A 72,089-nucleotide genomic window follows, 5' to 3' on the forward strand; every position below is an offset into this window, starting at 1 on the left:
TGGGTGGTGGAAGATATAGTCTACCTTGCCATACACTAAGCAATTTTAAAGAGAGGTTTTACCTGAGAACTGCATTATCAGATCCTCTGTTCTTTCACGTAAAGTCTCAGGGCTGCATCTCTTTTCCCCTAGGAATACCTGCACATTTCAAATGTAAAATTTATCTTAAACTTCCTTGTACAGGCATACAGACCTGGGAATCTTAACTGTTCTCCAAAGTCTGATTTGTTTAAAACTAATTGTGAGACAATAGTATTTCTCTCTTGACATTTGTTTTCCTGTTAAAGATAATGTTGGAACCCGTGACATGACCACATCCAGCTGCACCAGACACATCAAAATCAGTGACAGGATGAAACCAAATTACTAGGCCTTTTTGTGGCTGGGGCACCATGTGATGCATCACAATGCAAGATGACAATTGAAACATTTTAAACTGTAGTTCAAACCACAGCAAAGAAAACCTCAGGACTCAAGATCAGAGAGAGAGAGAAAGAGAGAGGTGTTTGCAAACTGTGAAAGAGGAAGGGATTTAGCTCTTTGCTTCTTCACAGGTTCACCATCTCTGACTTGCTGCCAATTGCCCAAAGGGCCTTGACATCTGAAGGACATTATACAAATCTATAGAACTCAGGAATAGCGGAGGGAGAAGGGAAGCATTTGGGTCATATGTGCGAAAGATCTAAGCATTCCTATCTCACTCTCTGCTGCATCCATGGGCAGAAATAATCAAACACTGAATGGGCCATAAGGCTGGCAGGACAAGGAGAGGATGAGGCAATTATCACAGATGTGTGAGAGAGAGAAGCTGGCCAAGGTTTTATCACAACAGTCACCCATAAAGCAACTAAAATAGCAAATTTTCAGAGTAGGCTGTCTCTTTAAAGTTTACATATGTAGAATATCAGAGATGGAAACTGTTCTGTGCTTTGGGGTGGTAAACTCAGTACAACCGTAGACAAAATGGTCAAATAGCAAAGGGTTTGCTAGGATATGCTTTTCTGATTATCCAGCGTGATGAGGCAATCCCTTTCTCAGGTTGTAACTTGGTTTGGTTTTTTTTTTTTTTAATTATTAAATAGATTTATTTTCAATGTGCAGGTCTAAAATTTTAATTCTTTATCAAAAACTGATGCAGTCAGAAAAATGCCGTTGTGCTTTCTGCATTTCTTTGATCCATGAGAGTAGCAACAGTCAGTTTATATTTACCAAGTTGGTGGGCTTTTAGGCCTCAATGCTGCAAAAAACTTACTGCTCTGAAATTCAATTCCGTGTTATTTCAAGTTGGAGAGTTATTGCCACCAGCAAAGACTCCATGGGAAGATTCTGTGCAGATTTTATGGCAAGTTCAAATTTTTTGTCCTTGTTTTTGAAATACACCATTGCTTAGCTGAAAATTACCCTTAATCCTCTTCTATGAAATGCTTTTTCTTCCATGTCATTTCAGTGGTATCAACTTGACATATAAGAGCATCACTAAATATCCCTCAGGTTTCCTCCTTCAGACCGCATATATTCTCTCACAATTTTTTACCTGTCTATGCAAAGAAAATGTACCCCGCATTTCTATATAGTAGAAATGTATCCCATCTTTGAGCTCTGCAAAGCATTCAATATTTATTTTCCCATTCTGCCTTCAGTTACAATTACTTAGATATTTTATATTTTAGGCACAGCCTAAATTTCATTTCAGTCAGTTTTATTGTATAACTGTGATGAGTTTCGTACCTGGATTTTAAAGTTAGGCCCAGATTGGGTGGAGTTACTCCAATCCTGTAGAAGTCAGGATAGCTTTCATACCAATCAGTTGCAGTTATGTGGCTCAAATGAAGGTGATGGGAGGAAAAGATAAAATCTGGCAGAAATCACCCAATAGTGAAGAACATCTACAAATATAGAGGTGGAGAAATTCTGGTAGCTGCATTTCAGCCATCATTTAAAAATTAGTTTTAATTTCACAACCACCTGTTTTACCTATTCAGATCTCTATGAATTATTACACAATTGCTCTGGAAAGAAACATCCATTCAACATATCCATTTCAGACTGATGCTTGCACATGACTTTGCTTTGTTCCACCTCTGAAATAATGATTGCTCCCATAGATACAGGAGTCTGGGAGCTCTGTTCATTGCTGTGTAAAGTCATAGTTTTTCCCCTTTTGTTCATCCTTAGAATGCATATCAAAAGTATTACCTCTTTGTGCAAGGTGATTGCAAGCAGTTTAAGCTGAGGAGGAGAAAGTGAGTCTCCCCACTCATTATGTGTAATTTTCTTTTGATTTGTTTTGATTCGTCTGAATGGGGATGGAACACCATGTAGGTGTGGGCGTAGATGATGGGGTGGGTAAATTTCATGGGGAGTGAGCTGAGCAAGCAAGTTTGAAACTACCTCTCAAAATTACTCTTCGCACAAACTCGGGGAGGCAATCAGACACTTGTTTTAGAGCCCTTTAACAAGTCCCCATGCTCTGCTTAACAAAATTGTGAAAGCAAAGGATTGTGCAGCCAAAATTAAATGGCCATGTCATCTCCTTCAGCACAGGAATTTGACAACAAAGTCTGTTGTCAATAAAATCATGTGCCTTCTAGCCCAGAAGATCACATACATCATGTGTTTCTGCTCACATCTAATGCTATTAACCCACCCCAATGAGGCAGCCAGGGTTACCCTAGGCTGGCCCGGAGCTCTTGAGATTGAGGGATCAGTAAAGAAAGGAAGGATAAATGTTGTAGACCAAGCCTATGGGTGGAAGAGAGCTTTCATTCATCCCATCTGTTCATGGTACCATCAGGAACTCATTTAAAAGTCAACAAGCAGCTCTGACTCTTCCACAGTCCACAGTGTGATAACCCAGGAGGAGTTCAGGAAGAGGATTTACAGGTAAATGCCTGAGCAAAATGTCTCTGTTGAAATCACATGGTCACAAAGCTGAAGGGACTGGAGAAATGAAAGGAGGGGGAAAAATTTCCTATAAGTAAGCAGGTGTCTGGATGTTCATGCGTGTATCAACAGGTTGTCACAAGTCCTACAATCCCACCCAAAGAGCAGAAGAAACCTGTGAAAATTCTGCAGGGGGAACTCAAGAGCTTCTTTCAGTGGGAGGAAACAATCTGGCCTATAATTAAGTTTTCATCTCCTATTATTTCTCCAACATCATAGCATCTCATCCAACATCTACCTTGCCGACGCTGTTTATTTAGTTAGTTCATTATATTTCTCTATAATTTGTTGCAGTTGAGCTGAACACAATGGCTTAGAAAAACACCATTCCAAACACTTTCATCATCACAACTTTCTAAATGTCCCAGCCCTGCTTGTTGCCAAGCAGAGAAAGAAGCATTGCCGTTTCTGTCACACTTGACTGCCATCCTTGCCCCTAAAAATCCAGCCACACTCGCTCTGCTATTCGTTCGTCCTTTGTTCATTTTCAGACAAGATGAATGTGGAGAGCAAAGGAAGACCTAAGGAAATGCATAAATGGGAAATGTAAAACAGAAAGAGATGAGTGACAGAAAGATAGTGACCTGTATCTGACACACCCTTCTTTTCTAGATTGCAGTTTCACATTATTCTGTATAAGCTGTATGTTGTTTTCTTGACTGGGACTGTGACCGTGTTTTGTGTGATGTGGTAATAAAGCTTCAGTTACAACAGGTGTGGGGCCATTAAGCAAGACTGCAAAGGGTCTCTGATCAGCTACAAACATCAAAACTTGAATGAGTCCTGATTTACTGTGGATGAAACTGTGCCAGGACCTGCATCATGTATGTGCATCAGTTAGACATGCACAGACCTGTGCCAGGCTTCTACACAGCAGTAAATACCATCCATAACAAATAAAACCAGGGAGACCTGGTGGTTCAAGTCCTTGTGAGCCATGTGGATGATTGGAGACGGCCATCTTGGTATGAAAAACAACAAAATAATGAGGATCAGCAGGTCTGATTCTGATTTCAATTATATTTATGTAACCCAGGAGTGACTCCACCAAGATGTGGAGCAGTAATGGTGGATATGCAGTGGCAGGCCAAGATTCTGTCTTAGGTAAACAGGCTTCATCCACAGCACTGCCAAGGCATTGCAGACGGTTCAGTAACCAGAGATGTGACAGCAGCGTGGCCATGTTCTAGCCAGCTTCCAGAGTATGGCAGGGAATCTGCAGCTGTACAGGCTATGGAAGGAGCTCCATATGTGTTTTGGAAGGAAGGAGTGAGAGCTTAAACCACCGTATCTTCCTGGCTCATATAAGTGGTAGATGAAAGCTGGTTTCAGTACATCTCACGTGCTGCAATCCCAGCTCTGGCACAGTGTGGGCATAGTGCTGGAGGCTGGCAGACATAAGCTGCACTTACTGTAAATCTGAGCAAAGAAATGCACTTCTTCAAGGTACTCTCCAGACAATTCCCAAGAATTTTGAGGTAATGCAGATGAGAAATCTTTCCACAGACACAGAAAGACATTTTTTTTCTCCTTTTCTCCCTTTTCTCTGGCAATCAGATGAATCGAGGGATGGTTTTGATTCAGAATCTGGAGCAGATATGGGGAGGATTGATTCATGGTCCTTTTTTTTTTTCTTCACTTTTAATGGGCTGACAGACTCTGCTTCAGGCCTGTGTTCCAAAGGCCTGATCCAAAACCCACTAAAGACAATTCTTGTAGTAGAGCGCAGTGTGCTGTGAATTTGGCTGTAAACTAGTACTCAACTACCATTCTGTAAAAAAACATGGAATATCAGTTTTTCTTTTAATTACCACAATTATTAAACAAGCTCTAAAAAAACTACTGTGCCTTCTTCCTGCCAAAGCTTCCTGTCCCCTTATTCTGTACCTTACTTTTCAGCAGTTTGGCACTCCCCACTCACAGATAACCTGGCTTCTGTCCTTGCCCTGTGGCAGGAATACTTGCCTGGTCCCATGCTGTGCTCTTTGTCTCCTTTTTTCCCTTAGCACTGTTCCCAGACAAACTCACGTGAGCCACTGAAATGAGAAGGTTGCACTGCGTAACAGAAAAGAAAAATGTAAGCAACCAAGATGTTCCTGTGGCAGGAACATTTTCCCTCATCTTCTCCTATTGCAAAAATCTTTGGCATTTATATGCACATGCACACACACCCTGCCCATGCTTTACTGTCCTCTTTGCTATAATGACTGCATAATATTGAAAACTCCTGAGGGCAGGGTCCTACTGCATGGCTTGCTCTCAAAAGCGTCGTGCACGCCTGGACTGTTGTTTTAATGATCAAGGTAAGGCTACCAGTCAACATACCACACTGAATAGGCATCTAGTCTGTAGTCAGAGCTTCAAAAAGTCCTTTTGGAAACCCCACTTCATTAGAGCAGTAGAGGTGTTTGTGCCATTTAAGCTTGTGTAAATAACAAGCTCTATCAGTTAGCTGAGCTTCTGTACTGAAAAATTTTGGGGCAGAAACATCACAGTTTAAATTTAAAATGTAATTAGAATAATCTAATTCGTCTTGCTGGAATGAAAACCTGTAAAATGTCATTTCATTCAACAGGAAATGTTGCATTTGACTGAAAATTATACCTTTCACTTTGGGAAATTTTGAAAGATTCGATGGACTGAAGAGGCAGATGACAGAAATCTGGAATGGCTGAGGATGGAAAGAACCTCTGGAGATCATTTGGTTCACCCCACCCCTGCTCAAGCAGGGCCATCGAGAGTCAGTTGCCCAGGTTACCATGTCCAGGCAGCTTTTGAGTATCTGCAAGAATGGAAACTCAGCAAACTCTTTGGGAAACCTGTGCAGTGCTCAGTCACCCCCACATTAAAAAATATATCCTTATGTTCAGATTCATAAACATTTTACAGATGGATTTTTGCTATCCTTCTCCCTTAAAACACCAGGACAAAAACTCAGAGGTAGGTTTTAATGTCTCTCTCAGCAGTGATTAATCAAGCAGTCTATGAGGATACCCTGAGATAGGACACTGCAGTCACTTTCTTTACTTCACAGTGTAACTTGGCCTTCACTAGAGCAACACTGAAGGCCATTCTCCATTTCCCAGCAGGCTGGCATCATTGTCATGGCTCTTAAGCCATTTCACTCCCTTGCTACATGACTGTGTAAGTACTCCAACATAAGCAGAACAGCTTCTCCAGGAGAGACACACCTCTATGTATTTATAATCTCCTGGTTAACAGTGTCTTGAGAGGTGGAATGTGTTAGTGCAGGTCTGAAGTCTCCACTGGTTCAAGCCAAAGATTCGCTTGTGAGAGCTTTAACCCAGGAGGTGTTTTGTAGGTATTTTGTGGAAGAGGCTGCTCTGTCTCCTCCTTTTGGAGCTATCTAATTTCTTATAAAACATCCAGATAGTCATGGAGGAAGAGTGTGAAGAATGACTCCTGGCATGCTAGTTAAAACATTCTCCTGGAAGGTGTGACATGCAGGACACTCAACCCTGCTCCAATTAATGCTTAATTATTTACACAAAGAGGACCAGGTAAACAAGAATAAAAGCCTGGCCCTCAGCTCCTGCCTACTGGATTAACTGAGAGGTCACAGGTGAAGAGAAGGAGAGGTTAGAAGATCAGTGCCTCCAGTCCACACCACGATCTCCCACAGATTATACTTCTTCCTGTAAATTGGCTAACCAGGGAACTCTTCCCCCACCAGCTCTGTGACCTCAGTCCTCTACTCCTGACACTATTTATGGGAGTCAGCCTCAACCCACAAATAGTTTCACGCTGACAAAAGGTTGCCCAACATATTGAGTCTCCACCAGAAAAAATTCACCAGCTCTGCAGGACCATTCACAGCTGAACAGCCGCCCACGCACCTCCATCTCTCGGAGTTCCCTTCAGACTGCTGGAGCAGGCCAGGTAGCTTTATCTCCACACTCCTTCAAGGTGCTGCTGTCAGATCGCCAGGCATTTTAAGGTGCTTTGACTGCAGTGTCTAATTTACCTGCTAAATGTTTGCACAATGCCAAGCACAATGGGGTCCTGACTCTGGCAGGGGTGCCCAGACACTGCTATCATTAACTATAATTATGGCTGATTACACAAATCACAGTTCACGTCATGGGGCAGGCTCTTCCCGGTGCTCAGAGGCCGCAGGGCTCCACCTGAGCAGCCAGGCAGGGCACCACACCCTGAGCCACCAGCCCTGCTCCCCATGGCAGGGGCAGCTGGAGGACGGTGGGCAGCTGACAAGGTGGTCCCGGCTTCTGAGGGAGGAAGGAGAGGCTCGTGCCTTATCCTCTGCCTGGGGCCCTTGCATGTTTAATGGTGGTTCTGCCAAAATATCCTGGCAGTCTTTCCCTCAGGGCTCATTGGTAGCCAGCAGAAGTCAAGTTGTTTGCCAGAGCCTGTGCAATTAGTTGCCCTGTGGCAATCGAGAGACTGCTGCCAACATCTGCCAGTGTTGTCGTGTCTTCCCCAGTCAGAGGGCATAAGGGATTCGGGGGCCATATATGTGTCAGCTCTCGGGACAGGCTCATTAAAACAAAGAGAGAACTTTGAAATGTTGGCTGCTTCCATCTACTAGGCCTTAATTTTGGCATATGCAAATTAGTAAGCACTGCATATTGGAGAAAGTATAGAGACGAAAATGATAGCTGCTAATTTTTGCATACTTAATTAAATTGACTCTGATAATTACCACTCTGTATGTTTTAACCCTGTAAGAGCAACACATAGCCGTGCACATATGGTAGCAAATATTTCAGAAACTGAGTCAGAAGGTGTATACCAAGCTGTCCTACATATTTTTTATCTGGACTTTGAAATACGGTATTTTTCAAGGCACTCCATGCACATCAGTGCTATCTACTCATCCAATGTCATACTCCTGCCATTTCTGGTCTTGTCTTTTCCACTGCATCTACAAGAAACAAAATTAAATAGAAAATATTGTCTGAAGTCTAAGCTAACAGATGTAACTCTCAAAGTCACAGCTGTTTTAGGTTGGGATAATTCTCTAAGCATCACTCAAATTACTTTACAAAGAAAGTCAAGCTTTACCTTCCAGGTGGAGAAACAGTGGCAGATGGCAGACTGGGGAGCAGGACATGGGCTCCACAAGGTTTAGCATGGCAGACCAGCTTGAGAGAATCACGTAAGACCTCATCTCTTTTTAGTCACTGAAGGTTCATCCCTCAAATTCCACTGTTTCATTGCTGTTACTCTCATCTGTCAAGTGTAGGTATTTCAAAAGCCCTCGGTAATATTTTCCATTATGTTGGCTAAGACTTTGCTGGCATTTTGTCTTTTTCAAAGTTCATTTTTTGAAATTTATATAAGATAGTGCTGTGTAATACTTTGGGCAGCAAACTGTGAAAACTGCAGCAAACCAAAGCTGCAAGTCTGTGATTTCAATTCTGGTAGTGGGATGATGTATTTTTGCCCTTGGACAAGGCCTGATTAATTATGGTTGCTGTGGCACTCAGATGTACCCGAGCCTTTCTCCAACTGAGATTAGAGTGTTTTTAAAATCAAGATTGCAGAAAAGCACAATAGCACTGAAGATTTGAAATTTTAGAGTTCAGCAAAAACATTTTGACCTCCTTCCATGAGATTTTTCCATCTCCTTTTTCCAATCTAAAATATTTTGCTGATATTGTGGATTTAGAATAACTTACTTCCAAATACTTGTCATGAGGCTCTTTTACACTTGCCTCTCAGACTTCCAGCTCACCACAAAACCAGGTCATTGGGCTCTTTTTGTTTCATGCATCCATCTAAGAGATTCTTTAAGTCCTTCTAAGGTTGTTCACAATTACTTGCAAGATTTCATACACTTACTTTGTACATAGGTAGCACTGAACAGACAATTTCCTTTTAAGTGGTTTGGGAATTTTTTTTAATCAGAAAAACATTTATTTTAAACTTTCTTAAGTAGAAGAATTTGCCTGATGAAGAAGTAGACCTTTCAAAGAAGACAAGAGGCTTCCATTTTAATATGTATTAAAATGTATATCATTTTTCACCTAGAAATTGCTCTCAATGTAGAATTTGCACTAAGGAATAATTTTTAAAGTAGAAAAATTTGAATTAATCTCTTTTGCTTAATTTTAATGAAATGTCTATCTTGTTTGATGAAATGCTTTGCCTCTATGCATATTTTCCTGATTAGTCTCCTGAGTTTCCATCCAAGAGGACATCTTTTTTTGTCATGTGTTAGGCAAGGAAAAAATGTTGAAATTTCAGAAACCCTCCATGGACAAGAAAGCTACTTCTCATTTTCCTCAGCTGCTAAGTACTTTGTTAGGCTAGGAGGGGGCAGTGATGTACATAGGTGGCATTCCTGCGGCGGACTCGAGAGAGCAGCTGACTTTTGCAAGCTGTGCTATGTGAACCCAGACCTGAAGCATCCCCTGGGCTCAGCCCCTCCATGCATTGGGTTGGGGTTAGCCACAGGGAGCAGAAGCTGTGCAGAAGTGGGGACTGTGGTCTCTGGGTGGTACCTAGGGATGTGGCTTACGGCACATGAATCACTCAAACCTTTCCTCCAGTTCCTTAGGCAAAAAAGGCAGAGTTCTCCTGAACACAACAAAATGTTGAAGGATGAAATGTAGATTTTGTTATAGAATTTATTGATCTCCCAACTAACACCACCCAATGGAAAGACCAGAACATGAAATGCAGAGCACCAAAAAACACCCTGAAGGTCTGTCCTACCTGCTGTAATACAGAGGAAGGTTCATCTATGTCCTTCTGAGTTTCATGAACAGAGTGCACATCTTCTACCTTAAAAGACAAGCAGCAGACAGGATGTGTTGCCAGCCTTGGCATTTAACCTTAAGGTCAGCTATTGTTAGGTAACTCTTCTTCATAGCAGAAGACATCATACCCCAACTTTTCTCTAAACAAGAAGAAAAGGGTTGTCTTCCCTAAAGTACTAACGCTGTTGGTAAGTGCATTGGGTAATACTTTCAATATGCTTATAGCCTTTCTAATTGCAAAAAATATAAAAAATAAAATGAAAATTTAAAAATTGCACCGTGCTGTCAAGAGCCATAAAATGACCTAACTTAATGGTGTAGCTCTGGTCTCTGTTTTGATTTTCAGAGCCATGTTTTCTCAGTAAAGCCTTCAAACACCAAAACCATCCAGCATTACAGATGTTTACAGTTAAGGGCAACTGAATGAGAAAAACAGGCTTTATTTATCAATCAGGATTTTTGCGCACATCACATCCCATCAGATACCCCAGGTGTTGCTGGACACACAGCACCAGCATCACTCCCATTCAAAAAGGGCAAGACACATCTGGGAGGCCAGTGGCCATGTGCCAGCTCCACACAGTCTCACACATACACTGTGCCAGGGCAGGTAGCAGATGACGGGACAAGGCAGCCCAGGCTTTCTCCTTGCAGGCTGAGCAAAGCTGGAGTGTCCTGTGCAGGGGTTATGCCCACCTGGAAGTTTTGACTGAGAGGAAGAAATTTTCCCTTTTCTGCAGCAATGCTGCAACAGCCAAGCAATGCCTGCTGCTCTCTTGCTGCCTGGAAGGCTCAGGCAAATATCCCCCGCTCATGGATGCATCAATTCACAAGGAGCCCCATGCTCTTCAGAAGGATCCCCCTCAGAGATCTGAAGCACATACACCCTCCTGATGATCAGGTGGATCACCTGATACGCAGGAGGTGTGATGAACTTGCTAAGCATGTGTCAGCCATCTGTGTGGTACAAGTGCAGCTGATAGAGTGATCCCAGCTGGGTCAGACTCACGTGCCTATGTTACATAGTTCTCAAACCCTTATTTTTCCGTGGCATTTTCCAGGTAGAGCTTTGGGCACCCTGCAGTTAAAAACTCACTCTGAGTACAAAATGGTCTAAACTTGAAGAAGGACAAGTATGTTGGAAAAATTATGTTTTGATGTATTGTTTTCCTGCTGGGTATGTGCCACAAGAACATAAGCACAAAGATGGACAGTCTTCCTTCATGAGAAACTGAAGTTGTTTCAGCATTTCAAAGTAGGATTGCATATCAGCACTGCAGCCATGCTTATCTTCCCTGTTATAAGAATATTTGTCCTTTTGTGGATTACAAACAAAAAGTCTCTGATTCTACTGTCACTTATGATAAATCAGCTGTAACTGAAGAGCAGACAATTAAGGTAGTATATAATGTTCAAACAAACCTGCCTGAAAAACCAACCTCACAGGGTGTCCTCCTGTCTGAGAGCGAAGGACCTCACAAGGAAGACCTGAAGTGGACCTGGGTTAGCTGGGAAAGTACACAAGGAAAGTATGGCTGTACACCTGTTCTCTTCTCACCTCGTTGGAAGGCAACTGTCCAAAATTGACAGGTTAATTATGCCCTAAAACTGTCAAACAAAATAAAGATCTAGACTTGATGGAGTAAGTTCAAATGATGGTCACAAAGATGACCAGAGGGCTGGAGCACCTCTCCTATGAAGACAGGCTGAGAGACTTTGGGTTGTTCAGACTGGAGAAAAGAAGGCTGCAAGGTGACCTTACAGCACCTTCCAGTACCTGAAGGGAACCTACAAGAAAGCTAGAGAGGTACTTTTCACAAGGACATGAAGAGATAGGACAAAAAGGAATGCCTCCAAACTGAAAGAAGACATGTTTAGGAAGAAATATAGCTATTAGGAAAAATTCTTTATTGTGAGGGTGGTGAGGCAAAGGAACAGGTTGCCCGGAGAAGTTGTGGATGACCCATCCCTGGAAGTGTTCAAGGCCAGGTCAGATGGGGCTTGGAGCATCCTGGTCTAGTGGGAGGTATCCAGGAAGTTGGAACTAGATGATCTTTAAGCTCTCTTCCAACCCACACCATCCAATGATTTCTCTCCATCTGTCTCACACAGGGTCTCAAGCTGAAATGTAATTCCTTACACTGTACATAACCCTATTTGGTCAATTCAGTGTAAACTGGCTTTGAACCTCCATTGAAAGTTCTGCTTTTCTTACCAGTGCAACCAGCACCCATCTCCTTGGAGCCATTAAAGTTTTTGCGAGGTGTATCTCCTCCCTTCCCTCTAGCCCAAGCACCCCTGTTGTCAACCTCAGTGGCTTATGAAGATAATGCAGAGCAGGTGCCATGGAGAGGAGAGAGGAGAAATCAACCTGTGGTAAATTGTCTTCTTTTATAATGCCCAAAAGTGATGTGTGAAGGCCTGACTGATTTAATGAAATCTGTCTTACTGTGGCCTGAAAGAGGATGGATGAGAAAGTATTGTCCTTATATTTTATTCACTGTGTGAAACATCTGTTATGAAAAAAAATACATTTGGAAAAGAGTAGCTTCAGCTGACTTCAGCTGTGTAAAAGCTAAGCCTTTAGTTTCAACATTTCTAGCAAGAGCAATTCCAGAGGGAAATTGCATCCAACCTAAGGAGCTTTCAATAGTTTCAGGTACAAAGAGGTTCTATGCTTCATCCTCTGGATTGTTCCTGTATCTGGAACATTGCTTCTTCTTATCAAATGCTGAAATTACATCATCGTTCTGTGCCTGAACAAGATCAGTCTCCTCTTCCCCTTCTCTATGAACATTCAGGACTGTTAAACACAAATCTCTGGGCCATGACCAGTTAATTAGCTTAAGGTGGAAGGTCCATGGTACAATTTGGGTCTAACCTCTGTGGTCACGTAGCCAGCACTGTGGCACACTTGTGCCATTGGAACACCTTTTTTAATCCCACCAAGCAAGGCAGTGTTGGCAGCACAGTTACTTGTATTACTTTGTGGCAGGGGAAGGACAGCATTAAATTCCATTGTCTTTTCCTGGAGAGCTGCCAAAGGGAGCTGTAAAAAGGACATGGGTTCATTTTGAGACTGCACAGCTTTGAGTGAAGTTGGTGCACTTCATATGGTGATGCACGAACTCACAGAGAACTGACTGACGCGAATCTTCCACTGCACTGAACCTGTAATAACTAATCTTATTTCAGATTTGAGGCACACTTTAACTTCTAAAAAGAAGGAAATTTAAAGCCTCGGGTCTTCAGAACATCTCATTGTATCCTACCTTTTTATGTCATTCTTTAAAAAACAAACACAAGAAGATGTGATTCAGACTTTCAAAAGAAAGTCTGCCTCAAGAAATGTAATTTTTCAATTTTTTATTTTCTTTAACATCAAATTAACATTGGTTTTCTTAAATTTATTCTACTCAGTTTAAATATTTTTTTAAAAGATAACAAAAAACCACAAAAACAAACAAACCAACCAAAAACCAAAAACACACACACACACAAAGATCAGTGGCTTGCATGTGTCTTCCAAGCAAAGATTCAGCACTAGGACTGTGATGGAAGCAAGTGCCATTGTTAGACTGCATGGTCCATCACAGCCAAGCTCTCAAGATGCTCATAAAAATCTGGGAGTCACTGTCATTGTGTTCAAGTGTGTGCATACATGCAAAGCACATTTGCATCACAGGGAGCAGTGAATGGTAGGCACGTAATAACCTCTGAAGAAGATATAGATATACCCCATTGTAGCAAGAAACAGTTATGATTACTTAATGAAGAAGCTGACATGTGATCCTTTCTGCCTTGGCAAAAGTAACTTTAAAGCTATCTTTTTTAATAGTCATGGGATTTGGAATTAGTGTATGTGCAGACCTTCAATAATTACATAATGGACACATCAGTAATGGAATAAAGAGAAAGGCAATTAGTTTTGATTAAAAGATCCTAGTCTCTTTTAATGTCATTGGTAGGACATATGTCAACATCCAGAAACTATTTTTTTGTTTCCTTTTATTCCTTTTTTTTTTTTTCCAGAAAAGTAGATTTACCATGCTAGATTACATCATTTTCACATACATTCCACATGTGGCTTTTCTAAAAATTATAAACACAGATGCAGAACCATAGCTTGTTTGGCTCCTGCCCCTGAGAGTGACAGCCATTCAACCACTAGCTGCAGAAGAGCTGTGCTGCAAAACTGACATAATGTGTGTGCCAAGAGGAGCTGTTTCCACTGGGAAGCAGAAATGAAGTGATTCCAGAGTTCTTGATTCTTCATATACTTTGTCTACTAAGGAGAGCAGGTCAGCATAGATAGTAACCTTCTGGACAAGTACCACTGGCCTTAAGTAGCCACTGGATTCAAAGGTCCTTGTGGCAGTCAGAGACTTCCGTGTGTCTCATTAATGTTGAACATTACAACATTCCTGTAAACATGTGAAACAGACTGTTTTCCCACTTTCTTACCCTATAGGTGTTTGAGATATTCCATATGCTTCAAAATCAAATAGTGGCTACAGTTTTTTCACAGAATCTGAGAATGGTTGAGATTAGAAGAGATCGCTGAAGGTCATTTGGTCCAACTCCTTGCTCAAGCACAGTTACCAAGAGCAGGTTGTCTACAACCATGTCCAGATAGCTTTTGAATATCTCCAAGGACTGTGACTCCACATCTCTGAGCAACCTGTCCCAGTGGTTAGTCACTCTCACAGTAACAAAGTGTTTTCTAATGTTCAGACAGATCTTCCTGTATTTCAGTTTGGGCTTGTTGCTTCTGGTGCTGTCTCTGAGCGCCATAGAAAAGAGCCTTGCCCCTTATTCTATGCACATCCCCTTCAGGCATTTATATACATTGATAAGATCCAACTGGACCTTTTTTTTTCCCATGCTGAACAGCCACAGCACTCTCAGCCTTTTGTCATTGGAGAGATGCTGCAGTCCCTGCTTTTGCAGAGAGATGCCTTTAGCAGCAGAAAAAGTGTGCTGTTTGGGCTTTTACAATTTCTTGTCTATGTACAGCATGTAAAATTCCAGAAACAATCTTTCTGCTTTTACTAGATGCTCAGTTGTGTTTAGCTCTTGTGCAGCGCAAGACATGCAAGCACACCTTTCTCAAGGAGACTTTTTCCTAATTAATTGCATCTTCTTATCAAATATAAGGTCTCTGAAGGAAGGTGCTTCATTACTCTGCTTACAGATTTTTTTTTAATCCTGCAGTGATGAAGAAGGTAACAAACTCCTGCACTCAGTTCGTTTACTGTCAGTGCAACAGACTGCTGGGTTTTACCAGATGGAGATTTTTTGGGTGCCATTTTTCGACTTCAGATTCTGAGTAACATATTTTTGCAAGCTAACAGGCACAAATGGGCAGACATTTAAAATTATTTATGAACCTATCTGATGTCAGGGGCAGTTAGGTGTCTAAGTGTAGTTAAGTATCTGGGCCAGAAGAAGAGCAAAGCCAGCTAAACCAGCTAGTAGGGCTATCACAGGGAATAGGTGGTGTCTCTGAGCAGTCTAGAATTAGCATAGACTAAACCAGATTGAAAGCAGGGCCTGGCTTTTTAATAAGTGTTTGTCTAGTGACTCACATCATCAAGGCCCCCACCTCTAACTGGAGCTTTTCACACTGAAGCTGCTGGGATGCTATTACTAATAATAGTATCAGGAACCACACCGTGGAGGGGTAGATAGGTACCTGGCAGTCGCTGTAGCGTAATAGGGTGTAGCCAGCTCCAAAGGGGCTCTGGACAAGTTCCACCACGATGATAGAGCTTGGGCTGCTCTCCACAGCTCTTTCAGATTGCATCTAAACACTCCTCCCTGGAACAAAGTCCTCAGGCACTTCTCTGCTTCAAAGCCTGCCTGGGATAATAAGAATGAACAAACGCTTTGTCGTATGTGTTGGAAGGAAGAAGGAAGACGCATTTCTTGAGTATGAGGCTCTGTGTAAACATAGGTTCTCTTCTGAGTCTCTCAGCTCTGTCCAATCTTCCCACAGTTACTGCTTGGTTTTGCTTTGCAGCAGCTGTCTGTGTTTATATTGGGGATATCTCGCTGTAGACCCACAGTGCAATTCCACCTGCAAAGCCTCTAGATCTGCTTGTGCCAAGTCTTCCTAGCCTTGCTCTGCAACTGCATGGGGTGTCCTGCAACCTGAGGATGGGTACAGCTCTGACAGCTCACAAAATGCTCTATGATGTGCTCCCAGGGTCTTGGGAGTCTCTTCAGCTACATCTTCCTCCTTCTTTCCCCTCTGACCAAGTGCAGACTGCAGTCAGAGTTGTGGTGATAGCTGGTTAGTGATACAAAGTAAAGGGAATTTCCCTTGACAGTTTTTATGCACTCTTCATCAGATCCCTATTAGAGGGAGAGAAGCCAAATGCACCCCCATTGCTTTTGTACCGTTCTGCAGTTATTCAGGCAGTCCTCACAGTAAAGGAAAATAAATCCTCCTTGTTTTCTCACTAACATTAATTTCTCTCATGTCAGATGGCAGCTTAAGAAAATCAATTGACGCCAGAAGTGGCAGCTTTTAAGAGGGAAGTGAGAAGATTTGGAATACTACCACCACAGCCCAAAGAATTGCACTTTCTGGTTGTAGCTGGGCTGCAGTGGACAACACAAAACAGGGAGAGAAAGGAAATTGCAATGCAAGGAAGCTTTATGGAGTAGAAAACAAACAGGCAATGAAAGGGTGTGTACCTGAAATCCCTCAAAGGTGTTAACCCTTTCATAATGAGACTTATGACTCCCCCTTAAGCTGGTAGTTTCCTCTGTGCCTCATTAGGATTAATTCAGTGGGCCAGATTCAGGAATCCTTCCATTGAAGTCACTGGAGTGATACCACCAATAACCACAGCAAAACAAAGAGCCAAACACTGTGTATATGAGGAAAATAGCTGTCCTGAAACTTTCTAGAAAACTTGGTTATGGCCTTGCCAAACTCTCCTGCAACTTTTTGTTTCTTGTGTGGATGGAAATGAAATATGTCAAAAGAAATTTAAGGAACTACACTCTAGCCTAATGTTGGGTTTGCAATATAGACAGCAAAATCAGCCTAGTCAAAGAGCTCATATCTAAGAATGGTTCAAATGCAGCTTGTGAAAGGACTGGAACATGAGACACCACAGCTGCAACCATACAAGGTTGCAGGCTGCTCCCCAAACATTTTCTTTCCAACAAATAAACTGCACAAGCTGCCTTATATGGCTGTGCACCTTCACCAGCACTGAGGACACATCCCTGCCTCTGCTCCAGCGATGGCCTGACAACCAGATGGACACACTCACCCGCAACCTCCATTCTTCCTCAAGACTGAGGACAGCACAGGAGACTCCACCATCCTCTTGCCAGGTTCTGCCTAGCCCTCTTGCCTTACACAGTAAGATACATAAAGGATGGGTGCCAGAGTGGCAATAATTTTCTCCTCAAGGCTGTATTTTGAAGGCTGTGCCTTCTCTGGCTATTTCACAGAATCTCAGTTAGGCTGCAGGTGGACAGGGTGCTTCCCTAGGAAACCTGCTGCTCTGCAGTTCAGGCTCCTCCAGAATCTCATCATCACTACTGCTGCCTGTTGACCAGCTCTTGGTGGCTTTCTGCTCAGCACACAGGATCTTTGCATCAGCCTGCTGAGGTGCCCAGGGATGCTGAAGTGCCCCGGGGTGTGGTCCTCCATCTGTTTTTTTTGGCTGCGAAACACGCTTGCGAGTGTCCTGCTCTCCCTCGCGCTTTGTTTCCACCCTCCCAGCAGCAGCTTGCCACCGCCTCAGTCATGCTGACACAGCTGCTTACAAAGCCACCACGCTTCAGCCAGGTTGCTGCAATGCCCTGCAATGAGGGGTACAAGAAGGGAAAGGAGCTGGAGGAAACAGGCTGGGTGGAGCATGTGGGAATGGAATGACTGGATTTCTACCCAATGATCGACATGGACAAAACAGGGGCTTGGTACTCTGTGTTTCCATGCCACAGATCAGAGGTCTGGAGCAGAAGGGTTGCAGCACCAACCTTTCAGCACCCTCACCTTCTATACCAAGCCTTACTTTTCATTACTGTCTTCAAACCTGATTTACTGCGCTTGAAAGCAAGCAGAAGGCAAGACAGGATGGCAAGAATGAAACATTGTCTGGCTGGCTGTTACAGCTGAGGCAGAGACAGAACTCTGGAGATATGCTACTGTCCATGAGTTTTAACAGGGCATTTACACTCAGATCAAGTCACCACTATCTGCCTTTCCTGAGAAAGAAAGAGAGACAAACAAGCAGGCAGAAGGCAAGGGAGGAAAAAGGAAGGTTTTGTGCTTTGGGAGCTGGCTACCTCCTGATTTCAGGGCTGGTTTTCAAATAAGAACACATCTCTCTGCTTGTTCTCTCAGCAGGTCATCCAAATGTTGCCAAGCACCAGATGTTTGAAGTGGCAAATCGTTTGGAAATTTAATTTTTTTTAATGCTGATCTGCTTTTGATAAGGTTTTTCTTGATTTTTCTTTTTGCTTAAGACTTTTCTACTCCTAAGCAAAAGCTCAAGTTCAGCTGAAAAGCTGTCCTGTAAAAGTGGGAGTGAATGTCTGTACGGGTGTGTGGGGGGGAGATAGTGAGAGAAGACCTTCTCAGCAGTTGTGTCCTTGAATTCCAGAGCTTCTTGGACTCTGAGGACTGAGAGCTGGCTCAAGTTTTTCCATCTGTCTGCTGACTCATGTTCTCTCCAACAAGGAAGAGACAGTAAGGGAAAGACTTCTCTGAACATGGGCTTCTCTCTCATGGCTTCCACAATCTTGAGCTCATCAAGTTTTCCTACTTCTTCACAAACTTCCTGACAGGTTAGTGTTCCCTGGGTTGGTTATGTGGCACACTCCCTTGAGCAGCATTATTTTTTTAGTTGAAAATTCTAAGAGAATTGCAGCAGTGATTTATCTTTATTTTGAAAGACTTGCTAAAAGTGCTAGATAAAACATGTATGAAATATCCTGAAACACCATGAAGTGTGACGTGTAATGGTGGAATGAGTAGGATTTTATTTCCCCTATCTTTTAGCTGCCTTTCAGTTACTCCAAAGCTCATCTGTGCCCAGAGGTATTGTTGATGCAGCTTGTTGAAAAGGAAATATTCACTGATCACAAACTTTGATAAACATATTCCACCCTCAAGAACTTTCTTAGTGTAAAATGGGCATTTATTCTTCAAGCCTGGAGGAAACATGAAGACTTTGACATTATCATAACTGAATTTATTTTTTATTGGAAAATATCTCCTAGGTTTGGGGTGGGGGGAGGGGGATGTGGAAAGAAAAATGTGTTTATTATTGTAAAATCAACCTATATTGTAAGAAAAATAATTGTGCCAGAATAATTTTTAATTCAGAACTGAATAACCATGGAGAGATCTGATCTGGAAACATCACAAAACAGCTTAACCTTCAATTGCTGTGCCAGCCAGCTTCTTTTTGGAGGAGGGATATTTTACCAGTCTTGTTTGTCTTAGGAAAATGAAATAAATGCATTACATAACACACAGTGATTATTTGTGAGTGTCACATGAGCAAAGAAGATTTCAGTGTTTTTAAATTAATGGATTTAGAAATACTTTGACATCTCCAAAAAGGTTTTGATTCATTACTGTGTACTCCAAAGTCTTCTGAGATTTGGTCACTGCCAGCTAACATATTTTTCCCTGGCCATTTCCAGTATACAGTTGTTTAAAATCTTGTTCGCCATTATATTGCCAACCTCCTCTTCCTCTTAGTGAAAAGTACTCTTGGAAGTAAAAGACCATGTGTTTCTGTCTTTGCTCGACAGCAGCCAGTTACAGGCAGCTTTAGGCAGTGTGCAGTAATGCCAGCCTTCATGAGACCAGACTGTTTGCTACAGGAGTTTTGTCTGATTTTTCAGTCCACAGCTTCAATAAGAAAAAGATGACATGGGCATTTTATGGTATTACCATTAATAATCCCAACCTTTTACATCTTCCTTCATAGTCATTTTAGACTGTGCAAAGTGAGTTAAAAGTGGAGGTACCAATCAGACCGATAGTATTTTACTCCCACTCTGCAGGGTTGATAGTGACTATACAAGGTTGCAGGTAATGGAGACTCATGGTCTCTCTTTTTCCATGAAAGGGACTAGATTCTACCACTCCCACTCAGGCTGAAGTCCTAATTTTGCAATAGGGGAACTTGAGCAGAAACACCAGTGGAAGGGGTTCACGTTTGCCACCCCCGCCTTCAACCGCATCTTTCCAGGTATCAGCAAACTACCCCCACATTAGCAAGCTCAGCTGAGTTTGAAAATACCACCCCCACCCCCCCCACCCCCCATTTTCCACTGTTTTTTTTCTCCTCAGCGGTTCACAGAGGAGGCTGCGTTGCTCTGGGGGTGAGAGCAGGGCATGCTGAGGCAGGGGGGAGCACCCTCCACAGCACTGGCACTGCGGCCTGCCTGGGTAGCCACTGCAGCTGAATGCTTTTCATCCCTACCTGAACCAAAGGCAGCTCAAAGTCCTTGGGGTACAGAGCTCAGAGTGCTTGGGGTCTCCCTGTACACAATCCTGCCTTCTCACACCATGGCAGTGGAGGGCTGTTAGAGAATGGGCTCTGTTTCCCTTTTGCATTCCTCTCTCACTGGGGGACCTTCTGGCACTCCTGCTCCCTTTGCTTTTCCTAACCCTGCTAGTGTGTCAGGACTGCATCTTCTCAAAGATTGTGTCCTTTCTCAGTGATTGTCACAGGCCTAGGTTACACCAACATGCAATCGAGGGGTAACTGCACCAAGAAAGGAAGAATTTAGTATGCAGAAAACTAAACTGGATGATTCACCAGTTTCTCAAGTTCTTATTCAGACTCTATGGGTCTGGTGTGAGAAGTTGCAAGTGAAGAATTAATCCTCCAAATGCTTCCTTAAGTGAGGCCACTTGCTGATGCCAACAATAGAACTTGTGTACAACAACTTAATGCATGAGAAGACCTAGACACAGCAATGTTTTTCATGCCAAAAGCGTTGTTAGGATGGTGCTGCTATTTTCCATAAATTTTTCTTTCATTCTTCCTGAAAAGTCCAAAACAATGATGCAAATTTCACTCAGACACAGTCAAAATACCTCCCCATAAGCCAGGACTTCCAGTACGCAAAGCACTTCTCAGACATCCATTAATCCTCAAAACAGCCTGTGAGGTAGGAAATTGTCAGTGTTATTATCCCCACTTCACAGGTGGGGACTCTGATGCAGGGAGATTATGTGATTTGCCACAGGCTACACGGCAAATCCATGCCAGACCCAGGATTAAAATTCAGCAGCACCTGACATCTGGGCAAATACTCAAGCCCTGGTCTCTGCTGCCTCTAGAATACGTGTCTTAAGCAGGTCTCCTGGTGAGCATTCATAATCAAGCACTGTATGTCCCTGTATAGCACAAGGGTGTACACACATACCAAGAATGTACAAATCTAAGCAAAGCACAGGCTAAAACATGCCAATTTGAAGACATCTCCCCAGAAGTCTAAAGGAAGACCTGCACAGCCAACTTTTGAAAGTTTTATATTGCTAGTTAACTTCAAACAAAGAAGTATAAGTCTGGTACATAAAGCGTTTTGTGTTATGCCAACAGACATAAAGGATATTATTCAGATCAGTGTTTTCCTGTACATTTGCTTTCTAAAGAAAATGCACAGACTGGCCTATGTTCAAGAGCAGACAAAATTGATTTCCTTGTGCCGGGAAACACAGATTGGTTCCCTGAATTTGAAAGAAACACCATAAATTTTCATGTAAGAAGTGAATATTTCTGACAACATTCTCCTGCTTTGAAAGAGGTAGATAAAATGCACCATTTGGTGCTCCAGTAGCATGCAGGATGTTTTTGTCTCTTTTTGTACTGCTGAGTTCTCCTTGTCAGTTCGTTCTGAAACCCCTGATCACAAAAGTTAAATGGTTTTGGTTTTCCACAGTGGAAAGTACTTGCTTGCTGTATCTGCCCTGTCAGCTCTTGCCAAAATGTGGTGTTGTTCATTTTGCATCTCAAAGATTGTCATGACAAGATTAATTTCTATACTTGGACGAAAGAAAACTTTTTTTCTGTTTTTTCACAGTTTATGTGCAAGTTATTTCTAATGAGCACTGGAAATGACAAAATAATTTTAAAAGTGGCAATGAATGAGAAGGCTTCGGATCAGATTTCTTCTCTGGCACTGGCAGACACTCCCTTTATGTCGTCTCATCATACCTGGTCCAAGAGCCTGTGTGGTTGAAAATCAACACCACATCAGACCCTTTCTCCTCTAACCTGAATCAATACAGAGCAGCTACTCATTCATCTACATCTTCAGTAGCACAACCCACTTTCCCTGATTCCTCAAAGCTTTTTTTTCTCACCACAGCTCTGTCTTCAGTCTTACCCACTCACTTCTCAGGTTTCTGCTTCCTTTTGTGGAAGCCTTTGAGATATCCAGAAGATATTAGAATCGGAGACCTGAAGAGAGAGGAGAAGGCTAAGAAAATAAAATGTGAGAGGTTCTTTCACAGGAAAAAGAAATTAGAATAATAAAAATTTTCTGCATTTTAAAAGCTTTAAAATTATATTGATACATATATTCCTACAAAATAATTTATTTGCTTAATTAATTTTGCACTGCTATGTATATTCTGCCTAAAATTTTAAAAAATGCAGTATGATAGTCGCATCTTCATGGCATTCAGATATTTCCTGCAAAGCACATTGCAACACTAACAGGAAAAATTTTGGAACCTGCACTGCTAAAGAAAGCATTCCAAAAAAACCAGCCACAGCTCATCTGTCCCCATTAAAGCAGCTTATCTGTGCTATTAGCCAGTGGATCCTTCCCAGTCCACTCAGCACATATACCACTTGTTTCTAAATACTCTTTAGTGGGTTTTTTGATTTTTCTGCCCTGTTCCATGCAACATAGAGCAACATGACCATTTCAGTCACTAGGATTTTTTTCCATCTTCTTTTTTTCTTTTATCCATTCAGTTGATTTCTTTTGTTGTTTTGCTTTTATTTTCCCTTCCTTCCTTCAAGCATGTATCAGTATGTAATCCAGTATGTATTTCTCTCCTTGATTTTATCACTGTATTTTATGTCACATCTTTTGCACCCAGAGGAAAATTGCTGACACTGGAGATCTTTGCGAAGACAAGTCACACCACTCATAACTGTAATGAAATTATTCTTCATCTGCAAAGATATTCATTGAGTGGCTGCCTATCTTGTACTTGGGTTTGGCTTTAAATGCAATGTTTGAAACTGCTTCTTGAGCTTATGTCATTGAGCAGTGCAGCTAAAGTCCAGTTCAGATGTTAATTCCTTGTGAACAGACACATCGTCCTCTTTGAAGCACGGGGAAGAGCAGAAGACCAGTGAGAGTACAGTGCAGGCTGCTCCCCTTGAGCGTGGGGAGACGAGTTGCTGACCATATGCTTGAGAGCCAGGTAAGAACTTAGTGGCTCCCCAAAGTCCTGCTCCCTCAAGAGCTGTATCAGCCCTTGGCAGCTGGTTTGATAACACATAGTCAGAGTCATTTGAGAGATAAGCAGTGCTCATACTTACTAAGACTGCAAGGACCAGACATTGAAATGCAACACTACCTCATGCCAGGACTCCTCTGTCTGGTCTTAGTCATACAAAAATAGCAATGGTAATATTAGAAATATTGCTTAAAGTTTATTTTCTTTGCTCTCTTCATTTAAAGATAAGAATGCCCATGATTTTCAAATCATTCAACTGCACTGGATAAATGCTGCAGTTGTGGGTGTGCCAATTAAAGTTAATTATTACTTGACTGATCTGACTTAGCATTGAAATGTCTGGTAGAACTGGCTCTGATCTTGCAAAGGGGACTTTTTCTTCTGTATTCCTGAGTGATGAGGGAGCTTGTTGTCTTGGGATCTGGAGTTCCTGATCATCCATGCAAGAAGAATAGCAAAATCATTCCAATTCATATAATTCAGCTGCATTGGGCCTGACCTCTGTTTCCTTGGAAAGACATCATTGGTGCAATTCACCCCGTTTGACTTCACATGAGTTGTACAAATTTAAGCAGTGCCGCTGATCCCTTTTTACTGCCAAAGGAAGCACACAGGGGCTTCTGATCCATGCCATCCTGAAAAGGTGCTGGAGAGAGTAGATGTGATGCACGTTCCAAAAAAACTGTTTATCTCATGCCATTGGCTAGTATAGAAACTTTAAGGGACTAGTTCAGGTCTATACAGCAGAACCTTAACTGGTGAATTAATTTAGATAAATCCCACTCATTTTCATCCAATGGCTGACCACGACTGGATTGGTGGGTAGATTATCTTTCTCTTTCCAACTTACTTGTGTGGTTTCAATTATAGCTTTCAAAAGTTCAGTTTCCAGTTATTTCAAGAAAAAAAATTATTTTTCATTTGTTTTGGTTTAGCCTGAAATTACATTTTTTACACGACAACAATAACAAGACAACAGAAATGTTTACTACTGACTGAAACTTTTATTCAACTCAGAATCGGTTGTTTTGTTTTCAATTTGGTGATTTTTAGCTCTTCATTGAATTTTCTTATCCCTTTAAAAATTAGCATTAAATTCAGACAAACTTTGAAATTAATTATTGCCTCAAAACAAAAAAAAAAAAAAACAACAGAAATCTCATTTCAGAAAAATTAAGACAAAATTATGCAAAACTCAAACAAAAATATGAATAAAGTCATGTCAAGTCCTGTTTCAGTTCTTCTGGCATTATGTATTTCAGAAATCACTTACCAAAAAATGTTTTTCAGTTGTAGTTTTCTTATAATTTATTTCAAATCAGCAGCCCTAAACAAAGCAGCTCTTTCTTTAATGTGCCTCCAAGTGCATAAAAGTAGACATTCAAAGACTACATATATATGGAAGAGAAAAGTAACGAATTTGATCATCTAAGTGAAAAAAAATACAAAGTCAAAGAATAGAGATGGAAGTAGAAAAAAATTTCATCTCATTTCTACAGCAACTTAAGCATGTTCTCTGGTGCACTCTAGTCTGCTAAACATTTTGCTGAGTTGCAGCTCTGATCTTGGCAACTAAGAGATGTGGAAACATATATTAGAGCTTATGTTTCTAGTGAGGTAAAAAAATAAACAGTGCACAAGCCAAATGCATGCACACTGCCCATTTTTAAGACGAGTGTTGTCACTGTCTGGCAGGTATATGATGAAATAGAAAGGTGGGACCAGGCTTCAGGGTGCTGCTTGTACTGCAGGAGAGCTGTTATTGCACTAGGGAACATTTAAAACACAAACACTCATCATTCTTCCACATGCTGTGCTGTGCCATGCCCACCTTAGCGTTCAGAGATCCTGTTTTCCCTCTGCTCCTCACCTCCACTGTTATTTCTTTATTCGCTTTTTTGTGTTGGGAGGCAGAGAGGAGGACCCCCGAGGAGCTTTTCCTATTTGTTTCATCCCCAAGTGGAAAGAAAGAAGAGGACTCTGGATTCCTTTTAAATACTGCTTACACCTCTCTGAAGGTGTTGAGCTCTAGATTAATCTTCAGATTATTCCATTAATTATACAAAGCTCCTAGAAAAGACACTATGCTCCATTAATTACACAAAGCTCCTAGAGAAGACACTGAATTTTGTCTCTTATCATCATGTATGAAATCAAATGAATAAAGCAGATGAACAGAAATTCAAGTCAGTAAGCAGAGTTATAGCAAGTTTTGAACAATCTGGGTATTTTTATGAAATATATTTCTTTTTTAAAATTACTCCTGTTCTGTCTCATTACTACTGCAGTTTCTACATATAAAAAAAGGTACATTAATACATTTCTTATAATTGGTCCTGCTTCCAGAGAGTGGGTGGAGAAGTGTAGGCCTGGGGGAAGCTGAACGTGGGAAACACACCTCTTGGTTCCCTTATATTGTCAAATATTGCCCTATAACTCTTACATAGCAGGTGGAATAAAGGTATGAAAAAATGTTGCTTGGAGTGAAGCTCAGAGTGGGTAAATTACTTCCACTGAGGCTCAGACACATGGTGTGCAGGATCAGACGCTACAGAAGGATCCAGGTGTTCCCTTGTTTTTCACTTACTCACTCAACAAATTTTACAACCATTTGAGATCATGTTATACTGCACATACATATGTCATCGTAGCCAGGGTATATTAAAGAGGTAAAGCAATAGTCATTGAGCACACTCTGCAATTCTGTGCCAAGAGATACTGTCACACTCTCTCCATATCGTAACCAGAGCTGTGCCTCTTTGCCTTGTGCTTGGCACGATTTACTGACCATGAGATCATGGCAGATGGGAGTCTGGACATGATAACGCACTTGTTAGGAACTGAAGCTGCTGCTGATATTGTCATTAAAATTGTTTTAAAAGAATCCTGAAAGCCAACCTCAGAAACTCCTTCATCTCATTGTACTCTGATTACTAGCAGCACTGTAAACACAGCATTCCTGAGAGAGGGTGGAGACTATGCCAGAAGTGAACCCAGTGCAGAGCCATCTAATTGCAGCCACACAAAGCAGTAGCGTAGAATGCAGGAAAAACAATGAATATTTGTCCGGAAATGCAGTTGGCTTAGCAGAAAAAGCTCAGCAAAAGCAAGGAAAGAGTATGAGCTGATTACACAGTTGCCCTGTGGACTCCTGGAATGGCAAGAAGATGGTTGAAACCCAGGACTGATGCAGCCTTACTGAGCCCTGCATGCCCGCTGAAAGTTGATAGCAAGCATCAGTTAGGCCATCAGAGAAATTAGTTTCAGTGATGCATTTTGAGGATAGGCAGTACAATGTAAGAGGTGTCTACTTTTTTTTTTTCTCAGAAGAAAGAGTAACCCACTCAGAAAACAATTACTGAATTACTGTCAAAACACTGTAGGAGGGAATATTACATCAGCAGGGAGCATTAATGCAACCATTTATAATAGCTTATTGTCAAGTACAAAGGGATGGTCAGGAACTGTGTAGAATGACAACCAACTAAAGGGTACAGTAACAAAAGAAGGAAATGGTGCAGATGAAGTCAGTCATCTACTCTTCCTGCCCCAGTATCTCTTCACTACCACCCAGATGTGAGGACAGAGCTTTCTTGGTTGAAGTCACCTTGCCCCACGGCAAGGCTGGAGTGCATAGAAAAGGGAGGCAGCTCCATGTTGTTCTTAAAAGAAGATGTTTTGTCATGTGCTCTGTCTGTATTTCACCATGCTGTTCCCCTCCAGCCTTCTGCCTTTTTATTTTCCTCCTGAAAACAGCCTTCCCCTTCCCTTCCTAGGCTCACATATCTATTGATGTGGTGAGGGCTTATCGAATTTATGTCAGCATTGTTTCACCATCCAGGATGGCAAGGTGAAACAGGGGTCTGACTGTTTACCTAAACCCAGGCAAGCTCACCTGGATACAGGATGTGGGGCATGACAGAGGGCTAGGAGATGAAATAGGTGGGGTAACAATCTGGCCCAAAGCCTGGGGAGCTGGTAAAGACATGATGTTCCCATTGATAGCTGTAGTAATAATATCCAAATTATAGTCCTTTAATCCAGTCCACTGTCAATAGAGTGGAATCTCTGAAAACACAGGAGAGTTTTTACACTTGCTTAGTAAGAAAGAAGTGTCATTTCTTGGGGAGTTTTTGTCTAAAAGATGAACAGCTAAAGAAGCTGGTGGAAAAAATCAGAACTACTATTAATGCTACACTAAAGAAATACACATAGGATATAAAATATGCCCTATCAAATAGTTTTCTTGGGATCAAAGGTTCAAACAGTTTCCTCAAAAGACCTTTTAATGTAATGATCAGGAGTGAGCGCTTCCGTACTGCTCAGGATGCGTGATAAGGTATGGCTTCAAGGAAACTCTTTGTAATTTCATGGAAAGATAAAGGACCTTGCTTTCCTAAAATGACAGGAAAATATCCCTTATGATACACTGCCAGATCTATCCCTTTAAGGAGAGAATGAGCTGGAATTCAGTTACACTACCGAAGTATTTGTAAAAGCCAGATCTGAGTGAGTTCATCCTTATAAAAGATGAACTCCTTTAAGCACATTGTTTGAAATGACAATTAGGGCTGTACACAAATATATGTACATGCACCAACACAATTCCTCCAAAAAGCTTCTTCTGTAACTTAGGGCCGTAGTGTATGCCCAGGGACATGGTGACTTGGTGGTGACTCAGCTAGCTCCTGTTGATAGTTAAGACATTTCTTAAAGGTACATCAGGAAAGTTTCCAAATCTGTTTTCTGACCCTCAAAGAGAACTAAGACATAAAAAATTACTTTGTAAACAAAGTGATTTCCAGTATAGCAATGATGTGGCTGCATTGCACAATTAAGAGACGTGTTTAGGAGTAGCAGACTTGAATACCAAAGGACTCTAGGCTAAAGCTCTTTGTCTAAAAATTTTAATGGATCCTTGTTCTCTGAGAGACAGCCACAAGTGACTGCAGAGCATGTCAATTATAAGGCCAACATGTGCTAGTCACTGATCTTTGGGTATCCCCTCATGGTATTTGCTCTACAGAGGGCATTGGTTCATCGCAGACTGTAGTCCTCTGGGCAGGACTGTAATGGTTTATGCCTTCAGCTGTGGAGGTCTTTGGTTTGGTTTCAAGTGCTGTCTGAGATGCTGTACCAACACATTAGGTAGGGGAAGGTAGTTGTGATGACGTGGCTGCAAGGCTCCATCTTCTTGAATAACAACATAAAAATTCTAGCAACCACAAACACATCTGGAGGCTCGTGCCACACTTACCAATAATTCTGTTACCAGCCTGGTTTGGGAAGCAGAGCAAATATGCAAGCTTCACAGCAAAGCAAGTGTGCACACTTGGCTCTGAAGACTCTCCTATTCCTGATAGAAATAATAACAAAGTACCTGAATGCTGAGACAACATGGAGACCAAGAGCCCATGGGCCTTTCTTATCCCTTCCGGCAGGGTGGTGTGCTACGCTTTCAGTGCGGTGCTCTGCTCTCCTGCAGCCCAAGCATGCCACCGAGTTCATCTCTGACACAGAGAAAGAAGGTGCTTTTGCTAGTCAGAGTAGATTGAACTCTAGAGGTTGAACATCTGCTGCTTTTCCTGAAGGTTTCAGATCTTTTCCCGATTAGTATTGCCCCATGAAATGGTAGCTTGCCAAACAAATTACAGAAATTTCAGGCTTAATAAATACCACAAGAGCCACAAGTTCGAGTTTGATTCTGTTTTAGTTTTGCGTGCTGCAACATGAAATTAATCTGCTAGTGCATCTTCAAGTGCTTTCCAAATAACTCTACTGTTTATTGCACACTTTGCTCTGTTTACAAAAAATTTTTAATGCCATTATTTCTCTAGGTGCTTCTCTTTCTGTAGCCCTAAGTTATTGTCTTATAGTGGGTTTTGAAACTGTGAGAAACAATTTGCATTAATTTCACAGCCATAATTTATAAGGAACATAATGAGTCATTGTCACAGGCTGTCCGCCTTTGTTGTCTTCTACTTCCTTCTTTCTAAATGGAATTTTCTTAGAAAAAAAAAAAAAGTACTGATTTTGATAGATAGCTTTGGGACTCAAAAAAAAAAGAAAAAAGAAAATTTCTGGAAAGCAGTGTGAGTCAAAGACAAAGTTTGCAAAGAACAAAGAGATTGCGAGAATGTGTTCTATTTAGTGCTGAAACTTAAAAGAAGATTTGTTTAAAGGGTATTATCCATTCTTTACAAACACAGCCACCCATATACTCATATGCTTACACCTATTGCCTAACAATGGCGTGCTGATTGCAGCAGTGAAAGTAGCAGAAAACTCTAGCTCACAGAAATGTTTGCACTTTGCAACACTTAGGGTTTGGTCAGGCAGCTGGATTTAAGGGCAAGCTTAATAAGCAATTTTATCTCCCTGAAATAAAACTCTCTTTCATTTGAAGACTTCTAATCTTATTTCCAAATATAAACATTACAGAGTGTGAAAGAATAGTATGTTCTGTCTGGTTTTGAACGTCTTTGAAAAACAAAAAAGTAAGATAAAATGTGGGCAACTGGGGACATCATGTTTGCAACCCAGTAATTATTTAGATTGCTTAGAGCCCATAAACTGACATGTGAAACACACCCAGCACAAATATATTTTGCTCCTTTCTAATTTCACACTGGGATAAATTATTTTATTTCCCTCTCTCCTCTGGGCTTTCATAAATCCTTGCTTTTTCCTTCACTAAAGATGTGCATGTCAGATGGAAAAGCCCCCCAGGGTCCCCAGCAGTTCTCGTTTTCACCAGTCTGACCGGAGGAGCAGAAGGGCCTGGTTTGTTTTTGTCACATGGAAAGTGGGATTTCTCACAAACAGCCTTAATGGACAAATGTTTCATAAACCCCTTCTGAATAAGGGGTACCACTGGCTGTAGCTTGCAATCACTTTCTAGTGACAAGTCTAGATGTAGACACCAAACTTTGTTTTTATTTCCATATTGAATACCGCATTTCTGCTTCAATTGTTTAAAGAAAACCTTGAGCATCACTAGATGTAGACAGAGGTGCAGCTCTTGAATAAGGCCAAGTCAACACCATTGGGCTGGTCTTTCAACAGATTTTAATATGGGTAGGAATAAATTCTTGCAATTCAGTCCAGAAAAGCATGTGAATGCTGTTAGACTTATGCAGAACCTTAGAATTACTAATGCATATTTAAGATCTCCCCTGAACGGGGTCTTACAGACTAATTTGTGCTATGTGTGAGAGATGCTGAGTTCATCTCCAGTTCCAATATGAGTGGCCATAAATAAATATGTATATTTATATAAATACACTCACACATACATACAGCAATCATGGGTTTATGATTAGCTGAGGCTGACTATCTGACTAAGATGATACTGGGATGAATCATTGCCACACTAAATTTGCTCAAGGTCAGACTTGTTTTCTGTTTTCTTCTTCCTTCATAATATGGCTTTTGTTCAAGGTGATCCATTTAAAGTATGAAAAAAACCCCAAGAAGTGTCTTTGAAAATGTGGTTTATTTGCATAAGTAAATCTTTTACAGGAAAAGAATACATGTATCATATTTATCTGGTGGTATCTTTTTATCCCTTTCCTTTACTTTTTTTCCACCCACATTTAGGATTCAACTTTCTCATGTGAAACCACTGAGGTCTTTTTTCTGTTGTAGACATAACACAAATGTCCTGTTAGACATTTTGTTGTGTGACTCATGGGCCATAATGTGGAAAGATCTAGAATGCACAGTCTGAAAAAAGTGCCAGAGAAAATGTTCACAGTCAGGAGTTCCACATGTAAGTCAGGAGCAGCTATGAAAATAAGCAGTTATGTACATGTAAAACAGCTCCAGGTCTTTTGTTTGGCAGACATATATAACATACAGACCATGAAGATGAAGGGAGGTGGGTTTTGAATTAAGAATAAAACGAGCACATGTAAATATTCTTCTCAAACCAGACAATTGAGAAGCATCTTGAGGGGAAAAAAAAGATATCTAGTGTGTCTGTGCTGAAGTAAAACCAGCACATCCCTGTCACATTAGCATGAGATCAGGATCAAGTCCAGAAAACTCAGAAGAAATTGTCTCTCAAATGGCACTGCTAAGAGTTTTCTGGATATCTAGTGTCATTTAGTCATACATTTCTGATGGTCTCCTTACTCTCAGCAGCTACACAAGCTAGCCCTGCACCCACAGCTGAAATGAGGATATTTTTCAAGATACCAGATGAGTTCCCTACAGTTTCAAAACTTCCACTTCTCTCTCATTTGAAAAACTGGGGTTTTTTCCATGGCAGTCATTTGCCTTTTTGTTTTTGTATACACAAGGATGATGAATGTGGCAGCAAATGGGGCTGAATCATGGGTGAAGATGGTCCAGGAGATGCAGTGGAGGTGCAAGAAGTGACAGGGGCAGAGGCTGCCTTTCCCTGTGGGACTGGAGCTGGGCTGGGCAACCTGCAGGCTCTTCCCAGCTGTACCACTGGTCCGTTGCTTAATCCACAGCAAGGTCCAGCCCAGGATCCATCAGCCCAGGATTCCCAGTCAGGAGGTGCTCTGTCCTGCGCCCAGGCTGATGTATTCCCAGACAAGTCAAATGGCTGGAGCAGAGCCCAGCCTCTGCCCACAGGGAGGGAAGTGATTATTAGCTGGGTTCACTGTGTCATCAATCCTCTGCTCAGTGATCTCCAGACAGATGAAAGAGGTGGACCTGGAGTAGAGACATGCAGGCTGGCAGTTCTGGGGACTGGCTCTCACCCATCCAGACTCATGGCTATTCCATGCATTTGGTCTCCTCGGGTTTCAAGATTTCAATTCTGTAATCCCAAGAGCAGGAAATTCTGGGAAAAAGCAACAACAAATTTTTTAACAAAATCATATCCAGCCTCATTAATATTCCTTAATTTTCAGAACAGGTACAGGTTTGCGTGGCTGCAAGCTCGATTCTTAGCTTGACAGTGAAACCAAATGAACCTGATGCAAGTTCTGCCAGCACAAACATTTTGAGTTTACTTTGATATCAGTGCAGAAGTTTTCAAGTCAAAAAATAGTCAGACAAACAAATTAAAGAAAATTAACCCCTTTTTCTTCTCAGCCATCTCTAATTGTTTATTCTGGCCCCTGTTCACCATATTTTCTTTACACTTTTACATGGCTTCATTTAAGCAGGCTGGTCCCAAGCCAACAAGTTACATTTCTGTGATCCTGCAAGGTGCTGATCTTTCTCCCTTTGATCCAGGAGAGATCAGAAGCGTTAACTTATCTACAGGTCTTTGGGACTATCTCTGCATTGGAGCACTTGCTTCAGCTCCTTGTGGTTTCAGGGCCAGAAGGTCAGTGTTTTGTGAGGTTCAGAGCATTTTTGTACCTTGATTCTCAGCAACTTGGACATCATTTGCTCCAAAGCACAAAACTGTTGCAGTTCCTTCTGTCCACCCAAAGTAGCTGTACAACTATGTGAAGTAAAGTTTGCATCAAATTCTGCTTGATAGGAAACATTTCTGCTTGGCTGAGCTTCTATAAGATGGATAACCCAGTGAAAAGCATTATTATGCCTGATAATTTAACTTGCAAAAGTACATGGGCATCAATGAGCCTTCATAAGATCAGAATTTTTTTAATGCAGAACTCTTTTTCAGCTGAGACTGTGCCTACAACAACAACAAAAAAAATTATCATTGCTGACAGATTTTTTTTTAGGACTGACTTGTTTCCAAATTTTTATTTGATTTGTTGAAGCTGTTAAAAATGTATTTTTTCTTAAGACTCCTGAGACAAAAAGAAACATACACAGGGGCAAGGAGAGTGCTTATCTCAGACTGATACTGCTTTTGAATTACATATGCTGTATGCTGCACTAAGACTCTGAAACCTTATGCAAATGAGTAACTTTGCAGGGCTGAATCACCCTTGTTGAGCTAATTTTTATCAATTACACACATTCCAGCAGACCAATGAATTGTCCAAGACTTACTCATATCCATAAATCTCTGCAACTCTAGGGCTTTGTTTTCTTCCAGACAAACTCAAAATTGTAAAAGATGGTGAAAAATAACAATATAAGGAGAAATAAAGAGAAGATAAGTCAAGAGAGAAAAAAAAATCACATGCTTTTTGGACTTACTCCAAGTAAGACCAAAAATGGTTGGAAAGATAACTGTTGAGTTGACCTAAACAGAAGATCAGGCTCAATTGCAGCAACTTTGTCAGTCACGGAGCATGTCAGCCAAACCCTGAACTCAGATCTTACTCAGGAGACTGTTCCCTTGTAAAACTCTAATAGCATTAGACCTAGAAATCTCAAGTACTGTAAAAGTAACAGAATTCCAGGGCAATAAATAGGGAGGGAATTCCAGACAGTAGGACTAGTAGCCTAGGGGTAAAAATGGATTTTGGCAGATTCCGGCCTTAACTACGTGAGCTTTTTACATACACATTTCCAGTACTTTGCTTACTTCACAGTAACCTGGCAAAAATGAGGTCAGACTAATATATACCTCTGCTTTCCCTTGTAAAATTACCATAGACTACAATGTAAGGATAATCCTCCATTCTACATCTTAATGTAATTTCCATTCATGAGGGGATCACAAAAGTATAAAAAGTATCAGGCCTTTCACCTTTTTTAATATGGCAAAATAATGGTTCAGTAAACGCATTTTGTCCCACTGAGAAAAGGAGTAAAAGGAGCTTTTGCCAAAGTTTTTTAGGACATGAGGTCAGCCTAACTAATTAGAGTCCCAGAAAAGTATTACATGATTCTTAGACATAAGCAATACTGTTTGAAAGTCAAAATGCACAGTAAAAAGTGACTTCAAAATGATTTAAGGCATTTGTAAAGTGGAATATTACATATTCCACTTCACTGACCATTTAACAGCTGAAGGAAAATAAAGCTCAAACCCATTGCCTCTTTGCAGATACAGCTCCAGCTTCAGCAAGAACCACTTTATGTTCCGTCAACCTTCAGCAAGGTCATGAACAACTTTCTGCAAGTCAGTAACAGGAGTTAGCACCTCCACATGCTTAGGAAAATGCTTCACTTCCACAAGAGGTTATACAAAAATATTTAGTGGCCAACCAAACCATAACCCCTTTGAAGAACTTGTTGAAAACTTTGCCCTGTACAAGATTAGGTGTTAGGAGCTTGATGAGTGATGGTACAAGATGTCTTGTTATTATTATTTGAGGAATAGGTTTCCTTCCAACCACCTCAAAGAATCTGACAATGTCTCCCACACTGGTTCACTCTCTGCTGTTTCATTTGAACTCATAAAAGCTGATGGATTGCAATTTTATTAGAGGTCTATAGGCTCAATTAAAGTGATTGTTTAACATGAGGAATAAAAGACCATCTGAAACAAGAACTGGAGACGGCCAAAATCTTTCTTTTTGAAAAACAGCACTGCAGTGAGTTACCTATTTAAGTGACTTTTGACACAGTCAATATCTAAACCTGGAAGGTGTTAAGAGATCTTTAAAAGCAGTGTTAAGAGTTAGCACGTTTAATACAATACCACCAAAGATTAACTAGAAATGGGCTCTCCTTTGTTCTAGGTGCCATACAAAAAGAAAGTGAAAGATAGTCACTGTACTGAACAGCTAAAATGGACACAGAAAGAGTGCAACAGATTGAAGTAAAAAAAAATAATGGGTTTTGAGAAAGATGGCAAAATATAGACTATACTGCTCCCATTCCCAAGTACATCTTCTGTCTTGTTCCCGTGCCATGCTCCCGTTTTCAGGAATCCTGAATTCATGGCCAAACATGGTGATGGAAAGGTTGTGAGGCACATATTTCTTATCACACAAGTCTTACAAAGCATTGCGGAGGTGTAAATGCACTTGCTTTATTAGCTGAACAGCAGCTTGGACTGGGACAGTCAAGTCAGATCTCTGGCAACAAAGGAATAAAATCCATTTTGCTCCCTTTATATGAGAGGAAGAGTGAAGGATGTGTCTAGTGAACAAAAAGTAAGAAGTCATTCAGTGAATGGACCTAGGATACAGGTCCATTTCTCCAGCTGAAGTCTCCAGGAACTCCTCTCCCATCTCCTTGTGCAGATACTGAGTTTGGAGGAAATCATCGTGCTCTTCATGACTCCATCACTGCAGGGTCTCCCCCCCATGTCTGTAGTTCAGCCATGATGCTGGGGCAGAGAGAATTGGACCAAATCTAGGAGGTGTATTTATTCCTTTCCTTGAAGTACCTGTTGTCCTTGCTGCAGGGGTTCCGCATCTCAGTGGCTTTGATGTGGTCACACAGGCCACTTGGGAGAAACAGTTTAGACTATTTTGACTGACGCCAAGGAAAAATGTAAAAAAAAAGTGGCTTTACCATGTATGACAGCAGCACAGACTTCAGGTCTGTTTTACTGTTTTACACTGCTATCATCAGCAAATCTCCAGGACTCACAGCTCCAGGTTTTCCAGGATCAAGCATTTCATAAGCATCCACTAACACTTTTGCTAGCCGATCTGACCAATCAGTTCCTACCCCATCCCAGCCCTCAACTATGCCACAGGGACTTGTACAGTGAAAACTTGTCAAGTAAAACTGTTAGAATAGACACTACAGGAAAACTAACCTGAGTGTTGGCTGATTTGGGGTACACAACCTTCCTGTGAGGGCTGATACATGGCACTCCGTGTGTGTGCTCTCCATGCACCTCTCACTTCCAGATCTCCCTCTTGGCAGAGCCCGAGTGTGACTATTGCCCTCATTTGGGCTGTCTGCAAGGGTGAGATGTTGGGGGAGCTTTGTGGTCTCCTGACCCCCCCTAGACTGGTCTCAAGAAGCTCTAGGTTTCAATGAGGGCTGCAGCTGCAAAGTACTGATTTGGATCCAAATTTCCCAAAGCAGTGCTCAGATGATTTAGTTCCTTGTTGAAAGGAGCCAGCACTGAATTTTAAAACTGAAATCAGAGCCAAACTTCCTCAAAGTCTGGGAATGTTCTGATCTAGTGAGTTTGGTTTGAGCCCATCTCTAATATGAACCATATAGAAACAGGGCCCAAATCTGGTTTCATTTCCATTCATTTCACATAAGAACAGGTTGGAAAATTTTCTTGCAATGTAAGTTTGTCAGAAAAGGCCAGTAGGGTCAACCAGTTATTCTCATATTCTATAAATTGCAAGGAAAATTTCTCCAAGAACATATTTTAAAAGCTATATGGTTCTCATCCCAAAAAGATGTTTCCAATAATTATTGTTTCTACATGGATTTATGTTGTTACCTGTTTCATGATGCACCATTTTTTTTCTTTACTTAGTGGCAGCTCTCTGACAAATTGTGCAATTCTGAATATTATTACTGAGGACACATCATCAAAGCATGATCCTAACTGATAGAGTCCATCCCTTTTGTTTCATGTGTGGCACCAGTCCCTAATATGAACTGATATGTATCATCCTTTTTTTCCAGCTCAATATGCAGCTTGTGGGAAAATTTGATACTTAATGTACAGATATACTCTGAAATTTCATATTATTCTAATAAAAATACAGGTATGAAATGCTATTCAAAATGTTAAATTCAAGTATGATGCATCCATATTCTGTCATCTTAAAATGTCTTTAAAAGGAATTCTTCCCAAAATTTTGTTTCAGTTTCTGGAATTGCTTGGTTTGACTTGATTTGGAAGAAAAATGAGCAATGACCAGTAAGATGGAAGACCCAAACATGACCAGTTCAACTTTATCTTCACAGGGTGTCAAGGATTAGATCCCAATTTACCTTGGAGATGTCTATGGAAGTGAAACAGCCTTTGCACAGAAAACTGCAAATACACAAACAAAAATAAAACCCCTTTCTAAAATACCCCAAACTGACAGACCAAATGTAGATGTGATGCAGACGATGTACCTGTCCTGACATGGAGGGCGACCAGCATGACATAACAGAGCAGAGGGGAAGCCAAGTGCAGAGCAGCCCCCAGGACTTGAAGCCTGATTTACTCTTGAAAAAGCAAATTTTTTTTTCCAGTTTCATTGCTTAAGCTGCAAGGTCAGAGCAGCCTCAGTCCTACCTGTCAAGGAAGGTCCTACATGCCAATCCAATGCCTCCTGAGTTTTTAATGACCATGTGGTAGGTATTAGGACACAATACATGGAAAATGGCAGACATAGATAAGTCCCAAAAATGTATGAGTCCAGCTCAAATGTATGAGACCTGCTGTCTTGCCAACTAACTCACTGCATACTGCAGGCCACAAATTTTCCCAAAAGATATGTACTTCTGGCACATTAGTACACACAGAGATCACAAACCAAACCTGGGGGAAATTACACGAGCAGTAGTAATTTTAAGTGTTGCTGTTCAGGGGTGTTTGTATCAAACAGTTTTTGACTATGTGGTTTAGGTTTTTGTTCATTTTTTTAGGTCATCCTAGGTGGAAATTTCCTGATTTTGGAACCTTACATAATACTTTCATCCATTTACATTTGGATTTGACTTATTTTCTATGCCCAAGGCTTTGCTACCACCATCAAATAGCAGGCATACTTGCAGGAAATCACATTTCAGTCACCAACTGTTCATTTATTGTGGTTCATGCTTTAATTTGTATTTGCGTTAAGAAAATCATTACTGTAATTTTCTAAAATATTCACCAGATACAAGATTCCTTACTGTGAGAAACCATCCATCTTTTACTGGCCAATCCAGGAGTACAATGTGAACACCAATGTGCCTTATGTTCACAATACAGACATAAGTAGCATGAAAAGTTTGGGCTTAAAATTTGCATTAAAATGATGATGTAAGAAATAAGCCTCTTCCCTCACTCTGCCTAAGCAAGTCAGGTACTTCCAAACCTCCCCATTTTGCTCAAGACTCCCTCTGTAGAGCAGCATGCCTCTTTATTTTCCAGCACCTATTGAGCTAGTATCATGACTGTGTTCCTCACACTATGGACAATTACTTCGTGCTGTAAATCAAGGACTTCTGGAGTGCACCAGGCTTACAACACATGCTCAGACCATCTGGGCAGGACATGTACATGAATTCCTCAAAATCTGCATTGACAAGGTTTCCGGAGTGAGAAAAGGAGGATATGTCCAAGAAAACCCAGATGTAGGATATCTTTAACTGAGTCTAATCTTGGGAAGAATTGTGGTGAGGCAGATTAGGTCACAGATGACCATAATTCTTAGAAAAATATCTCACAAAACTCTAATGATAAGCTATGGTACGTATGCAAAATTCAATCTCCTTTTCACTGGAAACTGAGAGAACATGCTCCAGATTTAAAAAATTATTCTCCCCTGACAAGTTTCAAATCCTAGTGGCAATGCATGGAAGCACTAGCCCTTCTTAAAAGCAAAGGGACAAAAGAAAAATAAAATCAACTTTTTGCCAATGTATTTTTCCTTAATGTCATCCTTAAAAACAGCTGGCTCCAGGTTGTTAGCTTCTGCAAAAGTGTCTAAGTGAAATATACACTTAGAAAGGTCTCAGCTAGAAATGTCAGAAAATTAGTCCAGAATTGTAAACACCTGGCACAATCAGAAGTAACTGCTTAAACAAACCCTTATACAGGGCAGCACTAGTACAACTTTGCAATGCTGATGCTCTGTCCATAACAAAATGGGTTTAATTCAATTTAAGAGTCTTCACAGACGATTGTATCTTTTTAATTAAATTAATTTAAAAGCCTATTATATTTTTACTGGTGAAAATTTCATGCATAAGCCCAAGAATAAACAAACAAATAGAAAGATGCTAAGGAAGTAGGACAATAATATGCCTTTATGTGCAAGACAACTTGATTCATTGGAGTAGCGTGGCAGAAGCAAACTTTTAAAAGGGACTTAAATGTGGTCAGTCTAATCCAGATCCAAATCTAGCCTGGTTACTTCATTGTAATTGAGATCAGACTCTGATGCCACCAGCAAAAACTGCAAATAATCTTCTGAATACCATTATTTCACCCTTACATTTCTTGGCAGAGCTTCAGCAATACATTTTGGAACCTGGGATGCCTCCTTCCCTGGATTGCTCCTGGCTGCTCCCGCTGGGAGGGGTGCACCACTGGCCAGATGATGTCTAAAGTAAAAGCAAACCCTGTCTCGCTAGGGCTCTGCCTGTGGGGACACTGGACAGAGTCCAGTCAGGGAACAAGGTAATCAAAAAGGAAACAAAGCGATCAAAGGTGTCTGCGATACACTGGAGAAGAGGAAAAGTGAAAAGACTGGGAATAAATTCACAGTTTGAAGGAGGAGAGGTGTGACTGTGCCTTTCTAATTCTGTCCAGGACTCAGACAGAGAGAGCCAGGAAAAAAAATAGCACTGGGGGAGTTATTTTCTCATGGTATCTCCAGCCAAAAGCAAGTTGTTACCAGAAGTCTTCTGAGGCACATTGAGTCAGGAACAGAAAAAAAAAAAAGTGCTTTGGGACTTAAGGCAAGATGTAGACGGCTTGAGGCACCCACTTCCAGAACTGTCTTCCAGAAAAACTCCACCCAGCAGCCACACAGCCCAGGAAGTGCCAGCATCCGCGGGGCTCCGTGGAGTGCAGACACGGGCCACTCCTACCCCACGCCGAGGCACACAGTGTGAGCAAGCTTGGGCACAGGGAGGAATCCCTGGCTACACACTGCTGAACCTCCTAGGGACCAGGAAATATGAACTGGGAGGCTTTTGTCCACAGGCATCTGTGCTCTGAACAAAGCTACATCTCCGCAGGCTGCTTCTCTCCTTTGCCAGCACAAGTACCATTTACCCCACTGGGGCTTTTCTCACATTTTATAAGCAAAACAGAATGCCTGACATGGAGCCAGTCCAGGAAAGGGATGGCTCAGCTTCCCTCCAGTCTTGAGTGTTCCAGGGTGAGGGTCTTCTGATGACTGGACAGGTTGTTCCCATTAGAGAGAGAGCAAATTATGGAACAAAGGTACTTGTGTTAGTACATCTGTGTCCTTAAAATAGCATGTAAGCAGTAAATAGCACCTGTGCAAAAGCAGACACGGCACCCTAAAAGTGCTGTACTTTCTCTGTGCCACATCCATGCTTTAGCTGCTCTCAGGATAAAGGGAGATGGAGGAGAAGGCCTTGTTGTACACACATGTAAGCTAGCTCAGGCAGTGCTTTTCCTGACACCCACGCTGATCACAATTTTCTAGATATTTTGTATGTATATAAATGCATTTGTACACGTAAGCATTTGTATGTATGCATTTTAAGATATGAATATATGTATAGATATACTGTGTGTAGTTATTTAGATTGTGAAAACACTAATTCATCCTGCATTAGCATCACTTCCAAACCTCAAGCAGTGCTAGCATGAGGATGGAGGCCTGCTGTTTATGCAGACTATTGTTAAATATAATTATTCCTTTAACTCATACCTCTCTTTTCATCTAATACTCCAATGTCCAGTCAAGGCACATCACTGGTGGCTCAGCACTGTGTGTGCAAAGGTGTGGATGGGACAGGTGTCCCATCCATCTCTGGTATTGATACTAACATCAGCCCGTGCAAGACTTGCAAACAGCAATAAATAAGTTTGACACAGCTTTAGCAACACTTTGAGTTGTTTTGTTTTGTTTTAAAAAGGGAATTGAAAGCAGTGTGAAATAAAATGAGAGGGGTCACAAGTCTGTGGCCAAAATGGAACAATAACCATAGTAAACTGTTGAGCAATAAGAAACAAGAAGAGTTTTTCTTGATTTTTTTGTTTATTTGTTTGTTTATTTGTTTTCTACCCTCCTTGAATGTTTTCCACTTCATGTCACCCACTGGATTGTGGAAATTGATTCCATCTGGATCTTTCCCAGTTATGTGTGCTGAGACACTGGCAGTCTTCAAGTTGGGCAGAGCAGTTGCCTCTGATTCAGATTTCTCATTATTTCTGTGGGAATGTTACTCTTTCCTCTGTGATGGGCTGAATTTGTCCCATGGGAATGGGAGCTGCTTAAGAGTAAAGAGCTCCAGCATCCACCCTGTGGTGTCCAGTGGCTTCTGACCCAGTAGAAGTAAAATGCATGGCAGTCCATACATTGCAGCTGCCACAAACCGCCCCTCATGGCAGAAAGGATGATAGCTTCACTTTTTCTCCAAAATGTTAGTGTCTGGTTTCCAGACTGGCAGAGCAGCCATTTTTGCCACCCTGTCAGGCAGCGAAGTCCAGACCTACCTGATGGCCATGTCCTGTGCTGAGGAGCAACACAACAAACTAACAAGCACATCAACATTTTGAAATAATGCATTGAAGTGTCAAAAACAGGGTGGGGATCTCGTTATTTCAAACAGGTTTTGATCTCTCACACCTACAAAATCTCATAGACTCTTACTCAGGTGACTTTCTTTTAACACAGGCAGTAATAAAGGCTTTGAACCATTGTAAGGTCAGCGAGCGGTTCCACCTGCAAACTGAGCCCAGGAAGATCTGGAGCCCAGCACCTGGGCAGGTGGAAGTCACAAGGCAAAACCTTGTCCTACGTACTTGTCCTAGAGAGGGACTTCCCCTGATCAGCTGCAGTACATGCAAGGATCTGCAAGTTGTCATAAAGTCACGTATGTATCAAGAGTAAACTGCTTTTAGCTGGATGAGGCTGACAATCACTCCTCCTTAATGGAAGAAATCTCAATGCATGTGCGACCTTTAGCAGAGCTACTCAAATGACTGTGAACTCTTTAAATAAAAGCAGAATTTAGCTCCAAACAGTCAGCAGCTTATGAATATCAAGAGCCTCTTAGTGGGTTAAGGGAAAAATACACTACAGGTGGCTTTCTAATTGACCAGAGAAAATTTTGGAAATTTAATCAACACATTCAGTCTGCACATGAACAATTCATTTCACAGATGTTTTGTTAAGAGGCCCCCAGGCCTTATGTTGAGGAAAAACTCCATTCAGCAATCTCTATTTTTACTCACATTGTTGAGAGGAGAGAAAAGAGATCCTTCGGTTGACAGTTGAGTGAGGTCCCATTTTGCCACACATGGCCTACATGCGAAGCAGCTGCCAGTCCAGCCCAGTACACTTACAAAGTGAGCACATAATGCAAGAGCAGGTGCCTCAAAGAAACAGGAGGAAGACAAAATAGCAGGAAAATTATTAATATGATAAACATAGCCACTCATAGCCTTTTCCAGATCTTTTGTAGATCATCTCAGATCATCAAGACCGAAGTTCTCTGTGAAGGTATTAGACAAAGAATGTTTACTCCTTGATGTCTGTGAACAGCATTTTCTGGAAAAAAAAAATCTGTTATTTATTTCTTTGGTGTAGTATTTCATTAGATGTTACGAAAGAAACTTTCTGCAAAAGTGGAAAGAAAAAGCAGCATTTCTGAATACCAAGTATCCATGTGAGATGTTTTTGTTTGTTCCTCCAGCTCAAGCCAAATCTTAATCTGCTCCTTTTTATTAGTGTTATTGATGCATCAGGGCGAAAAAAGTAAGCAACCAGAGAGTGTTCTTTAAACAGATAATAAAAATCCCTCATTCTCAAAATCGAAAACAGATTGCTTCATGCCTGCAAAAAAATGGTCTCATCATAGGCATTGTTTTACAAGGCAAATAGACTCTACTCATTTGTAAAATGAGGAACTTTCACAAAGAGTGAAAACCAAAAGTGCTGACACAAGAGAGGAAGAATGTTACCACAGTGTAATGTGAAGAAAAGAGACCCAAAAAAATCCAAACCTATACACTTTCAATCCCATGCATATATGCCAACACTTTTTGATGGGATTCAAGTGTTTTAAGGGAAAAAAATAGATATTTTCTCTGGTCAAGGTGTCTTAGACTAGATTCACGTGGGAAATATGTGTGTATGCCCAGAAGTGTTTCTGCCACTCTCTCCTTCACATGTTTAAATCTGATTAGTTCTTCCATTGAGTAAAATTAACCCCATTTTGTAATTGCAAAATGCATATAGGTAGAATAGGCAGAAGTATTCTTGTTATCAATGTTCTTGTTTTCTTTTGTCCCCTTCCTGTTGTTTCACTTATTGGAAAGATTTACCCAAAGACTGTAGAGTGACTAAAAGAATGGTTCCCTTTTTTTCAGTGGGAAATATTAGAATTACTGTAATATCTATACACTTTAACTGTGTAACAATGAACAGTTTTCTCTTTAAAAATTTCCTATGCCTTCCCCACAGAGAAGCAATGACCAAAAAGATACTATGACTTTATTACAGGTTACATCTTTTTAGTCAAGAAAAAGAAGGAATGATGGGTTTAAAAATCCTGAAAAATAAACCGACATAGATAACACAACTGAGGAATTTTGCCCAAGCCGTAATATTCCCATAACTATTTTAGAACTTGATGCGGGGAAAAAAAGTATCAAATTTTTCTACTTTGACTTCTAATTAGGAAAGCAATAACTTTCTACCTGGAAAAATAAGTAACTTTCTGCTTCCTGATGACTGTCCTGTATTTTGAAGCACATCTTTTGAACACCCTGTGTCTTCATTGTGTCTTTGTCACAAACCAAGGCTATGATCTAACGCTTAGTCGAGAAGGGATATTCCTGGTCTGGGACCTTCTGGAGTGTATCACACAAAGGCTTGATGAGCAAAGTCTCACATGTTTGTTTCAGACTGTGATGACCACCTTAAATTGACACCAGAAGAGATGCTTCCTTCTCCAGACAACAAACTGTTGAAACACCAAATTTTTTAATGAAACCAGAAGGCTCAAAAACCATACTGCCAGAAAAACATATTTCATCAACCACGTATTATAGTCAGAAATGGCAGAAAACTCAGCAGTGAGTCAGGAAGGGTGGTTATTTTAGATTTTAATAGTAGTAGTAATCTCTATACTCATCTTTAAGGAAAAGGACAAACAGACTAAAGGACTTTACTCTAGAAGGTAAATATAGAAAGATAATCTCTTACGGGATTTTCCAGACAATTATAATAATAAAATTTTTAAAGTGACAATAATAATAATAATAATAATAATAATAATAATAATAATAATAATAATAATAATAATAATAATAAGGGTTAGTTATCTCATCCAAACAAATGAAATGAGTTTGGTGCAGTTTCTTAAATAGCCATACTGTAATTTTCACTTAATAGAAAAAAAACAGTAGCAGTAGGGATGAGAAGGGTACTCACAGCTCTTCACCTGATAGACCACAATTTTTGCAGCAGATTCTGAGGGTATTATGACAAGAGAGCAGAAGAAGGATATAACAGAAATTGTTGGGATTTTGGTGCGTCGAAAAGGATTTGAGAGAAGGCAACAGGAGTGTTTAAGAGGTTCAGAACTGTCTTTGAATTAAAGAGAATGCCACAAAATGGCCATAAACCTCAGTCATAACGACATGGTGACATTAGGTTGTAAATACTCCTCAAAATAGAGATAAAACATTTATTTAGCTCAGAAATCAACTGGAGTGGGGTTTGTTTAAAAATATTTATGTTTTTTGACCTGTCCTTCTTTACAGTTTGTTTCACATTGTGTGATTCCTACTTTCTTCCCATCACTGTTTGTTTAGCTGCCTTTCTCTTACTCTATTTTATTGTAGATAATGACTTAAAATTAGAGCTGATGAATACATGGGAATTGGGGACTACCAAAGGGACTGAAATTCAGGCTTGAGTAAACTGAAGTAAATTCATTTACCAATAAATTTCCAGCAGAAACTGAATTCCCCAGATCTATGAAAAATAAGTGCAGCTACTCAGGCACTGAGACATAAAAAGATACCTGCTCACTCAAGTTAAAAAAATCTTTGCTATGTGTGTTAATGAATTTATAGATTCATTATGATCTGAAAGATATTTAGTTAATTGTACCTCTGAAATATTCTGCATTGAGTTTGATAACGAAGATAATAATATTCACTGTTTGCTTTCTTCTCATTAAATTAAGACTTGCTTTTCCATCTAAGATTTTAAAATATTGGATGCAGTGGAACAGAAAGGTCTACAGGCAGTCTGGCTAGACCTTAAAAAAGCTGTATTTCTGTCTGCTCATTTTCATAGAATCATAGAACCACAGAATAGTTTGGGTTGGAAGTGAACCTGAAAATCACCTAGTTACAAACCCCTGCCACAGGCTGGGACACCCATGGTTGCTCAAGGAACCATCCAATCAACCCAGCCTTGAACACTTCCCAGAATGAGGCATCCACAGCTTCTCTGGGCAACCTACTCCAGTGCCTCACCATCCTCACAGTAAAAATTTTCTTCCTAATACTCAATCTAAACCCACCCTGTTTCAGTTTCAAGGCATTCTCTCTCGTCCCATCACTACATGCCCTTGAAAAAAGTCTCTCCTGTAGTTATGATATTTTATGAAAATCCTTTTTGCTAGGATTTTCTCCTGAGAAGCTGAGAGGGTCTCAGGAACAAATGTAAACAATTTGTTATCTGCTACTGTGGAATGCAACAGGTGCTTTCTCGATTGGTCAGTGTGGGATGTTTCTACTTGCTGACCAGTCGAGGAGGCAGCAGCTCTCGGACTCTCTGGGAGTCACAGAACTTTGTTATTCATTCCTTTCTATTCCTGTCTCGCCTTCTGATGAATCTTTCTCTCTGTTCTTTTTAGTATAGTTTTAGTGTGGTCTTTTTTAATAGAATATATATCATAATATAATAAACCAGCCTTCTGAAACAGGGAGTCAAGATTTCTCCTTCTCTTCACCAAGTCCTGACTGCCCTGAAGACCACCACATCACTATCCCCACGTTTCTTGTAGGGTCCCTTCAGGTGTTTGAAGGCTGCCATTAGGTCACACTGAAGCCTTCCCTTCTCCAGGCTGAACAATCTCAATGATTGTCGCAGCCTTTCCTCATGGGATAGGTGCTCCACCCCTCCAACCACTTTCTAAGACTCTGTCAGCTAATGTCTTCTACCAGCCATGCAAAAACAGTGGAAATGCAGAGTTGAATTTTCAGTTGCACATGGGTCATGATACATTTTGTATGGAATATTAAACTCCAAGGGTAGCCAAGATATCCTTATGTATCCTTATGAGCTGATGACACTGGTCAGGACCTTCCTTTGATGGATAACAATGATTCCTATTAAAATTTCTTGAGTACAGGTACAGCTGCAATCCTTGATGAGTCTAGGAAATGGACTCTTCATTGCAATCTGCTAAAAGAAATACACTGTGACATGTGGAAGGAGGGAAGACTGTATCAACAGCAACTTTCAAGAGAAGTGGGATACAGTGAGACATTAAATAACTATGGTGACAGCAATTTGAGATGTCTGAAGAAGTCTGTAAGTAATTACAACAGAGATTTTCCTCTTGCAAGGTGTTTTGTTATCAGAAAGCCCCAGTTTTAACTTCCTTTCTCTGACACATGTAACACAAGGATGATGAATTACATTTAAATTTGCCACATGAATGTGCAATTCCCTTGATCTATAGACATTGTGTTAGTGTACAGCAGTGGCTAGTGATGCATTGCATCTCACTGAAAAATGCCTCTAGTGGTTGTGGTGTAAGAGCTGCTGTGAGACTCGGCTCAAACACAGAGCTCCCACATACAAGGAATAGGTTTGCCTGTAGTGTATGCTTCACTTGATACATTTAGGTTGAGTGATTACAACATGCTGGAACTAAAATGATAGGCTAATTAGGAGCTGGAATGAACTTCCCGAGTCACTGGGTTCATCATCTCCTGCCTTTACTGGAAGCCTTATATAATGCGTCCATAAAGCAGCAGAGCTTCAGCTGAAAGTTACTCAGTTTTTGCTGTTCCTCCCACACAAAGGCTGTTCCACACCCTCCCCGCCTTGATGGTCAAGACTTTTCTTCTCTTTTCCTGCACAATTTCAGACCCCCTTTATTTGTTCCTGTGCCAGCACTGGACATTGATATATATAGCTCTTTTCCCTTTCCATTTTTTACTTCTTTGATTTATTTCTGGAAAGCAATTACATCCCTTTATAGCCTTCATTTTGTTAGGCTAAGAGAGATAGACTTTTCTAATCTCCTCCTCCTGGAAGATGGCGTTCTTTTCTCCCAAACCTCTCTGCACCTTCTTTGCCTCTGTTTCTCTGAATTTTCCCCTTCCTGAACATGGCTGACAAGAACAGTACACAGCAAACCAGACAATTTTGCAATGTTTGTATTAGGATGGCAATACTTCCCTCTCCTTCCGAGGGGTCTTCTTTAAGGCCATGTCAATGCTGGTACCTCACAGTAACCTATGACTACATATTCTTCCTCTTAATACATTTCCAAGATGAGTTCCAGTATGTAGAGAAATGATTGGCATTAATCCATAACAATGTGATGACTTTGCACTTAATGTTATTAAATTTCTGTGCCTATTATGCCAGTCCACAACTCTAGGTCATCCCAATTATTCTAGTATTGTTGTATCATCTCAGCTCTCTTTGGAACTAAAAATGCCCAAACAAGTCACTAGAGAGAGTCTGACACAAGATCAGCCCCCAGCACCAAGCCCCTCAGGAGCTTCCCTTGTCTGCATCCATCTAGGCATGCCATTTCCTTTGCAATACCAGCCTCCTCCTGTCCCTAGCTCCCATACAGTCCTTGCATGTATCCCCACCTCTGTGCTATGATACATGCTGCAGGATTTTTACTTTGATGAAGCCCAGAGAGATTACACCTGTTGCAGCTCTTTTCTCTGGAAAGTCGATATTATACCACAAACAAATGTGTATGGGATGATATAGCAATGCAAAATTTGCATTTCCTCCCCTTTTCAGCATCCGTGATTGTTCCTAGTGCTTGACTGTTTGTCCTTCAGATTAAGACATGTAAATACTGCCTGCAAAAAATTTCAGTGGCTACACCTGTTTTCCAAAACTAATCAGTGGTGGGCAAGAATTGCACTGGTTCAAAAATTTGGACAGCTTTAATACACTGAAAAAAATGAAGACTTCCCGAAAACTCTTTCTTTTTTTTTTTTTTTTTTAATTCACAACAGACTTTACATTTACAGGAAACCACTTCTAAAATGCACCAGATTGCAATATTTTCCGTGTCGGCTATTTAAAGGGTTCCCAAGAGCTTTCCTTTTGCCTACCCTCCAAGCTCCCTTCTCCCAGTTCAGCCTGGAATTCCATAAAGGATGAGCTGATCCAATTTTTGCTCAAACCACTTTCACCGCTGGCAGTCACTAGCTTCATATGAAATAACTTTGTGAAGTTGACAAAAACTGGAATTTGATCTCCTATGCAGGTCCGTGCTTTCCAAACTCATTCTGGTAAAACTAGGAAGAGATTGCATCATTAAAGCCTGCAGTCAATTCAAAAGACTTTTCTCAGCTCTGCACCACACTTTGTGACTTTGCAAAGAAGCGTTCAGAAATTTCACACACAGCACAGACCACAGTTGCCCATTTCCTTCATCATCATAGGCTGGAATTAAAAACTTTTGGCCAAGCTGCCTAATAGGCAGCTGTTTGCAATTAGATGGAGCATTACATCCATTTCTTAACAAACTTCACAACCGGATAACTACAGTATGAGCAATATACCATGAAAATTTGCCAGCATGTTTAACTTCTCTGCATTTCTGGTGGTTTCTGTACCTTGCCCTCATTTTTCCAGCCTGCTCACATGCTGTCTGACTCTTAGCTTTCCCACTCTGTTGCAATATGGCTGCTCAGAGATTTATGCAAGACTTTTGTCAGTCTTTACGTAGACGCGCAGCTCTGTGGCAGGACATATGTTGCAAAATTAATGCATTTGATCTTTCTAAAAATAGCATTAGTGCCTAAACAGAAAGCCAGCGATAGCATGGTTTTTTATATACTGCACTTTCATTTCCCCTGCTAAATTGAGGTTAACTACCACTCATCTTGTTCACACGAATAGTCTCACTGACGTGGTTTTGCAGAGAAAATTAAGAAATCATTTTCACTGTTTCTTCCAGGAGCAGAAGTAAAGTGAATAGTATTTCTAAAGGAGCAATTGCATTTTCTACTCCTTAAAAAAATATGTCTCAAAATAAGAGACAGAATATGTCTTTTGTCAAAGCCTATGTACCAGAAAACACACTTAAGTTCAAAAGCTATAAATTCTGCAAATGTGTGGATTCTAAAAAATAAATTGATAAAATTCCTGCTTCCTGTTAGTTATTCTGCCCTCTGGAAGACTCCAATATCCATAGATGTATCAAGAATCATAATATTGATGCAACTGGCCTTTAGGCAAATTCAAAGAGCAGTAAGGTGAGCATTATTGTGCTCAGCCTGTACTAACACATTTGCTGAATTTCCTCTTTCCCTGTCTATGAAAATGAACAGTGTGATCCCTGATGATTTTACTTTCCAGAGGAGAACAAAGTTGTACAAATGTGGCATACAGAGCAAGGGCAGGGTGAAGGGTGGCAAAGATCTCATTCCCTCTGTGGACTGAAGGGAGGCGCTGAAGAATGTCATTTAAGAAAGACAGATCAGTTTGATTTGACAGCCAAGCAAATGAGAAGACAGTAGGACAACACAAGACTAGCATAAACTGGGGAGAACAAGCAGATAAAAGGAAAAGCAGGTTACTCTAAGATGCCAGGTATGGAATTATTAATGTGTGTGGACTCCCCACATGGATCCTTGCAGTTATTTTACCGGGAAAACTGCTAGGAAACAGCCCCTCTGAGGTGATGACCATAAGTGCTTCTTTTCAACTCAGCAGATCTGTCCAAGTGACCAAGAGAAGGACAAGCTTCCAGGATTTGTTGTCTAACAACAGACAGCAGCTCCCACAGTGATACAGGCTGGTGTAAGCAGGGGAGAAAGAGCTGGGACACAGTGGACTCTGCGCCTCTCCCAATGCCAGGGTTAAAAATCTGAAGTTTTTCATGGGGATTAATAAAAGAAGCATAGTCAATGTGGTTCAGGGACAGGAAAGCATGCACTTAGAAACGAGCTGATACTCCTTATATTAACAACGTCTCATCTTTTATTAACATTTCCCAAACTACTCAAAATCTGAAATTTAAGCCTGCTTTGCAATTCACCTTCTGGCCAAACTCACAAGGCACTTAGCACAGCTGGTACGTTCAGAGTGCAAAATGTATTTCTGGGCCTGTATGTAAAAAAAGATGAAGGGGGAGATAACCAAAACTATGACCATTTACTAGTTTCTCATTCTTAATTTTCTGTCTTACAGAACTGTATTTTCCAAGATGGAGTTCCAAAAACCCACATGTTTAAATTACATTTTTATCCACGGATCTGAATTATGGGTTCAAAATTTTGTAAACTGGAGAGTTTCCGGATTTCAAAGAATTTACTCTCTGGTATCCTAACTGTCATCTTTTTTAAGTCACTGATAAGCTTGTGCTGACAACAATGGGAACAGGAATTACTTTTTCTAAGAGAAGCAGGACAAAGAAGCTATCTTAAAAGAGCCAACTTCAAAGGAAGGAGGTCAAATAACCTGCTGTCACATAACACATCATTACATTGGCATTCTCCTTGGCTCTTGCATTTAAACTTTGTAGAGAGGATAAGGATACTAAAAAATAACACTCGGAGTTTCCACTTCCTATTAGCTACTGTGCTTTACTGGAAGAAATTGATATCTATAAATGTGTCATGGGATGCAAGATTACTGACAATTTTATCTGGAAAGAACTGCCACATGTTTTTCCCCTCTCCCATCCCTATACATATGTTTTGTGACACAGAATTTTTTTTCTTTTCCTGTCTTCAAGAGCATGCCCAGTCTAGCTTCCAAAGCCTATTTGTTCACATAGATAAGCCTAGTCTTCAGACAGTCAGTGCATAGCAACTTTTGAAAATCATGTTATATCAAAAAGCTTTAAAATGAGCATTCAAAATCACTAGCCAACATGGAAAACAGAGCAAGCTTCCTTCAGACAGTCCATCATACCCTTCCCTCTGAAAGTCTTGATTGCCTTAACCAAATTAAATTAGCATCTTGGAGAGGATTTCATGTGGCAGAATTGAAAATGTATCAGTTTGAAAATACTTCTGTGCCACAGAAAGTCTGTATTTTTAGTGTTTTATTCTCCCTGGTCAGACTGCATGTCCTATAGTCTTCCACATACATGGCCTTACTGCAGCTCAGAAGTGCTATGATTTTCCAGCACCACTGTTTCCCTGTAAAGTAGCATATGAAACATGTAAGTACCTCTTAGAGCACACAGCAGAGACTTAGGCTTGTCAGACTTCCAAGTTTGGTACAACTAATTGCACAAGACGTGTACAGTGCATTGTCTTCAGTGTGCTCCCTTGCTTTCCTAAAGGTGGTGTCTGACTCTTCTGCTGCCACTACCAGGTACCTGGTGGCTCAGAGAAGTCCTTTGCAGCCCATACATACAAAGTATCACAACCAGTGCCCAGGCACACTCCCATCACCCACACAAAATGCTGGAGGAGGGAAGGAAGCCGTTTGTTATGTTCATTCAAACTTTATAATATCATAGGCTCCTGCCTAGGACACAGGTGTAGAAGGATTGGGGCAAATGATTGCAACACCTCTTCTTCCTAGTGGGACTTAAACCTGCCCAGTAAGTGCTTAAACAGTGTTTGCAGGTCTCATTCTCACATCATGGACTGAATGAGAATGCATTCAGATGAAACTGGAGTAGACGCCACAGGAAAAATAAAAATATTTCTAATGCATAATTTTGTAGCCCTTTGTTATTGGTAATCAACTAATCTTCTCACCTAACCTACCTGGTGTTATGGATCCTACCTTCAGGACCTGTAGCCTTTGTATCCACTGCCTTATTGCAGTCTCATCCAGGGACTTTCTTGGGGTTTTTTTTCCTTTTCTCTCCTTAAATACATGTTCTGATGGAAAATGTACTGAACTATGAGGACTGCTTCATTTTGGTGTGGAAACCATTATTCTAAAACACACAAGCAATGATCTATCACTGAGCATCCACAGCTAACATGCCAGCCAACCATCTTGGTTTCAGAAGAGTTTGCTTCTGTAGTGTGAAAAAGAGTATGTGCGAGTCAGCGATGAGAGAATGAATGCCAAGGTCAGGGCAATTCCCAGGAGCTCTCCCTGGTTACAACAAAGGAAGCTTGCAAAAAGCTGGAATGAAATTAATCTAAACAGATGTTAATGTAACTGAGATTGGAAATTGGCCCTGAACGCATCTCTGTGGAGATATTATACTTCTAGGTTAAATGTGAAAAAAAAGTTCTTTTATAATTATCATCTCATTGTTAGGCAGCAGATCTTACCACAAAACATTTGATGTTTGTTACTGACAAGAAGGTTTTATCCTTCTCACATGATGTGACACAATCTCTGGCCCCAGACTCAGAATATATCAGCTGATGTCAACACTTTCTCCTTCCATGTTCTAAATATTGCTGATCAGGCCAAGTTTCATTTCACTGAAAAGACCACTTTCTTTCCTGACTGCGTGGAAGAGAGAAACTTGTTAAGGTTCAGACGTGATACCTGCTTCTCTGTCTGCTTAGACTGCAACCTCAGCTGAAAACTTCCCTACAAGGAAGCAAGGCAAAGAAATGGGAATTTGCTGCTGGGGTACAAACTCCCAGGGATTTCTTAACCTCATTGCCACTTCTTCTCTGAGCACCTCTTGCTTGGGAGTGCTCTGCCAAAAGAGGTATTCCTGGAAAGAATTGCAAGAATAAAAGCAGAAATCTTTACAAACATTGTGCAGAACTAAAATACTGAATTTCAAGATGTCATGCCCATCCCCTTTAAGCCAGCCCTTCAAAAGTGCTGAGTAAATTCTTATGATAAACATTTAATTAGGATAAACATTTTTTTGAGTTGCAGCCAAAACAGAGCTCTGCCACAGCAACAGGGCGTCCAACTATCACTTGATCCTAACATACATAGTATCCAACTCAGGGTGTTCAGGCCACGCTCATTTGGTTTTGGTCTGTGTCTTTCTACATACACATTCAAACAGATATTTTGTTCTATCTCCCTTTTTATAAACAAGTGTAATTCAAAACACCCCCAAGTAAAAATCATGTGTATGAAGTCACCTGTCACAGGTAGGTTTTCCACTCAAATTTCACTTTATTCATGTTCTCAGAGTTCCTCCTTTATATGTTCTCCTTCATTTATCTTCCTTACCTTATGCTTCATGTTCCTCTGCAGGAGTTATTGGCACTATACTAACAGAGTATTTTTTTCACTTAGGATGTGAAAAATATTGGGCTGTTTCACATGAAAAGACATTTTGAAAATATAGAAAATTTGGTTGAGGGATTAAAATGTGATGGCCCTGAGAACTCACTGGCTACACAGAGGAGTTAACGTGGGTTTGGTGGCAGAAATTAACCTGCTCTGAGAATGTCTCTGTCCAAATCTGAGTATTTTTTAGGTAGAAATCACAAGATCAGGAAACTTCAAAACACAGCAAAACATTTGAAATGGAAATATGTTTTAACAGGAAGTCCCTTTGGTGGTTAGGTGATATCCAATTCTGATTTCTTATTCAATTAAGCTTTTTAATTTGGGCCAAACAGAAAATTATTTCACTCGGGGAATCGCAAGTTGGTCATTTGGAGGCCACATTCTTGTCCTGGAGAAAGCAAACAAGAGGGAAGGAAAACCCAGTAGTGCAAAATGTTGTAGGCTTTCTCTAGAATTGAAGCCATTGTTTGGACATGTCAGATACTCTGGGGTAGCAGGCTGCTTTTGCTTTAGACCCCATGTTCTCCTGGGATGTTATCTGGCTGTAACCAAATCCCAGCCCTTCACTGTGAAGGAGTGTGCTCCTTCACTGTGCTGTGGAACTCAGTAGGTCTCTAAGAATATGGCAAAATGGGAAAAGAGACCCCAGGGCTCAGCAGGGAAAGAGCCGGGACAGAAGGAGGGAGAAGGAGGGAGAGGTGCAAGAAGGCAGACGCAGGGTGTGAGCGCAGGAAAGGGCCCAAGAAAGAGGCAGAATGCTGCCCCAGGCATTTCAGCTTGGTCTGGTTCCATGGGATGGGTGAAGGGGCCTCCTGGCTGGACTAGTGTGGATCATCAGTGACTGAGGCTTACTAATAAAGGGAAAAGTCTCCATGGCAAAGCAGGCCTTCCACTGGGGAATTCCCCAAACATCTGCTCTGCCCAAAGCTTCCCTTTTCTCAAGATGCCAAAAAAAGCAGGGAGGGGGAAGGGAAACATAGACTTTCATTATTTCAGTCACCGTTTAAGACTGAAATGCAATATACAAATTTTGTTCTAATTTTCGGTTCCCACACCCTTTTTCTTCACCAGATAGGAACTTTGGGCTTTGATGCTGCCAATAATCTTCCTCATCTGTACTATTTTCAGTTTTCCCACCACCCCCATTTTTTTTTTTTCATCCACTCTGGTATAATTTATTGCTATAAGTAGTATAACACTTAAAACTGTCCCCTGCTTTCCACCTCTGAGTTCACCATTTGCCCAGACACAGAAGGATTTTGGACTGGTAAGTCTGGAGTGGCTCCATTCCCCTCACTGCCCATTCAGCAGCCTGCAGCTGGTAAAATACATGTACCCAGGCCTGAACACATCCTTTTTCTCTGTGCAGGCATGCAAAAGAAGTAGACAGATCTGCACGGAGAAGATAACAAAAATAAAATTTAGCTGGGTAAATCTGACTTCGAATTCCAAAGCACTGGTACAACTACTTCATGTAGTTGCAGTTTACCCTTGTTAAATAAAGAGAAGAGAAAATCTCTTCTTTGATGAATCTATCCACAGGTATTACCTGCTCCTATGCTGTAATTCTCCCCATATGACATTCTCACTAAGTCCCCTTTTTCACAGCAGCACAGACCAGCTCCACTCACATACAAGTGTGTTGAAAGACCTAAGAGCTTTCCTTTTTACTCGATGTTTAAACCAGAAACTTCAGTCTGTGCACATTCCCTGTATTGAAACAAGGGCTATGGTTCTGATAGATGTCCAGGATATTAAAGACTAAACCAATGTGAACATTTATTTCCAGTAAACAGGTCTTCATTTAACAAAATTACATGAGTATCATGAACTTAAGAAAAGAAAGATCTGAATTACATGTTTAATTAATCCTCTGGAGACAATGGTCCAACAATACATGTGTTCAATATTATTATTCCTGTGTCCAGAAATTACAGTACAAACTGATCACTTGAGGCAAAACTAAATCCCTGTTGGCAAATGGACAGCATATGTTGACTAGCTAAATAAGTTGAACATTTCATTTGCCAAAAATGTCTGATTGGCCAAAAAAGGCCTTTTTGAAGTCATTCTGTTTTGGAAAAGAGAAGTACTAAAAGATCATAATGTATTTGTGGAAAACATTAACCCCAAAATTTGAAACAGCTGAAGGATGCGCAGAAGTGATGCCATTATTCATACCTTATTTTACTGGAATTTCAGGGTGATGGATTTCGAGGCACATCAGCCATGCTGCTGTGACCTGGCTTTAGGCCAGCAGCTGATCCTCTCTTCATACTCAGGGCAGGTCTCCATCTTTTTTGCTGTGAGGCTTCAAGAGAAATCCTGGCCACCCATCAGGCCTTGCAGCAGCATCCCTGCTCCCTGAAGGGGAGTTTCCCATGCCCAAGTCCTGGAAGGCAAATGCGAAGTCTGAGCTGGAAAGAACAACGGGGGTGGGATTTGCTGTAGGGTTTTTCTTGACTTCATTCACATAATCAAGGCTCGGGAAACAGAGGGTCTGACCCTCTACAAAAAATATAGTCTGAAGCAAAGAGAGTAAAACATGAGCCTGAAGGTGCTCCCAAGGCTGAGCGTGTAACAAAGCATACCTGGGCAGCAAATTTGACTGTTTTCCTATTGCTATTTGATTGTTAAAGGGTAACTAAATGGAATCTTACAGATTTTCATTTATTTCTTTTTAGTTATTCAGATAAATCTGAAGAACTTTGTTTAGACAATGATTTACCACTGAAAATATCCTGAGATTACTGCTTTTAATGGTTATTTTATATCCCTGTAGCTCCCAAGTGTGTCTCCTTGCTTTTCAGGAGATGGCAATACTGACTTGGAAGACAAACAACAAGAGAGCACAAAGAAATCTGAACAATATTTTGCTTCTTGCATGGATAATTTATTTGCTAAAAAATAATAATTTCTTTTTGGTCAAAATGAACAAAATGACTCTATCTTTAGATAGATTTTAAATTAATTGTTCCAGTGTCTTCTTACAGAAAAATATTTTGATGTTCTCAGTTTGAAAATTTGAAGTGAAAGGAAATTTTTATCTCAAGCTACATCAAACGTGGCCAGACACAAAACTGGGGATGTCAAAGAGCACTCCTGTTTTACCAAGGAAGAAATGAAAGTCTTTATGGTACACAAACTCAAACTTCTTTTGAATTATGAGCTTCTACTGAATCAAAAAAAAAAAAAAGTATTAATTTTGAGAGCGCTATTTTATTTTATACAGAACAATGAAGGTAGAATGTCAAGGAACATTATGTTTGTTTATTTCCTCCGGTGCAAATAATAGATACATTAAATGTTTATTAATTATTTCAACAGTGTGCAAAAAAAAAAGGCAAAAAATATCATCTTGTATACTTCCCCAATCTTTCCCCAGACATTAAAATAACTGCTACACCACAAACTTCAAGTCATAAACATACTTATTTATCGTCATTTTCCTATGCCATTTCCTATGACTGTAGATGTTGGGTTACTCTACAACATAATATTTTCCTTTCAAGAAATGGGAACTAGGTGGCCTTTGCTAAACAGAACTCTCTTCCTAAAATATTCTCTAATGACATGAGAGAAAGGGCTTTATTCAAGTGGCCACTTTGTAAAACTTAAAATTTTGAAAGAACAGAAAATAAAATCCAGTTTTAACTAGGTTCTAATGGCCCCTCACTGGCTGTAGGAGAATTGGTTCAATTACACTGTGACCAGTGCCATTGCATATCAATAGCTGGAGCCTCTAATAATGCCAATAAACCATTTCTTTTGTTTCCTTTGTTAAACTGTTTGGCTTGAAGCTGTAAATTTGGGACAACAGCATCAACTGTCATCCTATGCTTGTGAAATCGTTGTGGAGCACAGAACATTTTGGAATGTCCACTCTAGAAGGGGCGTCTCCCTACATTGAACCACATCTCCTCACTTGCCTGTTGTTCTTGCTGTTCACACTCCAAGAAAGGGTACAATTAAAAGATTACCAACTTTAGATCCAAATGGAATATACTCCTCTTCTCCTATCAGTCTGACCAAATATAGCCTCTGGGTTTCCAACTGACCTTATACTGTGGCTTGTCCTTAAATAATCAGTTAATTAAAAGGTGACGTATCACAAACACCAAAACTTAAAATAACTTTAGTCGTCTAAAAAAAGAACAGATAGCTTTTCCTCAGAGGAAAAGTACTAGTGGCTTACTGAGAAAGCTTAACCTCCAAGGCCAGTCTAGCTAACTATGGCCTTAGGGACTAATCCTTGTAAAGTCCATCTGGAGAATGTCCTAATTCCACTGCCTGCTCTTCACAATCAGCCTTCTGCTTTTTTCCCCACCCTTGCATCCGTTTAGTGTCCTCATTTGCTTTCTAATGACTTTCTAAAGTGAACTCAGATCTGGTTTCTTTCCCAGATGACCTTTAGCTGGCTTTCCTTTCCATTCTTCCCTATATCATGGCAATATGAGCTGCAATGCTCATATCAATATGAGAGTCATATCAATACCATATGTCTCAGACACAGAGCAGGTGACAAACAACAAACCTGAGCCATGCCAAAACACACCTGCAACTTCCCAAAAGAGTGGGTGGAGCTGAGTAAACATCTGAACCATTTCTGCACTTTGAAACAAGTAAAGCTGCTGAAAGATTTTAGCCCTGGCAGCCAGGGCCAGTGCTTCCAATGTAGTTTCCTGTGGAGCTTGGTGCTTTTCTGAACTTCCAGTAACTCAACAGGGTGGTGTTAAAGACGAGGCAGTGACTCTGTTCTGGACAAGGTCACATGCCAAAACAATCATTTTAAATATTTTTACCGGCCTGAGTCTTAAATACTGTAAGTACTAAGAAATCCTTGCTCTTCTTGGAATCAGTCATCAGATCTGTCGTGCAATTACCACAGAGTTACTTTCATTTGGAGAGAAATGTAGCAACAATAGCCTGATTTCTGGTGTTATGTTTATTGTTTCACCTTCAGAGTATGAGCATAGTTTCTTAATTGCAGTCTCCAATTCAGGAGATTTTGTCACTTTACGTATCCCCAAATTGTATTCCTAAGAATGGAGACGGGGCACCCTTGCAGAGCACATGTAGAGCATTGTCTTAGGCTCTGTGCCTCCTCATATCTCCCAGGAACCCTCAGAGAAGAAGTCTGAGGATCTGTAGTGGTACGTGGACCAACAGCCAAAATACAGGAAGCCTGAAGTGCTCACAGAAGGAAGTGAAAATACTGCAGTGTTGCAATCACTGTAACATTATAGGTACCAGAACATAAAGGTGAATGAGACAGTTCATCACTGCTGTAATTTCTTGTCACATTCCAGTTTTCACATGCAAACTCTTTAAACAATTATGTCTTGCAGTTAAAAGAGCTTGTTGAAGAAGCCTTGCGGTAGCGTTAATTCGCTCATGTCCTGACACACTGACCTGAAATGCCCAATTCCTCTTACAGCATCAGGCTTCTTACTAACAGGGAAATCTTTGATAGCGAGGACCTGACAACCAGGCAATACTGCAGAAGTGAAAAACTCCTTGGGTAAAAATAAGTTGGGTTAAACAGATACACCTATGCTAACAGCTAAGTACCTGTTTACACTTATTAGTCACCTCATTAAAAGTATTACTCTAAATAACATGCCATCTATATTTGTTAAACCCATTTCACAGGAAGCTTAACTAAAAAGGAAAGAGGTTAAAGGCCAGATTTTAACCTCTGCATAAGTAGGTGGCTAATCATGGCTTCAGACACGCGTGGTGGAGGGAGTAGCCCTGAGCCAGGGCAGACCTAAAAGGTACACACACACATAATCACCTCTCCAATACTTGAGCTTGAGGCATGTTGTGGGAGAAACAAGAACTAGCACAATTGGGAATACCTTTTACTGCTCTGGGAATAATGGTTTTCTCTTTACAGGCAGGCTTTTAAATTATCTCTCCATATAGCATATTAACAACCTGGTTTTTTTCTGAGGGCTGCTCCACATATGTGGTGTGCCTGCAGATGCCGTGCAAGTTGTTCCAGCTCCCTGCAGCCCTGCCAGGTCTCTCCAGTCCTGACTTGCACACTGTCCTGCTCCTCTTCTTTCCACAGCAGAGGTTACCAGCTGTCGGACGCACCCTTATATTCTAGGAACTATGATGTTATTAACAAATTGATTTTCCCATGTAACTTGAGAGAGGAATAAAAGGCAAAATCTCAGCTAGCACAGATCATTACAACTCATTTGTGATGGGGAAGTTTCATGATACTGTGCAGAACAATGCTGATGACTATCAAACACGAATTTGACTCACCAGACACTGGGGGAGACTCAACCAGCCCTCCCCAAGCCCTGGTGTCCAGAAGGGCTAGATGAGAGAATAATTCCAGATAAAATGCCTTGGGTGCTGTGTAGGTTCGACCACTATTCAGTTTTCAATGGGTTTGGGGTTTTTTGTGGGGATTCTTGAATTAGACTCAAAAGGCCCTTAATGGGCAGTAGGAGATGGGGATAGGACTGAAGTCACTATTCCTTCCATCTCCCCAGCTCTGAGCCAAGCTGTGGGCCAACATCCTCAGAGACTGACAAGTGGCACAAAACAAGCTGAGGGAGCCTACAGGTGGGGATGGGAAGCAGTGGGCATGAGGAGGGGCAAAGTGAGACATTCCCCAGCAGTGGCTCTGAGCTGTTATGTCAGGTCTCTCCACTCCTTAGGTGCATTCACACCCACCACACTGGAAGACCTTGTTCAGCTGCCATCAAAACCCCAGAATGTCTTGACTGGCCAAAAGGTTTTGAGGTTTTTAGCTCCAGACCTGTGTGCAATGCCAAGAAAGCTGAGGAACTTCATGTCTACCCCACAAAGTGAGCCAAGCTGGCTTCCCAAATAGGAAGTAACATGGCAGAGTCAGGAAGCAAAAGCTGTAGGTTATTGATCCTGGTCTCAGGACTACTTCATGTTCACTGGTAGAGAAGTGCATTAGGAAGACTCTGGGGTGAGGGCCCTTACAGGTACCCACAGCACTGAAGTGAGACAGCTCAATGCTCCTGCAGATGCAAAAGAAAAGGACCATTCTTGGTCAGGTGCATGGGTCATCACAGAATGGTTTACGCCATTTTGCACAGTGACAAATCCAGAGCAAGGGAAGCCAGATAACTTCAAGTTGGATTCTGGAGGACCAGAAACCACAATGTATGAGCTGTTCCCTTGGCTTACGTCAGGCAGTTGTGAGCAGGATATCTGTTGAAGGTGAAACCTACTCTGAAATGCCAAATTCACCTCAAGGACTCAACAGGCATCACAAGGCCCCCACCCAGGGATTGGTGAGGGCCTTGTGTTGTAGCAGGTGTTGTGCCATTTAACCTGTAGGCGACTGTGTTCTCTATAGGATTGGACCTGTCAAACCAAATCCTGAAAGTTATTTGTGTTTGTGCTTCACTCAGCAGTGTGTGCAAGAGAGCAGAAATGTGAGCTGTGTAGATATCCTCTGCCTAAACACAGCCAAAATAATTACCAGATGATGGTGAAAGTGACCCAGAAAAGAATCCTAGAACTCATACTAAACAAGCTAAGACAAAGTTATTGTCACACAGGTAAAGGGATAACAGCTAAAGGCCTCATTAAAGGAAAAGTGGACTTCTGATCTCCTGCACAGGGACTAGTTTCTCTTGCTGGAGATAATACCTGCAAGGAATAGAAGAATCCGAGTGTTCCCATATTCCCTTCTGAAATACCTTGAAGTGTGTTACTGGAAACTTACTTTGAACACATATGAAGACCACTCATAAGGGGTATGAATCACTCCGATTTACCAGAACAAAGACAAGAGGTGCATTGGTTTTTTTTTCCCAGCACAGTGGCTTCTAGAGAATTGAGCCTGTTTACCTGAGAGTTGAATTATAGACATACTGAAAAATGACTTAAAGCTTCATGTAAGCTGAAACATTATTATTCAACAAAGAGTCCAAGTCAATAATATAAGAGATAAATTGTTTCAGGAGGTTTTCAAGAAGGAGAAAGGTATTTAAGTAACCCTAAATTTACAGGTATAATATAGTACTTCTAATCACTCATTTAAACTTCTGGAACCTCTTAAGCATATGCGAGATGAGATGGTGACTTCCTAGTTTTCTGACTGAGGTCTTGTTGTGTGACATTGCCTGACGGGAGTTCTGTGGCTGCCAGGAGACAGGTACAGCCTGAGCAGCACTGAGGGAAGAGGAGACAATGCAAGCCCCAGCCACAGGATCCCACAGTGCAGTGCATGTCCAGAGGACATCAGCTGAGTGAGTCCAGAGATTGTCTCTTCAGAAAACACAGCAACATCTCTCTTTTTAGAAATGCCTTCTCACCAGAAAAAAATAACTTGGACCAAATACCCTTCCACATTCCAGTAATCTGCCATTACTCTCCAAAATTTGAGAGAGAAAAAGGGGAATTTACTAGTAAAGTCGCAGGAATATGAAAACCACACCGAATATGGAGGGAGAGAACTCAGCAGAGACTGTGCTGTTGCTGCTGATTTTAGGTAGAGCATACTCAGGTACTAACAAGATTATAAAACCCAGATAGGTGCCTAGATAATCAGACAGACAGACTGAGCTTATTTGTTTTCTTGTTTTTTTCTTTTGTTGATTTGAAGCCAAAGATCCAAGCAAAGATCTTCACAAAGATCTTACATTTACAACAGTCTGTAAATGGTATTCTCTCACACAAAGTTGTCTGAGAGGCTGAGGAAGATAAAGAGAACTTAAGTATTTTTAGTGCTTTTTTAATAAAGAAGTATTTGGAGTACATTCTTCATTCAATGTACATGCAGATCAGCCTTAATAATAACATGTTCTATTTTAAAATTTCAAAGAAGAAAATACTTCAGAGAAAGAATAAGTCTGAGGAGCCTTAAACAAATATTTTTACACCATTTTACTTTCTTCCAAAAGTTTCTTGAAGAAGACACTGGATTCTATCATTTAAATCACATTTATAGAAGCTGACAGATTTAAATTCTGACATGGCTCCATTTCTTAGTTCAAGGGCTCATACATCCCTTGGTCACAAGCATCTTTTTAGTTACTGAGCTTCAGCTGTGCAGATTGGGCAAAGTTTCAGGCTTTTGTTTAAATTTTCCTGTAAGAATTAGGTCAGTTCTAATCTTTACGTTTTAATAACTTCCTTTTCAACTGAAATTCAAATTGCTGAGGAGCTTTGTAGGGGAGAGGAATATTCCCATAATGATCTCATTTGAATAACCTGAGAAAAATAACATGCGTATCGCTCAGTGCAGGTAAGCAGGATGCAGATGAGCAGCCACAGCCAAGTGAGTGGTCTCATGTCTTCCCACCAGGCTGAGTCTGACTGGCCTTGGATTTAAGGTTAGGATGAGCAGGATTGTTGACACCGGGTAATTCAGATCATCCCTGTGCTAGGCATGGGAACGGACAGTGCACCTCTGTGAGGCATCCCATGCAACAGAGAGAAATGGGTGGAGAGATGGCCACCCCTGCAGCTCCCTGGGTACAAGTGCATTGCCTCCTGTGTAAGAGATGGAGGACAGACAAATTCCCTAAAGAGATAGAGTAGGTGCGTTCTGCCAATTCCTGAGACCCAGGTTGAGACCCAGGTAACAAAGGCTGTGAGGTATTCAGTCATGTTTCCTTAGGGAAAATGCTGCATGGAAAGATAATAGCTAACAATATATAAATAGTTCAGTGAGGGGATTTTCCTCTCACAGCATGTCAGACTCCTCAGTCAGCCCAGTGTTGCCAGTGGTGAGAGCAGCAAAGTCCCTTCTCCACGGGGGGCTGTAGTTCAGTTTCTCCCAAACTAGCTCTCTGAGATATTTCTGAAGCAACAAACTTGTCAAAGAAGCTAAGCCCATCTAACTCTTATCACACTGCAAGGAACCAGGCACCCAGCACCTGAGGAAGCAGAGATGGATGCAGCAGAGGACAGAAGGAGCAATGGAGAAGGGAGGAAGGTGAATCCATCCCCAGCTTTCAATCTAGCAATGGTTTGCCATTAAGTTGACAGCTCATTGTCTGTAACACCTGTAAAGATCTTCAGAAAAACACTATAAAGAGGATATCTGCCTGCATTAACTGTCCATCTTTTCAGTGACCTTTCCTCCATCAGTGCAGACCTTCCACTGCCTCACCTGTAATGACTGACACCCTCAGGGGTGCGGAGTCCTCTCCCACAACACGGAGTTGTAAGAAAAATCCGAGCAGCTGCAGCAGTTTTCATCTAAGGAAGGCTGTCTTCATTCTTGTCCCACACTTGACTAGAGAGAAGCCCCAATAAAACTGATAATTAAACCTTGTCAGGCAGACAGAAGGTGCAGGTGAATGAGCATTTCTTTTCATCAAGGACATGGCTTTGTTTTCAAAAATGCTAAGTAAATTACTCAGTCAAAAATATGTTATAGAGACCTCTAATACAATGAATACCATTTTTAGCCTCAGAAGTTACACATGAGCTTTCTTACTGCATAGAGTGTTTATTATTTTCCCAGGAAGCTGGTGCAGAGAATAAGTTTCTTGCACAAGGTACAGTGTCTCAGAGTCCAAATGGTATGGATCAGAAAAGGCAGCTCAGGATCTAACCCACTCTTTCAGCCATGATAGCCATGGATCAGCTCTGTTTGATTTTGCTTCTCCTTGGATCCTCTGTGGTTCAGAAACAGAGAATTTTGGACACTTGAAAACAGACTGATCTAATCTGCTCCCCTGGGATATGAGTGGTGCCACGAAAGGCATTAGAAATAGAGGTGCAAACTGTTCCCTGCCTCAGAGTGATGCAAAACTGCTTTAGAGGCAGGCCTGCAGCAGATTAGAGCTATGCAGTCTATGCTGCTGGCAGCCTCAGCCCTTCCAAAGCACTCCCATCTACTGTGTGCTTGCGAGTTTATGAGCCTTGCCAGGTGCCCTCTCACATGCTGCTCTGCAAGAAAAGATGTCCAGAGAGACTGCTTTGCACACCTAGATGATATTTTTATGAGTCCTTGTGCTCACTCCACTGCCTCACCAGCCCATTCCACTCAGATACAGTGTGCTAAGAGCTCTCCTCACCAGAAGAAAGCAGGAGCATGAGCAGGACATCACACACTGAGCTAATTCTGTGTGCCTGGAAAATTTGGCAGTCAGGAATGGTAGGACCTGTTTGCAATGCTTGGCCCTGCCACATGTCCTTGCAGGATACCCCTGGTCACCATCTGGCAGCTTCTTGGGTGCCTCAAGGCAGGAATGAGGGCAGCTGGGCTGCCCTGCCAAGTGTCCCCTGTTATGTTTCCCTGTTTTCAACACATGGTCTCTCTTCTATAGCTCTGTTTATAATTTTTGCCACTTGTGATCACCTAGGTATTTTTCCTCCACAGTGTCTTCTCTTCACCTCTCCTCCCTCTGTACGTGTTGCTTTAATTTTTTTTTTAATATGTTTTGTTTTGTTTTAGCTTCTGTTGGGGATGGGCTGCTTCCCATATCTATACTGAAAAATAAACACCAAAAAAACAACCAAACAAAAAAAAAAAAAAAAAAAAAAACCCAAAAAAAAAAAAAAACCCTAAAAAACAACAAACCCACAACCATGGGGACAGGGGCCAAAAGCAGATAACTTTGGAGGGGTACAAAGCAAGGAAAAATACAGCAATGTTTTCCTGGTACATTTTCCCAACCATAATACTCTCCTAGCCTCCAGCAACTTGCAGGTCAGAGATGTAAGCAAACACTTTCTTCAGAGACATTGTTCATCAGAATTCTCCTTCTTTAGTAAGCCACTGCAGAGCTTGTTGTATTATCTCCCCAAAATAAATTAATATGAAAGGTTATGTCTGGCTATGGCAAACACTACGGGGTGAATAAGGCATGCTGCACCATGCCCATAAATGAGACAGAGCCATGATGTCCTTGGAGAGAGAACAGAATTTTTATAAAGCCATGGAGGTTCTTGTAAAAAGCTTCATTACAAATGCAGACCGTCTGCCCATAAACCAAAAGTCAGTTCCTGCCAATTTCCTTGTACACTTCTAGTTCCTGGTACCTTATGAACTGGGGCTGGGTTTCCTTCAGTAACGAAATGGAAAATAAAAGAGCATGAAGGGGCAGCAGCGGCATGCTCTAGCAGACAGTTACATATGAAGAATAAAAATCTTACCTTCTTGAAGTTAGCAGGATGTTAACACTGACTTCATGGGGCCAGAGTTTCACTCTGATCTGTACAAGCTGCCAGGCAATCTCATCAGTCTTTGGAAAGTGCTGCTACGCTTGCTATTTGTAGTATTTTCGGCAATTTTAATGACATTAAGCCCTAGGGGGTGAAACCCCAGGAAACAGAAGGATGCAGACAGCCTGAGTGATAGTATCATGAGCCCTGTTAACTCTCCTTGCTTAAATCAATACTCTCAACTGCTCCATGCAGAGCTGCAATGAAAGGAGCAACACAAAGCTACCACCAGGACCCTGAAAGTTTTCGAGGGAAAACAAGCAGAGATCAGCCACAAACTGATGGTCTGGTCTGACCAAACTACCTTTTTTTTTTTCTTCTCTGTCTTGGAAAGTGCTGAAAATTCACCACTGAGCTTGCATCCACTCTCTGGATCAGTCTTAAGACAATTTATCTTATTTACATTTTTGCTATTTCCATGACACCTAATCTAACCACAGCTTGTTAAAGAATTGTGGGCACGTTGTATGCAGGTGCCTAACTCCAGCATAAATATTTACAGCAGTGTTGCCACACGAGAGTTTTCACATGTGGCCTTTTTAGGCAGTAATTTATGTGTGTTTTAACTCTTCTGATGCATTAGAGCATGCAGGTGAAATTTCTCCTTAAAAGAGCAAACAGTGACATCAAGTATTGCCTAATAGCTAGAATAGGCTGCATGTAACACCCATGCTGGTTTGGGATCTAATCCTTCAAGTATTCTAAGCCTGGCCCTAATAATGTCTTCTTTAGATTTCCATAGCCTAACACATACACCGCTTTCTTTTACAGTCTATTTTTTGAAAGTCCTCCCATTTGTCCCACTTCATTCATTGGCAAAAGACTCAACTGAACCAAATAGCAAAGGAAGCAAGCACAAGTCTGCAAGGAGAACTTATAAAAGCATCCATATCTTTAAAAAACTTGTTTCGAGAAATGCATGTAGCATTTATTATGTGAATAGAGGTTTGTGAAGGACCCAAGTCCTTTTACTAACTAAGTGCAAGTAAGAATCTAACAAAATCACTCCTGAAGTTAAGCTGGTGATGACAGAGATTAATGTTCAGATTCGGGGAATCCACTTATTAATTTTGTCAGGCTGAAAACAATGGTTAACAGTTTCCAAAATAGCTGAACAATGTCAGCAAACATTTGCTTTGACTGAACTGAGACCCTCCCTTGCCCTAAGATCAGCACTGGGACACTTTCAGAAAGGCTTCCTTTATCTCTTGACAGCGTGAAAAAAAACGTTACCTGCAAATTGACTTGTGTGTAGAAGGAAGCTATCATTCATGCTAATGGAGCCCATCGACTTGCTTTCACTGTACCATGATACCCTGGAGCAAAAAAATGTGAAGCCTGTTAAGCCCTGGGCTTAGCAATAGGATTTAACAACTCTAAAATGCCTACCTTCCTCTCTACACATGTTGTCGACCACCATCCCACACATTTCTCTGTTTCTGTGACAGCTGGTCAGTGTAAACTAGCTCTTAAAAGATTTTATGTTGATTTTTATGCTCTGGGAGATGTTTTCTTAAAATAAACCTTACAAATTTTAAAATGCAAAGAGACAATGGGAAACTACAGTAGAAAACAGAGCAGAAAATTGTACAGAAAATTGTTTACAAAGCTCCCAGTAATTTGGTAATGTGAAGCATCTTCACTGCTCACTGTGCTCCTCAAATAAAAACTTGGTGGGCACATTTTGAAAGCATTAGAGATCGTGACTCCTGCAAAGACATCGCTTTTTTAAAATGTGAAGGCATGACAAGAGTTAATCCCAGACCACAAAGTCAAACAAAAGCATGAAGAAGCTGGCCCCAACTGTGGAAAGGCTTTGACTGGGACACTCAGGTGGGTTAAGATGCAACAGATGTGCCTAAGTGGCGGGCAGCAGCTTTGTTAGAGATAGTTTACCAGTTAATAGTTCATAATGCTAACGTGCAAAGAAGTGTTCAGGGCAGGGAAGAAATGGCTCTAAGCCATAATCAGGAAATGAGGAACATCAGACTATTCCCTGCCTGGCCTCCTGAGATCTGGAGTCATGCCAGCCCGGGATCTGACACACCCCATGGCAGGCAAAAGAAGGGTTGAGACAAAAGTCGCATTGGCAGACCCTTGCATCCCAGGTCTCTTCTCTTACCCATAAAAGCTGATCACAACTCTCCAGAGCTGGTTCCATTGGCCCCCACCCTTCACTGGACCCTGCCCAATACTGTGAAAGCACCACCCTCCTCGTAGTCCAACCAACACTGCATACTGCTGGCCAAAAGTTTAAAAAAAAAAGTTTAAAAAAAAGTTAAAGTCATTGGTGATGGGAAAGGAAAAACAAAATCTCAAGGATATGAGAGAAATGAAAAGAAACAGCAAGATATAAAATATCAAGGACAGGACAGAAGAGTTGTCCTCAAAGGTGGCACTGAGCAGATGCCCTTCAGTTCCAGGTGAAACAATTTGCACATCCCTGCACTGTGGATAGCTGGCAAAATGAGACTGGTCAGGAGCAGGGACAGAATAAGCAGAGCTTCCAGACAGAACATTTTATGAAAACCTGCAGTGAAGTGTAATGCTCACTCTTCAGAGGACATGAAACAAATCAAGACTGCTGCCTGCTTGACAGAGGCATCCACGTGCCCTACCAAGACACACGGGAGCCTGAAAGAGCCACAGAGTGGGCTGAGAGCTCCCCTTCTCTGCCTGTTTTCAGAGGATAGAAAGGGCTGAGGCTAAGCAGGACTCTTTCTCTGGAGTTCTCTTTAAAAGTCCCAAAGATACAGTAACTTAATGTGCAATGCCTCGAGGCAGGTTAAAGAGCATGAACCAAGATTTTCAGTAAACAAACAATGTTTTGTGTATCTATATGGCATGTAGTCAGTGCATACTCAGCATTTTAGCCCAGGCCCTTCTTCACCAGTCCCACTGCTCTACTTTGTGCAGGGATTCACCCACTAATCAAATTCATTTTTGTCTCACAGAGTCTTCCATTAACGTTCAGTCCTTCCCCTGGGTGTAGCCAGCATTTTTCTTCTCTCTCAGGCAGCCTTGGACTCTTAGTCACTGTGCTGCCCTCAGTGCGTACAGCACCAAAGGACTCTGGGGATACACAGGAGTTTCAAAGTCTATAGTGCTTGATGAAGGCTACAGAAGTCCTACCAGAAGGATAATAAGTCTTTTGAAAAATTATTCCTTTGCATCCTGTCGTACTATAAAAGTACATTACAGACCATAGATTGTCTGGACATACAAATGAATTCCCAATGTTTAATCTATCTGAATGTCTTTCTTGTGGTTTTTTACTTCAGTGTAATCCTTCCCTAAACATTTTTCAGCCATTAGCTCAGGACAATACATTTTTCATTATTAAACTGCCTCATGTTTTCATTATAGCTGCACGTCAGATTTTACTTAGTGATATATCAGTGGGATCACCTCTCTTATTACTGCACTAGAATTTCTCTTCTGAGAAAAAGACAGTTATTTCAGATGAAAAGGGGCTCCTCATAGTTAAATGGCCATGAAGCATATAATCAAAATAGCTACTCAGGGAAAAAGAAAAGACATCTTTGGGGTACCCTGATTGCAGACTTACAGTACCTGAAAGAAGCCTAGAGGGTGGAGAGAGATTATTTACAAGGGCATGTAGTGACAGGACAAGGGGGAAGCAGTTTAAACTGGAAGAGAGTAGGTGCAGATTAGGTATCAGGAAGAAATTTTTTACTGTGAGGGTGGTGAGGTCCTGGAAAAGGTAGTTCAGAGAAGTTGTGGATGCCGCATCCCTGGAAGTGTTCAAGGCCAGGTTGGATGGGGCTCTGAGAAACCTGGTCTAGTGGAAGATGTCCCTGCCCATAGCAGAAGGTTGGAACTAGGTGGTCTTTAAGGTCCCTTCCAACCCAAAACCATTCTGTGACTCTATGATTCTATGATTAGTCTTGCCTGATCCATGACAATCTGTATGAACTGAAGTAACAGCAAAGTACTTTCATTTATGAGGAGGGAACCAAACTAAAAGTGACCTCTTTGGGGAAAGGCGCTACACGAATCTGGAGGAAGATCCTTACCCATGGGGAGAATTGCCCAAACGGACAAGACAGATAAAAGGTGTGAGAAAAGAAGTGTTGTTGCCCCATATTACAAACTGGGACTTGAGTCACAGGATGAGTAAGAAGTGATCCGGAGAAGGTCACACAGGAAATCTGTGTCACGGTTGGTTATTAAACCCAGATTTCCTGATTTGCCACCGAATCCCATAATTACAAGACCATCCTTCCTGTCCTTTTTAACTCTATTTGTAAAAATATCTCACTAATTGGGCAATGCTTAATGAGAACAAAAAGCCTTCCATGCATCCTGCAGCATGATCTCAGGTGACTCCCACCATTGGATTCTTGTCTGTGTCCCAGGAGCCTGGCTGAGAAATTGCATTTTCTCATCCACGCCAGGCTGCCCGCAGTCACACAGGGTCCTCCCACCCAGCTTATGCCTTGCCCCACTCCTTTACACCACCTTTCCCTGGTCCTTGGCCACTGCTCATCCCACAGCCCTCCATAGTGGCATCCAAAACAGCTCTGCTGCTCCCATCGTGTTTGGTGGGGTTTCCTCACTTTGTGAGTTGGGGTCTGACTAGTGGGGTCTGATCAGAGAGGAGGCCTTAGTGATCTTCAAGGCTGATGCTGTGGTGCATTTAGTGAGTCTACTTGAAATAAAAAATGGGGTCACAGCATGCACTGGCCAGCTAAATCTTATCCCTCATACTTCAAGCTAAAGGAGGAAAAAAGACTAAAGGTGGCCATGTCCAGTGGGGAAATTATCTACCCAGAAGATTTCTACCAGCAGGGGGAGGAGACCTGGATATCCAGGAATATCAGATATCCTGGAAATTTAGGGAGCTTCTGGAAATCAGAAGACAAAGGAAGCTGGGTTGGGACTCATTTGAATAAGAAACGAGAGGAAATTAAATGGGCACAAGTCAGCCTACCTAGGAAAGAAAACAACTGACAACAAACAGAAAATGTCTGAAATACCAAGTTAAACAAGAAGATAATTATACAATCTCACAGATTTCCATAAGTTGATGAGGAAGACTCATCAGATCTAGAGATGAAAAAAAAAAAGAATTTGAGTTCCTTCTTAATGGTCTTCTGAGAGGTTTACAATCTGATTTTGGCAGTGATAAAGGAGTCGGTAGTGGAAATAATGAGAAGGTACAGACAGGCGGCTCTCCCTACAGAAGAAGCAGCAAACTCATTTTCAAGTTTAAAAAAACAGAGCCATATGGCTAGATGGTAATGCAGGGCTGAACCCTATTTAATATCAGCATTAACACTATAGAAGCTGTTGCTATAGTAGTGACATCTGGAAGAATCCTTCAAATAGATTATTCTCTAACCTGGATGAAGGATTCTGCCAGTCTGTCTGTCAAAGAAAGCCTTCAGAGCAAATCAATAACAAAGATCTTGTTACCTGAATGCAATGTAATTTAGTGGCTAATCAGTTTGACAACATTAGAAACACAAGGAGAGAAGAAAAGAAGAATAGAAACCAGGAGATGTAATTAACAGCCAAGAAGGCAGAGAGGACTCCAGCAACACAAGGAGAAACATCAAAACTTTTATATGCCACTATCCAATGAACTTGATCAGTAAAATCACACCTTCACTCTGAACTGTTCCCAGTCTAGCTGACATTTGCTGTTCATAGGCTTCACTTAAAAAGTATTAACACTACCAATAGACAGTATCATTAGTGAGGATGAGAGATGCATGCACAAAATACTGCTAATTGCTAGAGCAGTGATAGACACAATGTCCCATTTTTTGAATGTTGGTTTGGGTACTGTTTTGCTTTGGCCAAGTGAAAAGGCTCCTCTTGACCTATTAAAATGTCTCTGCTGAGCACAGACATTTGGCAGCCTCTAGAAATTCAATTCCTCCTTGTAGTTGCTTTCTCTGGCTGAAACAATATGTGAAAATATTGCTAGAGAGAGGGGTTTGTTGGTAATTTTGTTGGTTTGTATTATATTTACACAAAAACATTTTTAACCTGATTTACTTCTGACACTGAGGAGATCAGCTGAAGCTGGCAGGAGCAATTCTCAGCCCTTGCACCTGATCTGGACATTGAAATTGTAAAGTGTGATAAAGTTAGCAGTGTCATTTCCATTCACTTGCACAATGTATAAAACAACTGCATGTCAAACACTCTGATGTGAAATCATGATCATGGCCATATGTTTTTGGAAGGGAACAGGCTGTGTGTGGGGATACAGCATTAAACTCTGGGGATGTTATTAGCAATTGACATTTTTCACACTTGTTTTCAAAATGTACCGTCCTTTGCATCCCTTAATGTAATGTGCCTATCTGTTTCCTGAGGGGAACAAACTATTTATTCCTTGAAGAGACATTGATATTTATTAGGGGTCTTACCCCCATCCCTTCAAAGTCAGGATGGGTGAATACTGCCTCCCTCTATGTCTTCTACTCTCAGTAGAGCAGATCTTACAGGGAACAAAGGCATGACACAATCCCTGACTTGCAGCCTACGGGCTTCCCAGGTGAGCAAGGGAATCCTGCTTCTCAAGAACAGGCATGGGCCCACATTAACAGGTTATACGTATCAACAAAGGCATGTTGCCATGAAGGCAACAGAAATTTTGTCACAGAGTCCAGTGGGACCAGACTCTTGCAGAGGTCCCTAACACCATCTAAGTGCCACCTGCAGATGTCTCAGAAAATT

Source organism: Motacilla alba, chromosome 3 (genome assembly GCF_015832195.1).
Source record: "Motacilla alba alba isolate MOTALB_02 chromosome 3, Motacilla_alba_V1.0_pri, whole genome shotgun sequence".
Classification (NCBI taxonomy): domain Eukaryota; kingdom Metazoa; phylum Chordata; class Aves; order Passeriformes; family Motacillidae; genus Motacilla; species Motacilla alba.